At 41.2% G+C, this 72,089-nt stretch overlaps 2 protein-coding genes across 3 annotated transcripts; one reads left to right on the top strand and one right to left on the bottom strand.

The window, feature by feature from the left end:
* The first annotated feature begins 27,101 nt into the window (after nucleotides 1–27,101).
* On the top strand, nucleotides 27,102–54,155 carry LOC129844882 (zinc finger protein 883-like). Its single transcript, XM_055913049.1, has 4 exons — nucleotides 27,102–28,125; nucleotides 28,584–28,681; nucleotides 28,815–28,992; nucleotides 51,337–54,155. The coding sequence occupies exons 1-4, from the start codon at nucleotides 27,642–27,644 to the stop codon at nucleotides 52,668–52,670; spliced, it is 2,094 nt and encodes a 697-aa protein (XP_055769024.1). The 5' UTR covers nucleotides 27,102–27,641; the 3' UTR covers nucleotides 52,671–54,155.
* Nucleotides 54,156–60,007: 5,852 nt separating this feature from the next.
* On the bottom strand, nucleotides 60,008–66,265 carry LOC129844884 (piggyBac transposable element-derived protein 4-like). Of its 2 annotated transcripts, XM_055913051.1 has the most exons (4): nucleotides 66,101–66,265; nucleotides 65,792–65,969; nucleotides 64,262–64,376; nucleotides 60,008–62,167 (listed from the first exon to the last, which is right to left on the bottom strand). In XM_055913051.1, exons 1-4 carry the CDS (start codon nucleotides 66,101–66,103, stop codon nucleotides 60,412–60,414), a joined length of 2,052 nt encoding a protein of 683 aa, XP_055769026.1. In that variant the 5' UTR covers nucleotides 66,104–66,265; the 3' UTR covers nucleotides 60,008–60,411. The 2 variants fall into 2 exon arrangements, with proteins under 2 accessions (XP_055769026.1, XP_055769025.1); XM_055913050.1 differs by having other exon boundaries at nucleotides 65,792–66,265.
* Between the last annotated feature and the right edge of the window lie 5,824 nt (nucleotides 66,266–72,089).

Raw genomic sequence — 72,089 nt, 5'->3', positions numbered from 1 at the left:
CTAAAATGTGCAGTTCTGTCACACAACAATGCCACAGATGTCTCAAGTTTTAAGGGAGCGTGCAATTGGCATGCTGACTGCAGGAATATCCACTGGAGCTGTTACCAGATAATTGAATGTTAAATTCTCTACCAGAAGCCGCCTCCAACGTCATTTTAGAGAATTTGGCAGTACATCCAACTGGCCTCACAACCACAGAACACATGTAACGACGCCAGCCCAGGACCTTCACATCGTCTGAGACCAGCCACCCGAGTTGTATTTCTCTTTCTAATGAAGCCCTTGTGGGGAAATTCGTTAAAAACTTGTGCATTCGTTAAAAACTTCTCTAGGATAGGGGTCAGCATTTTCACGTTTGGATGAAAGCATATCCAAATTCAACTGCCAGCTACTCATCCCCAGAAGATAAGATGTGCATATTATTAGGAGATTTGGATGGAAAACACTCTGAAGTTTCTAAAACGGTTTGAATCATATCTGTGAGTATAACAGAACTTATTTAGCAGGCGAAAGCCAGAGGACAAACCATTCAGATTTTTTTGTTGTTGAGGTCACTCTCTTTTCAATTATTTTTCATTGGGAATCCAGATTTCTAAGGGACCTTCTTGCAGTTCCTACCGCTTCCAATGGATGTCAACAGTCTTTAGAAATTGGTTGAGGTTTTTCCTTTGTGTAATGAAGAAGTACGGCCATCCAGAACGAGGGTAACTTGAAGTGTACTGTTAGAGGCGCGTGACCAGAAAGCTAGCTACAGTTTGTTTTCCTCCTGTATTGAACACAGATCAGGCCGTCTTCAATTTTATCGATTATATACGTTAAAAAATACTTACAGTTGTATTACAAAAGTAGTTTCAAATGTTTTGGCAAAGTTTACAGGTAACTTTTGAGATACTTTGTAGTCACGTTGCGCAAGTTGGAAGCGGTGGTTTTATGGATCAAACGTGCCAAATAAATGAACATTTTGGATATATATCGACGGAATTAATCGAACAAAAGGACCATTTGTGATGTTTATGGGACATATTGGAGTGCCAACAAAAGAAGCTCGTCAAAGGTAAGGCATGAATTATATTTCTATTTCTGCGTTTTGTGTCGCGCCTGCAGGGTTGAAATATGCTTCTCTCTCTTTGTTTACTATGGTGCTATCCTCAGATAATAGCATCGTTTGGTTTTGCCGAAAAGCGTATTTGAAATCTGACATGTTGGCTGGATTCACAACAAGTGTAGCTTTAATTTGGTATATTGCATGTGTGATTTAATGAAAGTTTGATATTTATAGTATTTTAGTTGAATTTGGCACTCTGCATTTTTACTGCCTTTTGGCCAGGTGGTAGGCTAGCGTCCCACATTTCCCAGAGAGGTTTTAAATATTCAGACCCCATCACCTTTTCCAAATTTTGTTACATTTCAGCATTATTCTAAAATTGATTCAATTGTTCCCCCCCCCCCCACCCGCCCGTCAATCTAAATTCAGCAAAAAAAAGAAACGTCCTCTCACTGTCAATTGCTTTTATTTTCAGCAAACTTAACATGTGTAAATATTTGTTGGAACATAACAAGATTCAATAACAGACATAAACTGAACAAGTTCCACAGACATGTGACTAACTGAAATTGAATAATGTGTCCCTGAACAAAGTGGGGGGGTCAAAATCAAAAGTAACAGTCAGTATCTGGTGTGGCCACCAGCTGCATTAAAGGAGGACTGTAGCATCTAATGATGAAACATGGAGTCTTAAAGAAGGCCTGTAGCTTCTAATGATGAATTACTATGGAGTCTGATGCTTTAACCTTTTCTCAATAGGGGGTGCTGTTTTCACTTTGTAAAAAATGTTGTTCCGAAAATTAAACTGCCTCGTACTCAATTCTTGCTCGCACAATATTCATATTATTATTACTATTGGATAGAAAACACTCTCTAGTTTCTAAAACCGTTTGAATTATATCTATGAGTAAAACAGAACTCAAGTTGGAGCAAACTTCCTGTGAGGAAGTGAGAAATCTGAAATCAGGCAGGCTGTTCTGGCAAAAGGAACGGGGATAAACATACCTGAATTTGTCCAATAGAAACTCTCGTTTGCAACTGTTGGACTAATGATTACACCGTATATCAGCTAGATGCAGGCAAGAGTGTGCAAGGCAGTATTGAATGTGTCAATATATTTTTCAAATTCTTCTCTTGACCAGTGTGCACCTACGTTGTAAACCTTAATTCATAGGCTAGGTTGTAGCAACCTTATGATGGGAATAGGGGAAATGTTAGTATCATGTAGTAGTCTAAACCTATCGCTGTTACATTGAACAGGGTGAATGGAATATGAATGACAGTCATCTAATATGCTGTAATAGAAATAAGGCCATGAATAAACAAATCGTTCTGCCTCATCTTAAAAACGGCACTGTTAGGATGGTGTACCACTCTTGGTACACATGGGAAACTGTTGAGCTGGGAAAACCCAGCAACTTTGCAGTTCTTGACACAAACCGGTGCACCTGGCACCTACTACCATCCCCCGTTCAAAGACACTTAAATATTTTGTCTTCCCCATTCACCCTCTGAATGATACACATACACAATCCATGTCTCATTTGTCTCAAGGCTTAAAATCCTTATTTAACCCATCTCCTCCCCTTCATCTACACTGATTGAAGTGGATTTAACTAGTGACATCAATAAGGGATCATAGCATTCACCTGTATTCACCTGGTCAGTTTCTGTCATGGAAGGAGCAGGTGTTCTTAATGTTTTGTAGACTCAGTGTAAAGCACTACAGATAATCAAGTGCTATTTGAATGTGACGCATTTGCTCTATTGTTTACAGCGGGGTTGGGAAATTCCAGTCCTCGAGGGCCTGATTAGTGTCACAGTTTTGCCCCAGCTAACACACCTGACTCCAATAATCAACAATTCATGATCTTCAGTTTAGAATGCAGTTTGATTAATCAGCTGTGTTTGCTAGGGAGGGAGAAAAAGTGTGACATCAATCAGGCCCCGAGGACTGGAGTTGCCCACCCCTGGTTTACAGGATGATTTGTATCTTAAAGAGCGTAGCTTTAAGGGAATAGTACCGTCACATCTAAATAAAAACGAATGTAAAAAATGAACAGAGCAAATGTGTATTAAAACACTACCTAATCATATAAGTATTTATTCAACATTTACATATTCATATTGTAATGAAACAGTAGCGAGCAGGTCTCGAACCCTCGACCTTCTAGCCCGAGGTCCGGCGCGCTATCGACTGTGCCGCAAAAGCATGCTCGTGCGGCAGGGTCGATTTTCGCGATTATAAACCCAGGGTCGCTATTATTATTACACTATTGAGCTTCTACGTCTGTACACAGGACGGTATTATTTGTAAGGCGTAAGAGAAAATATATCAGCTTATTGTTAAATTATTATGACGTTCTTTACAATACAAAAGTGTAGTAACTATTGTTTCCAAACTGCGTTACCCACTCCAGCCAGCAGAAGGTGATGGGAGTATTTCAGGTGATGCTTCTTGCGTGACGTATAATCTAGTGGACGGGACAGGAGGCTTCTTCAACAGCGACAAAAGGCTTCTGGTTTAACCACGCGGAGCTTTGCTAGCAAACCTAAAACTCTTTATACCATTCTTGTGTATATTACTCTTAGTGTTTCGAACATAATTCTGTTTACCTATCTACTGGTTCATTTATAAACGTAATTTGCTTGTTAAATTAGCAATGTGTTACATTGATACTGCACTAGGTTAATTTCCCGGAGCATAAACGCACAAATCTAGACGGAGAAAGAAACTGGTGAAAGGAGGCAAAGAGGCTTGAAGAATGAAAATGGAGAAACAAGAGGATGATATTACAGTGAAAGAGGAAGATGGGAAAGAGGTTGTCAAAGTGGAAAAAGAGGTAGAAGCTTTCAGAATCAAAAAGGAGGAAGATGCCGTAAAATTGAAAGAAGAGGAAGAACCTTTTCGAGTAAAAGAGGAGGAACTCAATAAAAGAGAAGACTGAAGTCCGATTACCACCAGTGAGTACTGTCTTAAACAGGGACACAAACTATGCAGTTGTTTAACTAATGTTTGGTTTTTAAGGGGCATTCTACTGAAGTTCTGCACTTTGATATGTTGTTCAGTTCTGTAGGAGTTGTTTAAGGGGCAATCTGCCATTGGTACATATATTTTGTGCACTTCAAAATTGTATTTATTGAATTGTCTGTGGTCTATATTAAAGTGCACTTATTCTAATATAACAGGCTTTTAAAATATAATATACAGTGCATCATTTCTACATAAAATATCAAAGGGACACAAAATGAACCCATTTTGTTTAAAGGCACTTTAACATTTGCATCACAGTGGTGGGAAAAGTACGCAATTGTCATACTTGACTAAAAGTACAGATACCTGAATAGATAATTACTCAAGTAAAAGTGAGTCACCTAGTAAAATACTTCCTGAGTAAAAGTCACAAATATACTGAAGTACCAAAAGTAAAAGTATATAAATAATTTCAAATTCCTTATATTAAACAAACCAGATGGTGCCATTTTCTATTTTTTTTATTTACGGATAGCCAGGGACACACTCCAACTCTCAGACAATCTACAATTGAAATGTGTGTTTAGTGAGTCTGCCAGATAAGAGGCAGTGATGATTACCAGGGATGTTCTCTTGATTAGTGCATGAATTGGACCATTTTCCTGTCCAGCAAGACTCTGTGATTGTAATAGATGGTCATAAGTTTACAATCTGTTTGATGTTCTCATTCACACAGGAGAGAGACATGACTATCCTGGATCCTCTGGGGAGCATCAACAACATCCTGCTGATGAGGAAGAGAAGAGTCTCTCCAGATCAGAACACCAGATGGTACAGCTTGGTCTGGTCTAGTATACAGCTTGCTCTATCGGGGTCTGGGCTGGGTTTCTGTAAAACACTTTATGTCAACAGTGACATCAGCATCCATAATTATATGTGTCTGTCCCCTCTTTATGGTTACCAGGACAACGCTAGCCCTTCCTCCCTCCCGGAGTCCCCATGTCATGCCTCTCCCGGTAGCACCTTACTGCTGGGTATGAAGAGGTTGTCTGTGCAGCTGGTGGACTGCAGGAAAACAACGGGGCTGAGTGGAACTGTGAGAGGAAGAGAAGAGAAGAAAGGATCAGATTTTCCTCATCAAGGTAAGTGCTGTAGTTTAGTTTGAACAAATACAATAGATCTGGTATCTGTTACCAGGACAACCAGCAGAGTTCTGTTAGTTGACATGAAGATAGACTGGTATCTTTTACTAGTAGGGCTGTCACAGACTAATAAAAATCGTGTTTGACTTAGTCACCTGTTCTTTCGACCAATCAATTGGTACACATTTTAAACGTGTATTTCTATATATGCACTACCGTTGAAAAGTTTGGGGTCAATTAGAAATGTCCTTGTTTAAGAAAGAAAAGCTAAAAAAATTGTCCAATAAAATAACATCAAATTGATCAGAAATACAGTGTAAACATTGTTACTGTTGTAAATGACTGTTGTAGCTGGAAATGGCAGATTGTTTTATGAAATGTCTACATAGGCGTACAGAGGCACATTATCAGCAACCATCACTCCTGTGTTCCAATGGCACTTTCTATTACCTAATACAAGTTTATAATTTTAAAAGGCTAATTGATCATTAGAAAACCCTTTTGCAATTATGTTAGCACAGCTGAAAACTGTTATGCTGATTAAAGAAGCAATAAAACTGGCCTTCTTTAGACTAGTTGAGTGTCTGGAGCATCAGCATTTGTGGGTTTGATTACAGGCTCAAAAATGGTTCAATTGGCCTTTTAAAATGATAAACTTGGATTAGGTAACACAACGTGCCATTGGAACACAGGAGTGATGGTTGCTGATTATGGGCCTCTGTACGCCTATGTAGATAATCAGCCATCTCCAGCTACAATAGTCATTTACTACATTAACAATGTCTACACTGTGTTTATGATCAATTTGATGTTTTTTTTAAATGGACAAAAAAATTGCTTTTCTTTCAAAAACAAGGACATTTCTATGTGACCCCGAACTCTTGAATGGTATTGTATATCCTCACACCATCCATGTTGTAAACAGCGTTCTGCATGAATTCTTACTCAACTTGACACAAAACAATTTTATGAAATCTAATTTTGTTAGAAATCTAACATTGTTTAACATGGTCAAGTTCGGTTCCTGTGCAATCTTCAGACACTCTAGAAGGCAACCAAACTTGTTTCATCATTCTACATGATGTATTGGCTATACAACACCTGAATTAGCCCATGAAGGGTCTTGGTCCAATGACCACCTATCGTTTTGAAACCTAGCTAGATAGCCAATGAGCTGGGCTTTCCAGCAGTATGTGAATGCCGTTTGTAGGACAAACAGCCATCATGCTGGAGCTGTGCACAACAGAGTTCATTCTCTGGTGAAAGGAAACAGGACGCACTGTAGTTTACGTTTCACAGCAGTTCCTTCTCTTTTACAAACTTCTCAAATCTGAAAAAGTTAAACATGGCTACTAAGAGTGGAAAAGCTAAATCTCAGTCCAAGTATAAACATTTTGATGATATTATTGCAGAAATTGACCAGGAGAGTGACACAGAAGGAATGGATGAGGACTCAGTGAGTGACCACAGTTATGATTCCAGCACGGAAGAAATGTTTTTGGAAGGACAAGATCCAATTTTAGACCAGTAAGTAAAATAGGTTTTTGCTTCTCATGCTAATGCAGTTGTTTAAATGGTCGCATATTCATTTTATATATTTTTTTGATTTATATATATACATATAAAGTCAGAAACAGACTCCATGAGGGTGGTATGAGGGCCCGACGTCCACAGGTGGGGGTTGTGCTTACAGTCCAACACCGTGCAGGACGTTTGGCATTTGCCAGAGAACACCAAGATTGGCAAATTCGCCACTGGCGCCCTGTGCTCTTCACAGATGAAAGCAGGTTCACACGCACATGTGACAGACGTGACAGAGTCTGGAGACGCCGTGGAAAACGTTCTGCTGCCTGCAACATCCTCCAGCATGACCGGTTTGGCGATGGGTCAGTCATGGTGTGGGGTGGCATTTCTTTGTGGGGCCGCACAGCCCTCCATGTGCTCGCCAGAGGTAGCCTGACTGCCATTAGGTACCGAGATGAGATCCCCAGACCCCTTGTGAGACCATATGCTGACACATGCACATTTGTGGCCTGCTGGAGGTCATTTTGCAGGGCTCTGGCAGTGCACCTCCTTGCACAAAGGCGGAGGTAGCGGTCCTGCTGCTGGGTTGTTGCCCTCCTACCGCCTCCTCCACGTCTCCTGATGTACTGGCCTGTCTCCTGGTAGCGCCTCCATGCTCTGGACACTACGCTGACAGACACAGCAAGCCTTCTTGCGACAGCTCGCATTGATGTGCCATCCTGGATGAGCTGCACTACCTGAGCCACTTGTGTGGGTTGTAGACTCCGTCTCATGCTACCACTAGAGTGAGAGCACCACCAGCATTCAAAAGTGACCAAAACATCAGCCAGGAAGCATAGGAACTGAGAAGTGGTGTGTGGTCACCACCTGCAGAACCATTCCTTTTTTGGGGGTGTCTTACTAATTGCCTATAATTTCCACCTTTTGTCTATTCCATTTACACAACAGCATGTGAAATTTATTGTCAATCAGTGTTGCTTCCTATGTGGACAGTTTGATTTCACAGAAGTGTGATTGACTTGGAGTTACATTGTGTTGTTTAAGTGTTCCCTTTATTTTTTTGAGCAGTGTATATTCCATGTCAGATGTATATATTTTCCTTTTTTCCCCCAAATGGAATAGCGTAAAACAGCAAACACACACACATGGCCACTGCGCCTGCTACTCCTCTCCATTTCCATATGAAATAGCCATTGGGTGCTGTTGGGGGGAGGACAGGCCCACAACAATGGCCGCAGTTGAATGGAACAGCACTTCAACTTAGTGAAGTATTCTATACAATTTAATCTGTTTATTTTATGTGATGTGAAAAGGCTCATACAATACAAATATTTGTTTAAATGTTTTCTTTCACAGTGATAGCGTCTCCGACTGGGAGCCTCCGCTGCCATGGTGCCCATCCCCCACTGAAGCGGGTTCATCCAGCCGGACTCCTGCTGTCTCTGGCTCCACACCTACCCCCGCCCGGCCATCTAGAGGTGGGAAGAGGGTAACAAAGAAGCGGAGGAAGGGAAGTGTGGAACCTGCTGGTAGAGAGGTAGAGGGGCAATGGCACTCTGTGCTGGAGGAAGATGTGGAGCCCCGTGCTCCAATTTTCCGACCTAAAAGACAACCCGGACCTCAGCTCGATATGACATCGAAGTATAGCCCGATGCAACTTTTCCAACTGTTTTTCACCCCGGCAGTTGTTGATTCCCTTGTTTGCAATACTAACAAGTATGGGGCTAGGAAGCAAGCAGGAAAGAAACAGGAATGGAAGCCCATTTCCATGTCAGACATTTTCTGCTACCTTTCACTGGTAATTTACATGGGGCTGGTGAAGTTGAAAACCCTAAAGGATTACTGGAAAACATCCCCACTATATCAACTGCCTTTCCCCCCCACTGTCATGTCCTCTACAAGGTTTTTAAATATCTCACGGGCGCTTCACATCAGTGACCCAGAAGTTGATGAGGAGAATGACAGGAGGAGAGGCACCGCACGGTTTGACAGGCTCTGCAAAGTCAAACCTCTCTACGCCAGCATGGTTGAGGCTTGCAAGACCCATTTTCAGCCCGCACAGAACTTGTCCATAGATGAGAGGATGGTAGCATCAAAGGCCAGAATTGGCCTAAAACAATACATGCGTAACAAGCCAACTAAGTGGGGTTACAAGCTGTTTGTTTTGGCTGATTCTGGGTGTGCATACACATGCAATTTCTTTGTCTATGAGGGGAAGAACACTTGTGCGACTGGTAAAGGACTTAGCTATGACTCTGTGATGGAGTTATTGGATTTCCAACTGCTGGGGAAGGGCTACAAACTCTTTGTGGACAACTTTTACACAAGCCCTACCCTGTTTGCAGACCTTAGGAAGCGGGAGGTGTGGGCTTGTGGCACTATTCGGACCAACAGTGTGGGCTTTCCGAAGACCAAGGTGAACGACATGCCTGAGCGGGCTGAGCGGGGGACCATGCGATGGATCCGTGAAGATGGCCTGCTGTTTGTGAAGTGGATGGACACCAGAGAGGTGGTGATGTGCTCCACTATTCACAAGCCCTTCAGTGGCGACCATGTCAGTAGGCGTGTGAAAGACGCCATGGGTGCATGGACCACCAAAAATGTCCCCATTCCTGCAGCCATCAAGGACTACAACAAGAGCATGGGAGGTGTAGACCTATCAGATGCACTGATAGGGTACTACAATGTTCTACATAAGACAAAGAAGTGGTACAAGACATTGTTTTACCATTTCATTGACATTGCTGTGGTGAATTCCTTCATCCTGCAGAAGGAAATGGCGAAGAGCTGTGGACAGCCCCCCATCGCACAGCTAGCCTTCAGGGAGCTGCTCATCCAGGAGCTTGCTGACTATCGTACAAAGTCCACTGCATCACGCTCTGCCCCCTCTACCTCTGCCCCCTCTACCTCTGCCCCCTCTACCTCTGCCCCCTCTACCTCTGCCCCCTCTACCTCTGCCCCCTCTACCTCTGCCCCCTCTACCTCTGCCCCCTCTACCTCTGCCCCATCTACTCCTGCCTCCAGTGGTGTTCATATGCCACAGTTCATTACTGCAGGCATGACTGTGCCTCATGGACAAAAGGCCACAGCATGGAGGCGTCGTTGTGTTCTGTGTCACATGAAGTCCCCCATCATCTGCACCACGTGTTCAGTTTGCCTCTGCTTTAACTCAGAAAGAGACTGCTATGGGACATGGCACAGGCAGCAAAATATTGTGTAGAGGACCTCCAAAGGCTCTACTCCTGTTTTTTTATTTTTTTATAATATATATATATATATATATATATATTTTTTTTTTTGGTGTGTTAGAATTGCTTTTTGATATGTTGTATATAGTTATTTGCACTGTTGTATATAGTTATATATCATTTCACCAATTCGGCCACTTGGGTACATTTGGGCAACTTGTGTGGGACACCTGGGTGACTTCATGCTAAATGTCTTGTAGCTCACCCATTCCTGAAGTTATCAGTCTAAAACTTTGCACAACTACAGTTGCCCTGTACAGTTGTGTTCTCCATCTAAATTGTCCCCAGCATCCTATCTGACTGTTTGGCTATTCCAGTACATGTGAAAAATGATGCTACAACAATAAAAACAGAAAACGTAAGTTTATTTCCTTGTATTTTCTTCTACCAGATCTATTGTGTTATATTCTCCTACATTCAATTAACATTTCCACAAACTTCAGAGTGTTTCCTTTCAAATGATACCAAGAATATGCATATCCTTGCTTCTAGGCATGAGCAACAGGCAGTTAGATTAGGGTATGTCTTCAGGCGGAAATTGAGAACAAGGGTTGCAGCCATAAGAGGTTATTAAGGAGCCTGAAACAACACGAGAGAATACACATAGGTGAGAAGCCTTACCACTGCTCCCAGTGTGGCAAGTGTTTTAACCAGTTAGGGAACCTGTAACAACATGAGAGAATACATACAGTTGAAAAGCCTTACCACTGCTCACAGTGTGGAAAGTTTTTCAACCAGTCAGGGGATCTGAAAAACATGAGAATACACACAGGGGAGAAGCCTTACCACTACTCCCAATGTGGAAAGAGTTCTAACCATTTAAGCAACCTGAAAGCTCATGAGAAAATTGACACAGGGGAGAAGCCTTAACACTGCTCCCAGTGTGGAAGGAGTTTTAACCAGAAAAGCAACCTCAACCAACATAAGATAATACACAACGGGGAGAAGCCTTTCCACTCCTCCCAGGTGCAAAGCTTTTGCCCATTTAGGAAGCCTGAAAGAACACATGAGACTGCACATAGAGGAGAAGGCTTACAAAAGCTCAGACTGTGGGAAACCATATGAAATTGCTTCTTCCAATTATTGATAAACATGTACCTGTTAAGAAACTGACTGTTAGAACTGTTAAGGCTCCATGGATTGATGAGGAAGTTAAAAACTGTATGTTTGAAAGAGTTGGGGCAAAAGGAGTGGCTAATAAGTCTGGCTGGCTTACGTACTGCAAATTGAGAAATTATGTGACCAAACTCAACAAAATAATACACCTTATTAGGAAGCCAAGATCAATGATATAAAGAATGATGGGAAAAATAAAGTAAAAAATCATAATGAAAGAAAAGCAGTGCAAGTATTACATTTTGTAAAGTTAGATTGGGAGAGGTGGAAAAATTGTTATCGATCAATAATGACATTGACAACTTAGATGGGAAGCTACTGAGGACAGTAGCTGACTCTATAGCCACTCCTATCTGTCATATTTTTAATCTGAGCCTAGAAGAAAGTATTTTATCCTCAGGCCTGGAGGAAAGCCAAAGTAATTCCACTACCCAAGAGTGGTAAACACGGCCTTTACTGGTTCTAAGAGCAGACCTATAAGCTTGCTGCCAGCTCTTAGCAAACTGTTGGGAAAAATTGTGTTTGACCAAATACAATGATATTTCTCTGTAAACAAATTAACAACAGACTTTCAGCATGCTTATAGAGAAGGGCACTCAACATGTGCTGCACTGACACAAATGACTGCTATGGCTTTTCAACCTCTGCCATAATGTGGATTCAGAGCTATCTATCTACTAGAACTCAGAGGGTTTTTAATGGAAGCTTCTCTAATGTCAAACATATAAAGTGTAATGTACTTCAGGGCAGCTCTCTAGGCCCTCTACTCTTTTCTATTCTTACCAATGACCTGCCACTGGCATTAAACAAAGCATGTGTGCCCATGTATGCTGATGATTCAACGATATACGCATCAGCAACCACAGCTAATGAAGTCACTGAAACTCTTAACAAAGAGTTGCAGTCTGTTTTGGAATGGGTGGCCAGTAATAAACTGGTCCTGAACATCTCTAAAACTAAGAGCATTGTATTTGGTACAAATCATTCCTTAAGTTCTAGACCTCTGCTGAATCATGTAATGAATTGTGTGACCTGAACAAGTTGAGGAGACTAAAATTACTTGGCATTACCTTAGATTGTAAACTGTCATGGTCAAAACATATAGATGCAATGGTTGTAAAGATGGGGAGAGGTTTAGCCACAATAAAGAGATGCTCTAATTTTTGGACACCACACTCCAAAAAGCAAGTTCTGCAGGCTCTAGTTTTGTCTAATCTTGATTATTGTCCAGTCGTGTGGTCCAGTGCTGCAAGGAAAGACCTAGTAAAGCTGCAGCTGGCCCAGAACAGAGCGGCACGTATTGCTCTTAATTGTAATCAGAGGGCTGATATTAATACTATGCATGCCAGTCTCTCTTGGCTAAGAGTTGAGGAGAGACTGACTGCATCACTTCTTCTTTTTATAAGAAACATGAATGTGTTGAAAATCCCAAATTGTTTGCATAGTCTGTAAGGGAATTCTGCCCTACGTGCACAGAAGAGACCATAGGAAATCCGTATTTGATCAGAGGTTAGTTTGTTTAATAAGGATTGCAACCCGGAGTTTACACTTACAGCAATTTGCAAGCAAGACACTCAGTTCAAAAGATGGTGTTTTCCCTTTTTATCCCCTACTGAGGATCACCCCGCCCAGGGTGATGTCCCTTAACTTTAATACCATATAAGCTCATAATTAATAGTTGCTAATACAAAGATGTCTCTGCTAGGCGGAGTTCAGCTTATTGCGTTATTGGCAGTTAGTTTCCCAATCACTCTTCCCCTTATTGCTATCATGTCAGACTGGAAGTAAGACTGGAACATAGTATCAACAGGAACTCTTAGTTCCCTTTATCCATCTGTTACCTAAAATATAGTTTCAACATCTGCTTTGTACAGTTGACCTTTTCATGCACTTGCAAGGTGTCAACCACTGATTCTTAATCTCAAGCTAAAGCAACACATGAATCATTGTACTTTTGTCATCACAGGTGTTCCTATAATGTACAGATATCATCCAAGTTCTTACAAGTCAACTTACACACAGCTCTGACACACACACTTATCCCACCAGACATGCCACCGGGGGTCTTTTCACAGTCCACAAGATTCCAGAACAAATTCAAGAAAGCGTACAGTATTATATAGGGCCCTTATTGCATGGAACTTCCTTCCATTTCATATTGCTCAAATAAACAGCAAACCTGGTTTCAAAATTCAGATCAAGCAACACCTCACGGCACAACCCCTCTCCCCTATTTGACCTAGATAGTTTGTGTGTATGCATTGATATGTAGGCTACGTGTGCCTTTTACAAAATGATTTTGGTTAGTCCAGGGTGTGACTCGGGTGGAAATTCCAGTTTCTTTATTTCTATGTTTTCTATTTCTTTGTTTTTGGCCGAGTGTGGTTCCCAATCGGAGGCAGCTGTCTATCGTTGTCTCTAATTGGGAATCATACTTAGGCAGCCTTTTTCCACCTGTGTTTTGTGGGTAGGTGTTTTCTGTATAGTTAATTTGCCTTACAGAACTGTTCGTTCTTCTCTTTGTTATTTTGTTCGAGTGTTTTTTGATTCAATAAAAATCATGAACACTTACCACGCTACGCTTTGGTCCATGCCTTCCGACGAGAGACGTGACAATTATGTGTCATGTTTTGTGTTCACCCCAGGAAGAGTAGCTGCTGCTTTTGCAACAGCTAATGGGGATCCTAATAAAATACCAAACTCTGTTATTCTCTCTGAGCTCAGAAATAAAGAATCTTGGTTTGACTTGGACTCCAGCAGATCCTTATATTATAATATCCACCACAACTCGCCCACAGATTGCTGTTTCATGATTGTCTCAATGAAGAGTTCCTCATTCCACTTTCCTGGGGGCATTTACAAGCCTCCCACTGGTTGAATAAACGTTGTTTCCACGTCAAATTAAAATTCATCCTTAACATTGATGAACCTTCACTATGTTCAACCCTAAACTAGTAACATTAACTATTGTCTATTGTTATTCTCAGTAACCTTCCTGGCCTTATGAAATCCAAGCTAAATACAATGTTCCCACCAGTTTTCATGTCTTTGGTTTTGCAAACATTTGTTTATTCAATTATTTTCTCATTTAAGATGAATATTGTTTTAATTCTATATGGGTCACGACTTGCTTTGGTCATGTGTTCCCTTATGGGTCAATGATTTTAATTAGAATATAGCAATTATGCTCTCTCCTCAATCACTTACAGTTTCTTTGTAAAGTATTCAGATCCCTTGACTTTTAGGTTTAGGTCATCATTAAAGGGGACATCTTAAATATTACAGTGACCCTTTCAAAGACAGACATCCCTCGGACCTCCCCCATAACTATTTTTAAAAGGGTAAAAATGATCTGTTTTCTATAGCATTAAGGTCAGGGCTTTGTGATGCCCACTCCAATACCTTGACTTTGTTGTCCTTAAGCCATTTTGCCACAACTTTGGAAGTATGCTTTGCGTCATTGTCCATTTGGAAGACCCATTTGCGACCAAGCTTTAACTTCCTGACTGATGTCTTGAGATGTTGCTTCAATATATTCACATAATTTTCCTCCCCCATGATGCCATCTATTTTGTGAAGTGCACCAGTCCTTCCTGCAGCAAAGCACCCCCACAACGTGATGCTGCCACCTGTGTGCTTCACGGTTGAAATGGTGTTCTTCGGCTTGCAAGCATCCCCCTTTTTCCTCCGAACATAACGATGGTCATTATGGCCAAACAGTTCTATTTTTGCTTCATCAGACCAGAGGACGCCTTCGGGCGTTTGGAAATCGCTCCCAAGGATGAACCAGACTTGTTGAGGTCTACAATTTTTTTTCTGAGATCTTGGCAGATTTTATTTTATTTTCCCATGATGTCAAGTAAAGAGGCACTGAGTTTCAAGGTAGGCCTTGAAATACATCCACACGTGCTCTTCCAATTGGCTCAAATGATGTCAATTAGCCTATCATAAGCTATGAAAGCTATGACATAATTTTCTGGAATTTTCCAAGGCTGCTTAAAGGCACAGTCAACTTAAATGTAAACTTCTGACCCACTGGGATTGTGATACAGTGAATGGTAAGTGAAATAATCTGTCTGTAAACAATTGTTGGAAAAATGACTTGTGTCATGCACACAGTAGATGTCCTAATCAACTTGCCTAAACTATAGTTTGTTAACAAGAAATGTGTGGAGTGGTTGAAAAATGTGTTTTAATGACTCCAACCTAAGTGTATGTAAACTTCTGACTTCAACTGTATCCTTCACTATCTATTCTTTACTATCTATTGCATCTTAGCCGCTCTGTTACTGCTCATCCATATGTTTTATACTTATATATATCCCATTCCTTTACTAGATTATATGTATTAGGTTTAGTTGTGGAATTTGTTAGATATTATCTGTTTTATACTGCTGCACTGTCGGATCTAGAAGCATAAGCATTTTGCTACACTCACAATAACATCTGCTAACCATGTGTATGTGAACAATAACATCTGCTAACCATGTGTATGTGAGCAATACCATCTGCTAACCATGTGTATGTGAGCAATACCATCTGCTAACCATGTGTATGTGAGCAATAACATCTGCTAACCATGTGTATGTGAACAATAACATCTGCTAACCATGTGTATGTGACCAATAACATCTGCTAACCATGTGTATGTGACCAAAAACATCTGCTAACCATGTGTATGTGACCAATAACATCTGCTAACCATGTGTATGTGAGCAATAACATCTGCTAACCATGTGTATGTGAGCAATAACATCTGCTAACCATGTGTATGTGAGCAATAACATCTGCTAACCATGTGTATGTGACCAATAACATCTGCTAACCATGTGTATGTAACCAATAACATCTGCTAACCATGTGTATGTCACCAAAAACATTTGATTTGATTTCAACAAAACAAATCCATGTGATGATGTTTGATTAATGTAGAAAACTGATTGGATTTGTAAAAAGCCATGAACATCAGGTATTTTTTATAATTTTCACACAACTGGCAACCTAAATCCAGTGACAGGTGACATTTTGTGTTGATTTCATATTGAATTCACTTTAGTTGACGAATCAAAGAAATGTAAATAGAAACTAGATGTTGAACTGACGTCTGTGCCCAGTGGGCTGGTTTGAATAAGTAGCAGGTGTTGGATCAATATCCACCTTCGTTGCTAAGTTTCCATGCAATTTGCGCCAGATTTCCATGTGAATATTCTCAAATCTGCATAAAACAATATACACATTTTCCCATCAGAAATGTTTGCATCAAACAGACTTATTGCTGATAAAAGGCTTTGCGTTATGACGTAGTGCACAAGAAGAATAACGTTTGCTGATAAATTCCAATGTACAGAATGAAAAAAACAAGTTAAATTGGTTTCCATCACATTTTCAACTCTACTGATGGTTTTAAAAACTTGTGTGAAATAGAAAACGTGCTCTTGTCCCGTGCACTGTAGCCAACAGCTCACATATACAGTGATGGTAGGCTACCTACATGATGAGATTATTATGGATAAGAGAGATATTATTTTATTTGTCAAATGTCAGCCAAGCATCAATCATCATGTCACCAGAATAAGAACATCAAAATGTATTGGAAAGGAGCATCAAGCTCATCACATGCAGTTTCACCACCCTGTGAAGTTCATAACTTATTTCATCTGTAGCCTAATAAACTGCATGGTTTCCCAAGTCGTAGAGGGAGGACCACACAACATATCATCACGTGACTCCAAGTTAAATAAGATGTGATGGTTAGTATATAAGTATTTGTGGATAAATGAGTTTCCACCGCCATTTCTTGCTCATACATTTTTACTGACACAAAAAGACCCCACCATGTCAAACAAACAAACAAATTGTCTGTCTGCATTAATAAAAGTGTACAGGCATAGCCTGTTTCCATCAGCCCGGTCATTACTTTAGAAATGGTTGGGTCAATGTCCACCTTCATGATATGGATGAAGCCTGATTTGGAATGTCTGAGTAGTTCTATATGATGTCATAATACACCCCTCTGATAATCAAGTGATATTTGGATTGTCTGAGTAGTTCTATATGATGTCATAATACACTCCTCTGATAATCAAGTGATATTTAGAATGAGTAGTTCTATCTGATGTCATAATACACTCTGATAGTGATCCATTTGCTCCATTGTTTCCATGTCAGTTGGTTTCCCACTCTGATGATTTATATCTGACAGAGGGGCTTTAAAGGAATAGTATGGTCACATTTACAGGTTGTAGCTCAGTATTCTTAGTACGATGTGAAAAAAGAACAATCAACTATTTATTGATAATGTATATTCCTATTCAGCTTCTACATCTGCATAGAGGCAAACAGTATCTTAAAGTTTACTAAATATATATATATAAATTGTACACTTCTATCTTCACAATTTGAATTATTATTCATCAAAAACTATACCAACAATACACTGCAGCTTTGATGTCAAGAAGAGAATGGGCTGATGGGTGGTGGTGCTACTCTACAGGTAAGGCTGTCCAATATGAATGTTCAATACACACAATAGGTTGATCAGTAGCCAGTTAGCTAGCTGCTACAGTCCAATATGAATGTTCAATACACACAATAGGTTGATCGGTAGCCAGTTAGCTGTGCTGCTACAGTCCAATATGAATGTTCAATACACACAATAGGTTGATCAGTAGCCAGTTAGCTAGCTGCTACAGTCCAATATGAATGTTCAATACACACTAGGTTGATCGGTAGCCAGTTAGCTGTGCTGCTACAGTCCAATATGAATGTTCAATACACACTAGGTTGATCGGTAGCCAGTTAGCTAGCTGCTACGTCTTTAGCCGCACAGCTAGCTAACACAGCTCGCTATCAACAAAGTCAAAATGGACTCCAGGCTTGGTGGTGGCAGCAGTGCACTACAACTACTGTTTACCGGAGCTTCCAGAGTGAATTATTTTCGGGCTATATAAAGAGGGCACGACAAAACCTATTCCCCCTTTGGCATGGGTCTTCAGATCATAACGCAGGGCCAGACGGATTACAAGGACGTGTACTCCGAGCATGCGCTGACCAACTGGCAAGTGTCTTCACTGACATGTTCAACCTCTCCCTGCCTGAGTCTGTAATACCAACATGTTTCAAGCAGACCACCATAGTCCCTGTGCCCAACGAACACCAAGGTAACCTACCTAAATGACTACCGACCCATAGCACTCACATCTGTAGCCATGAAGTGCTTTGAAAGGCTGGTCATATCTGTGGAGATGGGAGAACCTTCCAGAAGGACAACCACCTCTGCAGCACTCTGCCAATTAGGCCCTTATGGTAGAATGGCCAGACGGAAGCCACTCCTCAGTAAAAGGAACATAACAGCCCACTTAGAGTTTGCCAAAAGGCACCCAAAAGATTCTCAGACCATGAGAAACAAGATTCTCTGGTCTGATGAAATCAAGATTGAACAATGGCCTGAATGCCAAGCGTGACGTCTGGAGGAAACCTGGCACCCTCCCTACGGTGAGGCATGGTGGTTGCAGAATCATGCTGTGAGGATGTTTTTCAGTGGCAGGGACTGGGAGGCTAGTCACAATTGAGCCAAAGATGAACAGAGCAAAGTACAGAGAGATCCTTGATGAAAACCTCCTCCAGAGACCTCAGGACTTCAGACTGGGGCTAAGGTTCCCCTTCCAACAGGACAACGACCCTAAGCACACAGCCAAGATAACGCAGGAGTGGCTTCAGGACAAGTCTCTGAATGTCCTTGAGTGGCCCAGCCAGAGCCCGGTCTTAAACCTGATTGAACATCTCTGGAGAGACCTGAAAATAGCTGTGCTGCAACGTTCCCAATCCAACCTGACAGAGTTTGAGAGGATCTGCAGAGAAGAATGGGAGAAGCTACCCAAATACAGGTGTGCCAAGCTTGTGTCGTCATATCCAAGAAGGCTCGAGGCTGTAATCACTGACAAAGGTGCTTCAACAAAGTACTGAGTAAAGGGTCTGAACACTTATGTAAATTTAGTTTTTCAGTTCAAATTTCTAAAAACCTGTTTTTGTTTTGTCATTATGGGGTATTGTGATGACGGAAAAACATATTTTTGGAAAAAGTCAAGGCGTCTGATTACTTTTCGAATGCTGTCCTCTCCAAATGTAGTTGTATTTTATTGGTTGGAATTGTTTTAAGATAGCCATACCGTGGATTATTTAGCTGTTTGATTTTTAATTCTAGGACCCCTTTAGGTATAAAAAATATATGTTTTAAAATATACAGTACCAGTCAAAAGTTTGGACACACCTACTCATTCCAGAGATTTTCATTATTTTTACTATTTTCTGCGTTGTAGAATAATAGTGAAGACATCAAAACTATGAAATAACATATATGGAATCATGTAGTAACCAAAAAAGAGTTAAACAAATATAAATATATTTTATGTTTGAGATTCTTCAAAGTAGCCACCCTTTGCCTTGATGACAGCTTTGCACACTCTTGGCAATGTAGAAAATAGTTAAAATAAAGAAAAACCCTGCAATGAGTAGGTGTGTCCAAACTTTTGACTGGCACTATATATATATACATATATACAGTGGGGAGAACAAGTATTTGATAAACATGTTGATAAACGGGGAAAAACATGTTTTTTTAAGGAATAAGGTTTTGAAGTGTCTGTCCTATATCTAGGCGATATAAGAAAGCTCAGGTAATATTTTATATATTGTTTTACATATATTTAACCCCTTATTTTGGGGGGCACAAAACTACCTCCGTACTTCCATGTGTGTGTATAGGTTACATTCAAACGAGTTCCGATGAGCAACATAGAGAACACCGTTATGTTGGTGAGTCTCCCCTTTTCCATTTTATTTTGTAGCTCAAACGGTTTGGATGCTACAGACATTTTTTCGTGAGAAGACCCGATATTTGGGATGTCTTATGGTCTGACAAAAACCGCTGTAGCGACCACCTTCCACCTCACAGGCGGAAGGCCGACATTTGCAGATGTGATGGATTGAGACGCAGCCCATGCAACAAAACAGATCTTTATCTTAAACTGATGGATTTGGATGGGGATTTTTTTTTTACTCTGTTACTTAGATTGACGCAAAGTGCTTCAATAGACTCTTAAGGATTAACATCACCAGTAGGCTAAGGCTATCACATCCTTATGATATACAGTATCTATTTTCATAAGAGTAACGTGACTGCATTAACATCACCAGTAGCCTAAGGCTATCACATCCTTATGATATACAGTATCTATTTTCATAAGAGTAACGTGACTGCATTAACATCACCAGTAGGCTAAGGCTATCACATCCTTATGATATACAGTATCTATTTTCATAAGAGTAACGTGACTGCATTAACATCACCAGTAGGCTAAGGCTATCACATCCTTATGATATACAGTATCTATTTTCATAAGTGCAACGTGACTACATTAACATCACCAGTAGGCTAAGGCTATCACATCCTTATGATATACAGTATCTATTTTCATAAGAGTAACGTGACTTCATTAACATCACCAGTAGGCTAAGGCTATCACATCCTTATGATATACAGTATCTATTTTCATAAGTGCAACGTGACTACATTAACATCACCAGTAGCCTAAGGCTATCACATCCTTATGATATACAGTATCTATTTTCATAAGAGTAACGTGACTGCATTAACATCACCAGTAGGCTAAGGCTATCACATCCTTATGATATACAGTATCTATTTTCATAAGTGCAACGTGATTGCAAGAGACAGGTCGGGAATGTCAGACTGTTTTACGGGACAAATCAACCTTTTTTTCTAAATTAGTGGCGTTTGAATTTGTTGATAAAATGCAGGACATGATTGTTTGATTGTGCGGGACTTTCCGGGACATGTGGTCACCCTAATTACCTGCCTCACTGACTCTCCCTTGGCCAGGTGAAACGACCTCTCTCTCAGAAGCACTTCTCTCCCTGCCTCTCGCTTCAGTAACTCAGCCACTCTTTTACCATCAGATGGTCCGTCAATCTGTAAGTCTCTGCTTTCTTCGCTTTTGATGTGCTGGTTTAGTTTTAGTTGTGTTCTGTGGGCTCCTGCCTGTGCTACTTGGTCTTGAGTTGTTAACAATGTTGGGCTCTCGCTTGCTACTTACTACTTACTGTGGTGGTTGGCTAGCTAGGCTAGTTAGCTGGCTAGGCTAGCAGGTTAAAATAGCTAATGTTAGCTGGCTGGCTAACATAACTGCATGTAACATGATTTGATAACTGGTTAGATGGCATTGTGTATTTACAAAACCTTGGTTTACTTTAATGTGGCTCAATTTGCTATTAAAGCTGTAAATTAGAGCTAGCTAGGTGTTGATAGCTACTGGCTGACTCATGCAGTGCTGAAGTAGGTAGGCCTGGTAGGGCTAACATTAGCAGGCTCGTTGCCTAGCAACCTTGCAAGCTTATCTGTAACCGTCAATTCATAAAGTATTTGCTTGTAAGTTGGCTGAAAATGTTATTGAAACCACTAGTCATGAGTGCACACGATTTGGTTTAATTTGAAGTGATCTATTTGAAGATGTTTCTGTCAGAGTTTACATTGTAGGGAATAGGCTGGCTAGCCGGGTCCTCCATATTACTTCACAGCCTGTAAAAAAACATTCTGACATGACTTCAGCATTCTTTGGAATTCTGATCGGTTTTATGTACTCTAAAAATAGACAAGAGAGGTGTAACTTTGCATTGGGACTTGTGATGCTATACTAATGCAGATCCATATGTTACATGTGGTTACATTTAGCTACCTCCACTTTAAGGGAGTTGTATGGCCACATTTAGATGTGAAAAAATAACAGAGAAAACTATTTCTATTCTAACAGTATTTGGGTCATTCTTGAGCTCTGGTTATATTTCAGTCCCACTGACTGATTTTGTTAATAAATTGAAATATCCAGTATAATGAATAGAAATAAATATAGAATTAATTTAAACTTTATTATTCCAAAATCATATTTTTTTAACTGACACCAAAAATTGTTTCACGTCCCCCAGGCGTTTCAATAAATGTTTTCTTGGGAAATTAATATTAAAATGTGCACATCATTTAATGCAAACATAAATTTGTGTTATTTTGTTGAGAAAATATTTTTATCAAATAAATGCATTATTATTGATTAAAATCACACAATTTAGCTCTGTCCCTCAGTCTACATGTAACGGGTTGTAAACCTGTGACAGGGTTGAGTTATTTACTTTATTTATGAATATTGCAAAAAACAAATTAATAATTGAATATATTATACATTATATATTGTTTATATTCACTTATAAAACATGCTGTAATGTGTTCTATGTGAACAGAAAATATATTTTATGGCAGGTAGCCTGGTGGTAGGAGAGTTGGGCAAGGCTCTTCAGTTGTTCCTTTAATAAGTTGCTCTGGATCCTAAATTACTCAATGATTATAGTGTATACATTTATATATTCTAAGAATCTTTGATTTAACGTTATTCCATTGAAACATCTAGGGAATGATGGCACCCACATCAGCAGCAGAACGACAAAGGCAGTGTCTAGCACGTCACAATGCTGACCCAGTAAAAAGGGAACAGTACTTTGAGAGGGATAACGATATCATAACCGCCATCGATAAAAGACATTACTGTGCAGCCGTCTTCATCGACCTGGCCAAGGCTTTCGACTCTGTCAATCACCATATTCTTATCGGCAGACTCAGTAGCCTCGGTTTTTCTAATGACTGCCTTGCCTGGTTCACCAACTACTTTGCAGACAGAGTTCAGTGTGTCAAATCGGAGGGCATGTTGTCCGGTCCTCTGGCAGTCTCTATGGGGGTACCACAGGGTTCAATTCTCGGGCCGACTCTTTTCTCTGTATACATCAATGATGTTGCTCTTGCTGCGGGCGATTCCCTGATCCACCTCTACGCAGACGACACCATTCTATATACTTCCGGCCCTTCCTTGGACACTGTGCTATCTAACCTCCAAACGAGCTTCAATGCCATACAACACTCCTTCCGTGGCCTCCAACTGCTCTTAAACGCTAGTAAAACCAAATGCATGCTTTTCAACCGTTCGCTGCCTGCACCCGCACGCCCGACTAGCATCACCACCCTGGACGGTCTATAAGTACCTAGGTGTCTGGCTAGACTGCAAACTCTCCTTCCAGACTCATATCAAACATCTCCAATCCAAAATCAAATCAAGAATCGGCTTTCTATTCCGCAACAAAGCCTCCTTCACTCACGCCGCCAAACTTACCCTAGTAAAACTGACTATCCTACCGATCCTCGACTTCGGCGATGTCATCTACAAAATAGCTTCCAATACTCTACTCAGCAAACTGGATGCAGTTTATCACAGTGCCATTCGTTTTGTTACTAAAGCACCTTATACGACCCACCACTGCGACCTGTATGCCCTAGTCGGCTGGCCCTCGCTACATGTTCGTCGTCAGACCCACTGGCTCCAGGTCATCTACAAGGCTATGCTAGGTAAAGTGCCGCCTTATCTCAGTTCACTGGTCACGATGGCTACACCCACCCGCAGCACGCGCTCCAGCAGGTGTATCTCACTGATCATCCCTAAAGCCAAAACCTCATTTGGACGCCTCTCCTTCCAGTTCTCTGCTGCCTGCGACTGGAACGAATTGCAAAAATCTCTGAAGTTGGAGACTTTTATCTCCCTCAACAACTTTAAAAATCTGCTATCCGAGCAGCTAACCGATCGCTGCAGCTGTACATAGTCCATCTGTAAACTACCCACCCAATTTACCTACCTCACCCCCCATACTGCTTTTATTTATTTACTTTTCTGCTCTTTTGCACACCAGTATCTCTTCTTGCACATGATCATCTGATGATTTATCACTCCAATGTTAATCTGCTAAATTGTAATTATTCGATTTATTGCCTACCTCATGCCTTTTGCACACATTGTATATAGATTCTCTTTTTTCTACCATGTTATTGACTTGTTTATTGTTTACTCCATGTGTAACTCTGTGTTGTCTGTTCACACTGCTATGCTTTATCTTGGCCAGGTCGCAGTTGCAAATGAGAACTTGTTCTCAACTAGCCTACCTGGTTAAATAAAGGTGAAATAAAAAAATAAAAATAAAAGGGAGAGATGGAAAAGGAATGTTGATTCAGGGGGAAAAAGGAAAGATAATTGATTTATTAAGTGAGACAGACCAGCATCAGAAGCGTAAACAGTGGAGAACAACATACAAAAGAAGCAAGGAGAGGAAAGGAGCACTGAGGAACTTGACCACTAAGTCCACATCATGAACGTTGAAGAGAACGGCGGACAGGTTGGTGGGTAAGGGCCGTGATGTCAGCGATGCACAGGAGCTTTACAAAGGCCTCCATCAGACAAACACGTCAGTGAAGCTGTTCTGTGTGAAGAGTGCCGATGTTGAACGTGCGATGGAGATGATGCCAAGACCCATAAAAGCGGTGCCCTCCATCATGAGAATACACCAGGTCATCACCATGGCTCCTGGTGAGCTGATGTCTGGGGATGTCAGTTGTCTTTGTTCAACAAAGAAGGACCTAAACTGTACATGGTTTAATAACACACTGCACTTCAGTTTCAGGCAGAAGGTCCTGGCTGCTCCAGAACAGCCAGCCAATGAGGAAAGTCCTTTTTTATCCAGGCATCACCCTCGGCACGGATGAAGTTAGTGTATAAGTGAAATATATACATTACGTAGGACCAAACAGATTTTTCTGGAATTCTGCAGACGACTTCCACTAGTGTCAGTTTGATGAAGTCCTTGAGATGATTCCAGTCCCTGAGTCCTTGAGATGACCTCTCTACTCTTCTACATTTGCACACACTGTACATAGATTTTTCTATTGTGTTATTGACTGCACATTTGTTTATGTGTAACTCTGTGTTGTTGTTTTTGTCGCACTGCTTTGCTTTATCTTGGCCAGGTCAAAGTTGTAAATGAGAACTTGTTCTCAACTGGCCTACCTGGTTAAATAAAGGTCAAACAAAAAAATACCTTCATGAGGTTCTATAGTAGCAAGGATCTGACACCTCCGGAGGTCTTGATGGCTCAATCCACCAGAGGTATGGCTACAACATAGGCATTGTTCAAAGGCATCTCTGTTCAAGAGATCTGTAATGCAGCATGTTGTGGTGATGTACCTTCATGAGGTTCTACTGACTGGACATCACTACACATACGGTGACTAGAGTGGGGACCTCTGAGGGATAATCCTGTCTAGACTTGGCATCAGAGAGTATATGAGCTCTATGGTAGTTGGTAGTTGACTAGGTTACCTTTCACACATGGAAGACAAACGTACTTAGATGTGAAGACGGGAGAGACTATGGCCCTTATATAGGAAGTGGAGTCATCTGCTATTAGCTGTTGCTTGACAGATGTTGTTTGATTGGATCTCCCTAGACTCCGCCCCTAACGAGGCTTATAATATCATAGAACAGGGGTTATCTTAGGTAACCTTAAGTTACAGGTCCTACTATGCTAATTTCTCTGTATTAAATTGCCCATAACTTTAACACTAGCAGAGATCCTGGAACTAATATACCCTTAAAGTTTATTATGTTCAACAATGTATATAAAAAATCGAAACATTTATATTTTCAATATTTATATTTTCTATATTAATAAATTCATGTAAGAAATGTATGAATGAAATCAAAATACAAATCAAATCAAATTTTAAGTATCGACCTTACAGTGGAATGCTGACTTAAGCCCTTAACCACCAATGCAATTTTAAGAAAAATAAGTGTTATATAATTAATATTAAAGAGCAGCAGTAAAATAACAGTAGCGAGGCTTTATACAGGTATTACCGGTACAGAGTCAATATGGAGGCTGTATACAGGGGGTACCGGTACAGAGTCAATGTGGAGGCTATATACAGTTATTACCGGTACAGCGTCAATGTGGAGGCTATATACGGGAGGTACCGGTAAAGAGTCAATGTGGAGGCTATATACAGGTATTACCTGTACAGCGTCAATGTGGAGGCTATATACAGGAGGTACCGGTACAGCGTCAATGTGCGGGGGCACAGGTGAGTCGAGGAAAAATACTACTCCTATTACAGAGAAAATGGTAAAGATTCAAATGACACCCATTGTTGGAGGACTGTAGCATCTAATGATGAAACATGTAGAATCTCCACAGAGGAGCACTGTCATGATTGTAGCAGGTTTACTAACGCGTTACTTATATTAGCTGTGTTGACTATGACGTTACTTTAGCTAATATGGTGACAACGATGCTGTGTTTAGCAGTTATGAAATGGTTTGGTTTGGAAAGGTTTTTTCTCCTGGTCACCTACAGCTGACGTCCACAAGCGAAGGGAAAAGGTGAGCGAATTGATGTGAGAGGAAATACAACGTGGCAGTAGTGAAAGTGAACTGTGTTTACGCGTCATCAATCCAGGAATAGGGGAAATGTTAGTATCATGTAGTAGCCTACACCTATTGCTGTTACATTGAACAGGGTGAATGAAATATGAATGACAGTCATCTAATATGCTGTAATAGAATTAAGGCCATGAATAAACAAATCGTCCTGCCTCATCTTAAACGGCACTGACCGCCACTGTTTGGATGGTGGGCCTTTCTTGGGAAACTGTTGAGCTGAAAAACCCAGCAACTTTGCAGTTATTGACACAACCCGATGAGCCTGGCACCTACTACCATACCCTGTTCAAAGACACTTAAATATGTTGTCTTCCCCATTCACCCTCTGAATGGCACACATGCACAATCCATGTCTCATGTCTCAAGGCTTAAAATTCCTTATTTAACCTGACTCTCCCCCTTCATCTACACTGATTGAAGTGGATTTAACTAGTGACATTAATAAGGGATCATAGCTTTAGCCTGGATTCACCTGGTCAGTCTGTGTCATGGAAGGAGCAGGTGTTCTTAATGTTTTGTCTACCCAGTGTATAGCACTACAGATAATCAAGTGCTTTTTGCATGTGATGCATTTGCTCTATTGTTTACAGTATGATTTGTATCTTATAGAGAGTGGCTTTAAGGTAAAAGTACCGTCACATCTAGATAAAAACGAATGTGAAAATAAACAGAGCAAATCTGTATTAAAACACTACCTATTCATAGATGTATTTATTCATCATCTACATATTCATATTAAGCTTCTACGTCTGTGTACAGGAACGTATTATTTGTAAGACGTAAGAGAAAATATATCAGCTTATTGATAAATTATTATGACGTTCTTTCCAATACAAAAGTGTAGTAACTATTGTTTCCAAACTGCGTTACCCACTCCAGCCAGCAGATGGCGATTTGCATCTTTCAGGTGATGCTTCTTGCGTGACGTATAATTTACTGGACGGGACGCTTCTTCAGGAACAACAACACGGCTACTTTTTCAACCGCCTCGGTAGCTTGCTAGCCAACATAACACTGAAAGATTGACGCGTTACACCGTGTTTGTGTACATTAGCTAATCTCAGTGTTTTAAACACATTTCTGTTGATTTATCAACTGATGACCTTTAGCCTAATTTGCTTGTTCAATTTGCAAACTTGTTTAAGATTGAAACTGAGCCTAGCACTAGGCTAGTCGCTAATGCGAACTAGCTAGCTAACATCCCTGATCATGAGTTCACTAAACTACTTATCCCCTGCTAAAGAAGAGGGGGTCTGCTGTATGGAGAAAGAAGCTCTGGGACTGAACAATGTCGTGGAAGATGAGGGTGTTACAGTGAAAGAAGAGGAGGCTGTTACAGTGAAAGAAGAGGAGGCTGTTATAGTGAAAGAAGAGGAGGCTGTTATAGTGAAAGAAGAGGAGGCTGTTATAGTGAAAGAAGAGGAGGCTGTTACAGTGAAAGAAGAGGAGGCTGTTACAGTGAAAGAAGAGGAGGCTGTTACAGTGAAAGAAGAGGAGGCTGTTACAGTGAAAGAAGAAGAGGCTGTTATGGTGAAAGAAGAGGAGGCTGTTATAGTGAAAGAAGAGGAGGCTGTTACAGTGAAAGAAGAGGAAGAAACTTTTAGAGAGGAAGAGGATGCTATCTCAATAAAGGTGAAGCAGGAAGACGTTTTGGGAGTGAAAGAGGAGGAGACAGAATATCAGATTACTACCAGTGAGTACTGTCTTAAACAGGGGCACAAACTGTTGTTTAATTAATGTGGAGTTTTAAAGGGGCATTCTACTGAAGTTCTACACTTGAATATGTTGTTCTGTACTGTAGGAATTGTTTCAGGGGCCATCTGCTGTTGGTACATATATTTTTGGGACTTTTAAATGAGATTAATCGAATTCTCCATGTGGTCGACATTAAAGTGCACCTCATCTAATATAGCAGGCTTTTCAAATTCAATATTGTTGCATATGTTGTACATTAAATATCCAAGGGACACAAAAGGCACCCATTTCGTGAAACTACCCTTTCACATTTGCAACACAAACATTATTTTATAAAATCATGATGAAGTGGCCATTTTAGGCCCTTTTTAGACATATTCATGCCTCTTGTTAGACTCTGTGATTGCAATTGAAGTTCATAAATTTACCGTCTGTTTGATGTTCTCATTCACACAGGAGAGAGACATGACTATCTTGGATCCTCTGGGGAGCCTCAACAACATCCTGATGCTGACGAGGCAGAGAAGAGTCTCTCCAGATCAGAACACCAGATGGTACAGCTTAGTCTGGTCTAGCATACAGCTTGCTCTATCGGGGTCTGGGCTGGGTTTCTGTAAAGCACTTCATAACAACAGTGACATCAGCATCCATAATGATGTGTCTGTGTCCCCTCTTTATGGTTACCAGGACAACGCTAGCCCTTCCTCCCTCCTGGAGTCCCCGTTACGTGCCTCTCCCGGTAGCACCTTACTGCTGGGTATAAAGAGGTTGTCTGTGCAGCTGGTGGACTGCAGGAAAACAACGGGGCTGAGTGGAACTGTGAGACAAGGAGGAGAGAAGAAAGGATCAGATTTGACACATCAAAGTAAGTGCTGTAGTTTAGTTTGAACAAATACAATAGATCTGCCCACTGGTATCTGTTACCAGGACTACCAGCAGAGTTCTGTTAGTTGACAGGAAGATAGACTGGTATCTTTTACCAGGACAACCAGCCGAGTTCTGTTTGTTGACAGGAAGATAGACTGGTGGATATGGATGTTATGAATATCATAACACTGAAAAAGGATTCTGCCAATTAAAAGAGAGAAACCAATAGATCATATAAAACCTTGATGAAAGGTAGCTTTAGAGAGACAGTTATAAGATGATCCTATGTAAGGTGCTCGTTTTTCAAAAACATTTTCTCAAAATATTATGGATGTTACATTGCCTGTCCCAGTCAACCCCCCTATCTTTATAAGACTGTAGAACAGGAAAAATAAACTCCAGACACTGGTAATTAATTAACTAATACTGGAGGAAAGCTGTGATCAGGCTGCCCACTCAAGAGAAAGCTTCAAACTGTAACCAGTGCCGTCAATCTTGTTCAGGTTATCAATAAACCTACCAGGGTAGTTACAAACAGTAGAGGAATGAAATCATCATGTTTTGATCATATCTTTACTAATGCTGCAGAAATGTGTTTTAAAGCAATTTCCAGATCCATCAGATGTAGTGATCACAATATAGTAGCCATATCTAGGAAAACCACAGTTCCAAAGGCTGGGCCTAATATTGTGTAAAAGAGGTCATACAATACGTTTTGTAGTGATTCCTATGTTTTTGATGTAAATAATATTTGTTGGTCCGTGGTGTGTAATGATGAGCAACCAGACGCTGCCCTTGACACATTTATGAAATTGCTTATCCCAGTTACTAATAAGCATGCACCCGATAAGAAAATGACTGTAAAAACGGTTAAATCCACGTGGATTGATGAGGAATAGAAAAATGGTATGGTGTAGAGCAGTGGTTCCCAAACGTTTTATAGTCTGATACCCCTTCAAACATTCAACCTCCAGCTGTACCCCCTCTTGCACCAGGGTCAGCGCACTCTCAAATGTTGTGTATTGCCATCATTGTAAGCCGGTCACACACACACACTATACGATACATTTATTAAACATAAGAATGAGTGTGAGTTTGTCAAAACCCAGCTCTTCCTATTAGAGGTCGACCGATTATGATTTTTCAACGCCGATACCGATTATTGGAGGACAAAAAAAGCCGATACCGATTTAAAAAAAAATAATATATATATATATATTATATATACTGCTCAAAAAAATAAAGGGAACACTTTAACAACACAATGTAACTCCAAGTCAATCACACTTCTGTGAATTCAAACTGTCCACTTCGGAAGCAACACTGATTGACAATAAATTTCACATGCTGTTGTGCAATTGGAATAGACAACCGGTGGAAATTATAGGCAATTAGCAAGACACCAACAATAAAGGAGTGGTTCTGCAGGTGGTGACCACAGACCACTTCTCAGTTCCTATGCTTCCTGGCTGATGTTTTGGTCACTTTTGAATGCTTTCACTCTAGTGGTAGCATGAGACGGAGTATACAACCCACACAAGTGGCTCAGGTAGTGCAGCTCATCCAGGATGGCACATCAATGCGAGCTGTGGCAAGAAGGTTTGCTGTGTCTGTCAGCGTAGTGTCCAGAGCATGGGGGCGCTACCAGGAGACAGGCCAGTACATCAGGAGACGTGGATGAGGCCGTAGGAGGGCAACAACCCAGCAGCATGACCGCTACCTCCGCCTTTGTGCAAGGAGGAGCAGGAGGAGCACTGCCAGAGCCCTGCAAAATGACCTCCAGCAGGCCACAAATGTGCATGTGTCTGCTCAAACGGTCAGAAACAGACTCCATGAGGGTGGTATGAGGGCCCGACGTCTACAGGTGGGGGTTGTGCTTACAGCCCAACACCGTGCAGGACGTTTGGCATTTGCCAGAGAACACCAAGATTGGCAAATTCGCCACTGGCGCCCTGTGTTCTTCACAGATGAAAGCAGGTTCACACTGAGCACGTGACAGACGTGACAGAGTCTGGAGACGCCGTGGAGAACGTTCTGCTGCCTGCAACATCCTCCAGCATGACCAGTTTGGCGGTGGGTCAGTCATGGTGTGGGGTGGCATTTCTTTGGGGGGGCGCACAGCCCTCCATGTGCTCGCCAGAGGTAGCCTGACTGCCATTAGGTACCAAGATGACTTAAATGTAAATGTAAGATGAGATCCTCAGACCTCTTGTGAGACCATATGCTGGTGCGGTTGGCCCTGGGTTCCTCCTAATGCAAGACAATGCTAGACCTCATGTGGCTTGAGTGTGTCAGCAGTTCCTGCAAGAGGAAGGCATTGATGCTATGGACTGGCCTGCCCGTTCCCCAGACCTGAATCCAATTGAGCACATCTGGGACATCATGTCTCGCTCCATCCACCAACGCCACGTTGCACCACAGACTGTCCAGGAGTTGGCGGATGCTTTAGTCCAGGTCTGGGAGGAGATCCCTCAGGAGACCATCCGCCACCTCATCAGGAGCATGCCCAGGCGTTGTAGGGAGGTCATACAGGCACGGGGAGGCCACACACACTACTGAGCCTCATTTTGACTTGTTTTAAGGACATTACATCAAAGTTGGATCAGCCTGTAGTGTGGTTTTCCACTTTTAATTTTGAGTGTGACTCCAAATCCAGACCTCCATGGGTTGATAAATTTGATATCCATTGATCATTTTTGTGTGATTTTGTTGTCAGCACATTCAACTATGTAAAGAAAAAAGTATTTAATAAGAATATTTCATTCATTCAGATCTAGGATGTGTTATTTTCCTGTTCCCTTTGTTTTTTGGAGCAGTGTATATCATACACCAACACACATTTTTGTAATATTGACAATTGCAACAATACTGAATGAACAATGAACACTTTTATTTTAACTTAATATAATACATAAATAAAATCAATTTAGTGTCAAATAACATGAGAACATATGTTAAAACGAACCACCAGCTTTCATGGGTCTTCAATATTCCCAGTTAAGTTTTAGGTTGTAGTGCATATAGCAGAGCTTGTCTGCATGGTCCCCTGTCAGTCTGCTCCTCCACGAAACACAGACCTTATTTGAAGTAGATCAAGACATTCTCTATGGAAGACATGAACGATAAAATAACGATAGAACCCCTTTCAAGTTCAGCCGCAAGTTATTACAGGAATTATAATGCGTCGACTGTTTCTCTCTAAACCATATACCTTTGACTAATCCGGAAACTATCACCTCGAAAACAAAACGTTTATTCCGTTCCGTATTTTATCTAACGGGTGGCATCCATGAGTCTAAATATTCCTGTTACATTGCACAACCTTCAATGTTATGTCATAATTACATAAAATTCTGGCAAATTAGTTCGCAAATAGCCAGGCGGCCCAAACTGTTGCATATACCTTGACTCTGCGTGCAACGAACGCAAGAGAAATGACACAATTTGACCTGGTTAATATTGCCTGCTAACCTGGATTTCTTTTAGCTAAATATGCAGGTTTAAAAATATATACTTGTGTATTGATTTTAAGAAAGGCATTGATGTTTATGGTTAAGTACACATTGGAGCAATGACAGTCATTGATTGATAGTTTTTTATAAGATAAGTTTAATGCTAGCTAGCAACTTACCTTAGCTTACTGCATTTGCGTAACAGGCAGGCTCCTCATGGAGTGCAATGTTTTTTTTATTTTTTTATTTAACCTTTATTTAACCAGGTAGGCAAATTGAGAACACGTTCTCATTTACAATTGCGACCTGGCCAAGATAAAGCAAAGCAGTTCGACACATACAACAACACATCGTTACACATGGAGTAAAACAAACATATAGTCAATAATACAGTGAAAAAAATAAGTCTAAATACAATGTGAGCAAGTGAGGTGAGATAAGGGAGGTGAAGGCAAACAAATATATGTATAAATAAATACAAATATAAAAAGGCCATGGAGGCGAAGTGAATACAACACAGCAAGTAAAATAAAAACTAAAAACACTGGAATGGTTGGTTTGCAGTGGAAGAAAGCGCAAAGTAGAGACAGAAATAATGGGGTGCAAAGGAGCAAAATAAATAAATAAATAAATACAGTAGGTAAAGAGGTAGTTGTTTGGGCTAAATTATAGATGGGCTATGTACAGGTGCAGTAATCTATGAGCTGCTCTGACAGCTGGTGCTTAAAGCTAGTGAGGGAGATAAGTGTTTCCAGTTTCAGAGATTTTTGTAGTTCGTTCCAGTCATTGGCAGCAGAGAACTGGAAGGAGAGGCGTCAAAAGGAAGAATTGGTTTTGGGGGCGACTAGAGAGATATACCTGCTGGAGCGCGTGCTACAGGTAGGTGCTGCTATGGTGACCAGCGAGCTGAGATAAGGGGGGACTTTACCTAGCAGGGTCTTGTAGATGACCTGGAACCAGTGGGTTTGGCAACGAGTATGAAGTGAGGGCCAGCCAACGAGAGTGTACAGGTCGCAGTGGTGGGTAGTATATGGGGCTTTGGTGACAAAACGGATGGCACTGTGATAGACTGCATCCAATTTATTGAGTAGGGTTTTGGAGGCTATTTTGTAAATGACATCACCGAAGTCGAGGATTGGTAGGATGGTCAGTTTTACAAGGGTATGTTTGGCAGCATGAGTAAAGGATGCTTTGTTGCGGAATAGGAAGCCAATTCTAGATTTGACTTTGGATTGGAGATGTTTGATGTGAGTCTGGAAGGAGAGTTTACAGTCTAACCAGACACCTAGGTATTTGTAGTTGTCCACATATTCTAAGTCAGAGCCGTCCAGAGTAGTGATGTTGGACAGGCGGGCAGGTGCAGGCAGCGATCGGTTGAAGAGCATGCATTTAGTTTTACTTGTATTTAAGAGCAATTGGAGGCCACGGAAGGAGTGTTGAATGGCATTGAAGCTCGCCTGGAGGGTTGTTAACAGTGTCAAAAGAAGGGCCAGAAGTATACAGAATAGTGTCGTCTGCGTAGAGGTGGATCAGAGAATCACCAGCAGCAAGAGCGACATCATTGATGTATACAGAGAAGAGAGTCAGTCCAAGAATTGAACCCTGTGGCACCCCCATAGAGACTGCCAGAGGCCCGGACAACAGACCCTCCGATTTGACACACTGAACTCGATCAGAGAAGTAGTTGGTGAACCAGGCGAGGCAATCATTAGAGAAACCAACGCTGTCGAGTCTGCCGATGAGGATGTGGTGATTGACAGAGTCAAAAGCCTTGGCCAGGTCAATGAATATGGCTGCACAGTATTGTTTCCTATCGATGGCGGTTAAGATATCGTTTATGACCTTGAGCGTGGCCGAGGTGCACCCATGACCAGCTCTGAAACCAGATTGCATAGCGGAGAAGGTATGGTGTGATTCGAAATGGTCGGTAATCTGTTTGTTGACTTGGCTTTCGAAGACCTTAGAAAGGCAGGGTAGGATAGATATAGGTCTGTAGCTGTTAGGGTCAAGAGTGTCCCCCCCTTTGAAGAGGGGGATAACCGCAGCTTCTTTCCAATCTTTGGGAATCTCAGACGACACGAAAGAGAGGTTGAAGAGGCTAGTAATAGGGGTGGCAACAATTTCAGCAGATAGTTTTAGAAAGAAAGGGTCCAGATTATCTAGCCCGGCTGATTTGTAAGGGTCCAGATTTTGCAGCTCTTTTAGAACATCAGCTGACTGTATTTGGGAGAAAGAGAAATGGGGAAGGCTTGGGCGAGTAGCAGAGGGGAGGGCAGTGCTGTTGTCCGGGGTAGGGGCAGCCAGGTGGAAAGCATGGCCAGCTGTAGAAAAATGCTTATTGAAATTCTCAATTATAGTGGATTTGTCGGTGGTGACAGTGTTTCCTATCTTCAGAGCGGTTGGAAGTTGGGAGGAGGTGTTCTTATTCTCCATGGACTTTACGGTGTCCCAGAACTTTTTTGAATTTGTGTTGCAGGAAGCAAATTTCTGCTTGAAAAAGCTAGCCTTGGCTGTTCTAACTGCCTGTGTATATTGGTTTCTGGCTTCCCTGAAAAGTTGCATATCACAGGGGCTGTTCGATGCTAATGCAGAACGCCATAGGATGTTTTTCTGTTGGTTAAGGGCAGTCAGGTCAGGAGAGAACCAAGGGCTATATCTGTTCCTGGTTCTAAATTTCTTGAATGGGGCATGCTTATATCCTCTACTGACGGGATGAGATCAATATCCTTCCAGGATACCCCGGCCAGGTCGATTAGAAAGGCCTGCTCGCTGAAGTGTTTCAGGGAGCGTTTGACAGTGATGAGTGGAGGTCGTTTGACCGCTGACCCATTATGGATGCAGGCAATGAGGCATTGATCGCTGAGATCTTGGTTGAAAACAGCAGAGGTGTATTTGGAGGGCAAGTTTGTTAGGATGATATCTATGAGGGTACCCGTGTTTACGGAATTGGGGTGGTACCTGGTAGGTTCATTGATAATTTGTGTGAGATTGAGGGCATCAAGCTTAGATTGTAGGGTGGCTGGGGTGTTGAGCATGTTCAAATTTAGGTCGCCTAGCAGCACGAGCTCTGAAGATAGATGGGGGGCAATCAGTTCACATATAGTGTCCAGAGCACAGCTGGGGGCAGAGGGTGGTCTATAGCAGGCGGCAACGGTGAGAGACTTGTTTTTAGAGAGGTGGATTTTTAAAAGTAGAAGTTTAAATTGTTTGGGAACAGACCTGGATAGTAAAACAGAACTCTGCAGGCAATCTTTGCAGTAGATTGCAACACCGGCCCCTTTGGCCGTTCTATCTTGTCTGAAAATCTTGTAATTGGGGATGAAAATGTCTGAATTTTTGGTGGTCTTTCTAAGCCAGGATTCAGACGCGGCTAAAACATCCGGGTTGGCAGAGTGTGCTAAAGCAGTGAACAAAACAAACTTAGGGAGGAGGCTTCTAATGTTAACATGCATGAAGCCAAGGCTATTACGGTTACAGAAGTCATCAAAAGAGAGCGCCTGGGGAATAGGAGTGGAGCTAGGTACTGCAGGGCCTGGATTCACCTCTACATCACCAGAGGAACAGAGGAGGAGTAGGATAAGGGTACGGCTAAAAGCTATGAGAATTGGTCGTCTAGAGCTTCTAGAGCAGAGAGTAAAAGGAAGTTTCTGGGGGCGATAAAATAGCTTAAAGGAATAATGTACAGACAAAGGTATGGTAGGATGTGAATACAGTGGAGGTAAACCTAGGTATTGAGTGATGATGAGAGAGATATTGTCTCTAGAAACATCATTGAAACCAGGTGATGTCATCGCATATGTGGGTGGTGGAACTGAGAGGTTGGATATGGTATAGTGAGCAGGGCTAGAGTCTCTACAGTGAAATAAGCCAATAAACACTAACCAGAACAACAATGGACAAGGCATATTTACATTAAGGAGAGGCATGCTTAATCGAGTGATCAATAAGGGTCCAGTGAGTAGAGGTTGGTTGGGGTCACGGCGATCCAGACAGCAGGCCGGGTAGAGGCTATCGGTAGCAAGATAGCATAGGATGGAGGTCTAATTGTAGATACCTTGTGCGTTTCCGTCGGTAGGTTAGTGGGGTTCCGTGTGGTAGAGGGGATCAATCCAAATTGGCAAAATAGATATAGTGGCCCAAGAAAAAATTAAATAAATAAATAATAATAATACTACTAATAATAATTGTCCGATATACTTATTCAGATAGCAGCCGATAAGACAGCTAACGATTAGCGGGCCCCAGATGAGCGTTCAGGTAACGTCGGGACGGGGGTGCCAGTTGGATAACTCCCTCGGGCAGATAACGTTGGCAGTCAGTCGTGAAGGCCCGGTGGTGCTCCGTATCTGCAGCAACAAAAAAAAACAAAAAAAAACGGGTCCGGATAGGTGACTGTAGCCCAGGAATGGCTGATGGAGCTCCTCAGCTAGCTCCGGAATAAATTACGTTTGCTCCGGGATCGACGTAAGCCAATAGACACACGGTTTGCAGCTAGCTAGCTGCGAAATCAAGGTGCAAATGTCCAGAGCCTGCAGCTGAAATCCGGTGATGAAGTAGAAAAAAAATCCGGTGATGTGGTAGTGAAAAAGCAGTCCTATATGCTCTGGGTTGATATCGCGCTTGCAGAGCTGAAGCTGGCTGGTGTCCGAGTTAAGGGTGAAGACCGCAGCAGCGGCTAACTGACTACTAGCTAGTAGCTAGTTATCTGGCTAGCTTCTGATTGGGGTTACGGTTCTAAAGTATAAAAGAAATAGCAGATCCGTACCACATTGGGTGAGGCGGAATGTATATTCAGTTCCTAAATGGAAAGTGAAATTAAAATATATACGAAATGCATACGAAAAAAAACGAGGACTATTTACATGGGACAAGACAAACACACGTCCGACTGCTACGCCATCTTGGAATGGCAATGTAATCAGGTGTTAGAGCATTGGACTAGTTAACTGTAAGGTTGCAAGATTGGATCCCCCGAGCTGATGTAACAGTATAACTTTAGTACGTCCCCTCGTGCGAACCAGGGACCCTCTGCACACATCAACAACAGTCACCCACGAAGCGTCGTTACCTATCGCTCCACAAAAGCCGCGGCCCTTGCAGAGCAAGGGGAACCACTACTTCTAGGTTTCAGAGCAAGTGACGTAACTGATTGAAACGCTATTAGCGCGTACCCGCTAACTAGCTAGCCATTTCACATCCGTTACACTCACCCCCCTTTCAACCTCCTCCTTTTCCGCAGCAACCAGTGATCCGAGTCAACAGCATCAATGTAACAGTTTAACTTTACGTCCGTCCCCTCGCCCAGACCCGGGCGCAAACCAGGGACCCTCTGCACACATCAACAACAGTCGCCCACGAAGCGTCATTACCCATCGCTCCACAAAAGCCGCGGCCCTTGCAGAGCAAGGGGAACCACTACTTCTAGGTTTCAGAGCAAGTGACGTAACTGATTGAAACGCTATTAGCGCGTACCCGCTAACTAGCTAGCCATTTCACATCCGTTACACTGAGGTTAAAAAGGTTAAAGGTTAAAAATCTGGCAGAACGTTCCTAGGCCGTCATTGAAAATAAGAATGTGTTCTTAACTGACTTGCCTAGTTAAATAAAGATTAAATAAAGGTGTAAAAAATAAATAGAATAAAAAATCGGGGCCCAAAAATACCGTATTCCGATTGTTATGAAAACTTGAAATCGGCCCTAATTAACTGGCCATTCCGATTAATCGGTCGACCTCTATTTCCTATAAGAGTTCTTATAGGAGTAAGAGTTCTTATAGGACCAGCGCACAAATAATATAATAATAATACATTTTTTTGCTCTTTATTTATTAACAGTCTTACATATTAAACCTTATTTGTTCTTCGAAATTTGTAAATAACTCACCACAGGTTAATGAGAAGGATGTGCTTGAAAGGATGCACATATCTCTGCAATGTTGTATTGGAGAGAGTCTCAGTCTTAAATAATTTTCCACACAGTCTGTGTCTGTATTTAAAATGTGTCAATACTTTGCGCCCTTGATAACCAGCGCGCTTCTGTATTTTGTAAAAGCGTTACATGGTCGCTGCCCATATCATTGCATCGTGCAGAAAATACACGGGAGTTCAGTTAACCATTTTCACTGTAGTGTACAAAACGTCTTTCAAGCAGTCAGGTATTCCCTTGGCAGCAAGAGCCTCTCGGTGGATGCTGCAGTGTACCCAAGTGGCGTCGGGAGCAACTGCTTGCACGCGCGTTACCACTCACCTATGTTTCCCTGTCATGGCATTTGCTCCATCAGTACAGATACCAACATCAGCAGCAGCTACGTTTGGCTACATATGGACCGTTAGTGGAATTCCCGCAATAGAGTAACGGTTAATGTGATTGGATGTTTAAGTATTTGATTAGGCTACCTGTATTTGACATTGTATTGTTATTTCGTTGAACACTAGATGGTTTAATTTAATTTTTGGCAGGGAAATGAGGCTACTCAGGTGAGAGAAAAAAACTCACCCAAATGTATAGCCCTGTTGGAAAATATAAATGATTTTTGATAATGTGATAATGTGATTCACATTGATAATGTGAATCACATTTTTATTTGGCGTACCCCAGTTTGGGAATACCCGGTGTAGAGGGAGGCAAAAAAAGAGTTGGCAAATAGGTATGGCTATTTGATTGGCAAACTTATTGCAAATTGAGAAATCATGTGACTAAACTGAATAAAAATAACTACTACACTATAAAACCAAGATAAATGACAAAGAATTATTGTAAAAAGCTTTGGAGCATTTTCAATTACATTTTGGGCAAAAAGGCTAACTCTGCTCCACCATTCATTGAACGCTGACACTACACATCCAAGTATATTGGACCAAATTATGAAAGACAAGCATTGTAATTTTGAATCTGTAAAGTAAGTGTGGAAGAGGTGAAACAATTGTCTATCAACAATGACAAGTCACCGGGGTCTGACAACGTGGATGGAAAGTGATTGAGGATAATAGTGGATGATATTGCCACTCCAATTTGCCATATCTTCAATTTAAGCCTACTAGAAAGTGTGTTCCCTCAGGCCTGGAGGGAGGCAAAAGTCTTTCCGCTACGTAAGAATAGTAAAGCACCCTTTACTGGCTGAAATTGCTGACCAATCAGCCTGTTACCAACCATTACACTTTTTGAAAAAATTGTTTGACCAGATACAATGCGATCATAGCCTTCTGCTGGAAAAACTTGTGTTATGGCTTTACACCCCCTGCTATATTGTGGATAAAGAGCTACCTGTCTAACAGAACACAGAGGGTGTTCCAGAATGGAAGCCAGTACAACAGAATCAAGGTAGAATCAGGAATTCCCCATGGCAGCTGTCTAGGCACCTTACTTTTTTAAATTTTTACTAACGACATGCCACCTGCTTTGGGTAAAGCCAGTGTGTCTAGGTATGAGGATGACTCAACACTGTACACGTCATCTACCACGGAAACTAAAATGACTGCAACACTTAACATAGAGCTAAAGTTAGTTTCAGAATGGGTGGCAAGGAATAAGTTAGTCCTAAATATTTCAGGTAACCTTAAGTTACATTGGCCTACTATGCTAATTCTGTAGCGGTATTGTTAGAGAAGCGTAAAGATAAAGATTTTGTTTGGGAGCCAGGCAGGTATTAACCTGCTGAAAGGAAAAGAGTAGAGTAGTGCTACCAGGCACACATCAGCAGAAGATACTGAATAGAGTGGAGCCTGTTGGCCAGATAGCCAGTGGAGACTAGAGTGGAGCCTGTTGGCCAGATAGCCAGTGGAGACTAGAGTGGAGCCTGTTGGCCAGATTGCCAGTGGAGACTAGAGTGGAGCCTGTTGGCCAGATAGCCAGTGGAGACTAGAGTGGAGCCTGTTGGCCAGATAGCCAGTGGAGACTAGAGTGGAGCCTGTTGTCCAGATAGCCAGTGGAGCCTGTTGTCCAGATAGCCAGTGGAGCCTGTTGGCCAGATAGCCAGTGGAGACTAGAGTGGAGCCTATTGTCCAGATAGCCAGTGGAGACTAAAGTGGTGCCTGTTGGCCAGATAGCCAGTGGAGACTAGAGTGGAGCCTGTTGGCCAGATTGCCAGTGGAGACTAGAGTGGAGCCTGTTGGCCAGATAGCCAGTGTAGACTAGAGTGGAGCCTGTTGGCCAGATAGCCAGTGGAGACTAGAGTGGAGCCTGTTGGCCAGATAGCCAGTGGAGACTAGAGTGGAGCCTGTTGTCCAGATAGCCAGTGGAGCCTGTTGTCCAGATAGCCAGTGGAGCCTGTTGTCCAGATAGCCAGTGGAGACTAGAGTGGAGCCTATTGTCCAGATAGCCAGTGGAGACTAAAGTGGTGCCTGTTGGCCAGATAGCCAGTGGAGACTAGAGTGGAGCCTGTTGGCCAGATAGCCAGTGGAGACTAGAGTGGAGCCTGTTGGCCAGATAGCCAGTGGAGACTAGAGTGGAGCCTGTTGGCCAGATAGCCAGTGGAGACTAGAGTGGAGCCTGTTGGCCAGATAGCCAGTGGAGACTAGAGTGGAGCCTGTTGGCCAGATAGCCAGTGGAGACTAGAGTGGAGCCTGTTGGCCAGATAGCCAGTGGAGACTAGAGTGGAGCCTGTTGGCCAGATAGCCAGTGGAGACTAGAGTGGAGCCTGTTGGCCAGATAGCCAGTGGAGACTAGAGTGGAGCCTGTTGGCCAGATAGCCAGTGGAGACTAGAGTGGAGCCTGTTGGCCAGATAGCCAGTGGGGAGAGAACATAAGACCCAACATATAAAACGCCCGTCACAGCCCAGGGGTAACCCAACCAATAATACCTCATACAATAATAATGGCAGAGCAATTTAATGGCAACTTCATAGAAACAATTCGCAAGAAAGAACCCAATCATCAACATTAGAGGATTTGCAATAATCTGTATTACCTCCCAGGGGTGGAGTGCAGGGGGGTATGCATGGGTGTGTTGGTGGGTGTGTTCATAGACAACAAAGGCCTTAAAATGTAAAGAGTCCCACAAAAAATCAATACAATTCAAACGACAATAAACATGAGCTCTCACGCAAACTCCCTCTAACTTCTTATGGACAGAAGTCTGTGTCTGGACGGTAGCGTCCCACCTGGCCAACATCCGGTGAAATTGCAGAGCGCGAAATTCAAACTACATAATTATAAATATTTAACTTTTATAAAATCACAAGTGTAATACATCAAAATAAAGCTTAACTTCTTGTTAATCCAGCCGCTGTGTCAGATTTCAAAAAGGCTTTAAGGCGAAAGGACACCATGCGATTATCTGAGGCCAGCACCCCGTGTACAAAAGCATGAAAAACATATTTCAACCAGGCAGGTGCGCCACGAAAGTCAGAAATAGCGATATAATGAATGCCTTACCTTTGATCTTCTTCTGTTGGTACTCCAAAAGGTCCCAGATACATCACAAATGGTCCTTTTGTTCGATAATGTCCTTCTTTATATCCATAAAAACTCAGTTTAGCTGGCGCGCTTCAGTCAATAATCCACCCAGTTTCCCTCCATCAAAATGCATACAAAATGAATCCCAAACATTACTAATTAACTTTTCCAAACAAGTCAAACAACGTTTATAATCAAACCTTAGGTACCCTAATACGTAAATAAACAATAAAATTTAAGACGGAGAATCGTTATTGTCTTTACCGGAGGAAAATACCAAAGAACGTGCTCTCTTCCACGCGCTTGGAAACAATACAGCCAAAATGGGAGCCACCTAGAAAAGCTACAATTTCTGGCTCATTTTTCCAAAAACCAGCATGAAACTCTTTCTAAAGAAGATCTAAAGCTCTTAAAGTGACAGCGCATTGTGAAGGCTCCATGCAGGATTTCACCACAATTTCTCTGTATAAAATGGCCCATAACTTTAACACTAGCAGAGATCCTGGAACTGATATACCCTTACAGTATATTATATTCAACAATGTATGCAAAAATCAACATTTATATTTTCAATATTCATGTAAGAAATGTTAGAATGAAATCCGAATACTACTCATATTACAGAGCAAGTGGTAAAGATTCATGACACCCATTGTTGATTTGTAGCCTGTAGCATCTAATGATGAAACATTATGGAGTCTTGAAGGAGGACTGTAGCATCTAATGATGATGATACATTATGGAGTCTTAAAGGAGGACTGTAGCATCTAATGATGAAACATTATGGGGTCTTAAAGGAGGACTGTAGCATCTAATGATGAAACATTATGGAGTCTTAAAGGAGGACTGTAGCATCTAATGATGAAACATTATGGAGTCTTAAAGGAGGACTGTAGCAGCTAATGATGATACATTATGGACTCTTAAAACTTCTTATGGCTAGTGGAACCCCTAGACAACATTCCGCTGAAAAGGCAGAGCGCTAAATTCAAAAATATTTTTTTGATGCATTCACAAGTGCAATACACCAAATTAAAGCTTAACTTCTTGTTAATCTACCCACGATTTACACAATTTCAAAAAAGCTTTACAGCGAAAGCACATCATATAATTATGTTAGGTCAGAGCCTAGTCACAAAAACACACACAGCCATTTTCCAGCCAAAGAGAGGAGTCACAAAAAGCAGAAATATAGATTAAATTAAATTTATCACTAACCTTTGATCTTCATCAGATGGCACTTATAGGACTTCATGTTACACAATACATGTATGTTTTGTTCGATAAAGTTCATATTTATATCCAAAAATCTCAGTTTACATTGGCGCTTTATGGTCAGTAATGTTGTGCATCGAAAACATCCGGCAAATTTTCAGAGGCACATCAATTTACAGAAATACTCATAATAAACATGTAAAAGTTGATAAAAGATACAAGTATTATGCACCAAATTATAGATATACTTCTCCTTAATGCAACCGCTGTGTCAGATTTCAAAAAAGCTTTACGGAAAAAGCAAACCATGCAATAATCCGACTACGGCGCTCAGACACAAGCCATGCAGATACCCGCCATGTTGTTGAGTCAGAAATAGCGTTTTAAACCGCCATGTTGTTGAGTCAGAAATAGCGTTTTAAATATTCACTTTGATGATCTTCATCAGAATGCACTCCCAGGAATCCCAGTTCAACAATAAATGTTTGTTTTGTTCGATAAAGTCCAACATTTATGTCCAAATACCTCCTTTTGTTAGCGCGTTTGGTTAACAAATCCAAACTCACGAGGCGCGGGCAAGTCCAGGCGAAAGTTTGGATGAAAAGTTCAAAAATGTATATTACAGTTCGTAGAAACATGTCAAACAATGTATAGAATCAATCTTTAGGATGTTTTTAACATAAATCTTCAATAATGTTCCAACCAGAGAATTCCTTTGTCTTTAGAATTGCAATGGGACGCAGGTCGCTCTCACGTTTAGGCGCGTGATCAGCTCATGCCACTCTGGCAGACCTCTGGTTGAAACAGCTCTCATTCCCCCCTCCTTCACAGTAGAAGCCTCAAACAATGTTCTAAGACTGTTGACATCTAGTGGAAGCCTTAGGAAGGCTGCAATATGACCCCATAGACACTGTACATTCGAAAGGCAATGAGTTGAAAGCTACAAACCTCAGATTTCCCACTTCCTGGTTGGATTTTTCTCAGGTTTTCGCCTGCCATATGAGTTCTGTTATACACACAGACATAATTCAAACAGTTTTAGAAACTTCAGAGTGTTTTCTATCCAATAGTACTAATAAGATGCATGTATTAGCTTCTGGGCCTGAGTAGCAGGAAGTTTGCTCTGGGCATGCTTTTCATCCGAACGTGAAAATGCTGCCCCCTTATCCCAAACAGGTTAAGTACTGCAGTGCATCTCCTCCTCATGGACTGCACCAGATTTGACAGTACTTGCTGTGAGATGTTACCCCACTCTTCCACCAAGGCACCTGCAAGTTCCCGGACATTTCTGGGGGGAATGGCCCTAGCTCTCACCCTCCGATCCAACAGGTCCCAGACGTGCGCAATGGGATTGAGATCCGGGCTCTTCGCTGGCCATGGCAGAACACTAACATTCCTGTCTTGCAGGAAATCATGCACAGAAGGAGCAGTATGGCTGGTGGCATTGTCATGCTGGAGGGTCATGTCAGGATGACCCTGCATGAAGGGTACCACATGAGGGAGGAGGATGTCTTCCCTGTAACGCACACCGTTGAGATTGCCTGCAATGACAACAAGCTCAGTCTGATGATGCTGTGACACACCGCCCCAGACTATGACGGCCCCTCCACCTACAAATCCCCTCCTTCAACGATAAACGCGAATCCGACGATAAACGCGAATCCGACCATCACCCCTGGAGATAAAACCGCGACTTGTCGGTGAAAAGCACTTTTTGCCAGTCCTGTCTGGTCCAGTTACGGTGGGTTTGTGCCCAGAGGCGACGTTGTTGCCGGTGATGTCTGGTGAGGACTTGCCTTTTCAACAGGACTATAAGCCCTTAGTCCAGCCTCTCTCATTCAATTGCGGACAGTCTGAGCTAGAGGTCGACCGATTAAGCGGAATGGCCGATTAATTAGGGCCGATTTCAAGTTTTCATAATCGGAAATCGGTATTTTTGGGCGCCGAATTATTATTATTATTTATTTATTTTTTATACCTTTAATTAACTTGGCAAGTCAGTTAAGAACACATTCTTATTTTCAATGACGGCCTAGGAACGGTGAGTTAACTGCCTTGTTCAGGGGCAGAACGACAGATTTTCACCTTGTCAGCCCGGGGGATCCAATCTTGCAGCCTTACAGTTAACTAGTCCAACGCAATAACGACCTGCCTCTCTCGTTCCACTCCACAAGGAGACTGCCTGTTACGCAAATGCAGTAAGCCAAGGTAAGTTGCTAGCTAGCATTAAACTTATCTTATAAAAAACAATCAATCATAACTACTAGTTAACTACACATGGTTGATGATATTACTAGGTATTATCTAGCGTGTCCTGCGTTGCATATAATCTGACTGAGCATACAAGCATACAAGTATCTACGTTTCTGACTGAACGGTGGTAGGCAGAAGCAGGCGCGTAAACATTCATTCAAACAGCACTTTCATGCGTTTTGCCAGCAGCTCTTCGTTGTGCGTCAAGCATTGCGCTGTTTATGACTTCAAGCCTATCAACTCCCGAGATGAGGCTGGTGTAACCGAAGAGAAATGGCTAGCTAGTTAGCGCGCGCTAATAGCGTTTCAAACGTCACTTGCTCTGAGCCTTCTAGTAGTTGTTCCCCTTGCTCTGCATGGGTAACGCTGCTTCGATGGTGGCTGTTGTCGTTGTGTTGCTGGTTCGAGCCCAGGGAGGAGCGAGGAGAGGGACGGAAGCTAAACTGTTACACTTGCAATACTAAAGTGCCTATAAGAACATCCAATAGTCAAAGGTTAATGAAATACAAATGGTATAGAGGGAAATAGTCCTATAATTCCTATAATAACTACAACCTAAAACTTCTTACCTGGGAATATTGAAGACTCTTGTTGAAAGGAACCACCAGCTTTCATATGTTCTCATGTTCTGAGCAAGGAACTGAAACGTTAGCTTTTTTACATGGCACATATTGCACTTTTACTTTCTTCTCCAACACTTTGTTTTTGCATTATTTAAACTAAATTTAACATGTTTCATTATTTACTTGAGGCTAAATTGATTGTATTGATGTATTATATTAAGTTAAAATAAGTGTTCCTTCAGTATTGTTGTAATTTTCAGTATTACAAATAAATAAAAATCGGCCGATTAATCGGTATTGGCTTTTTTGGTCCTCCAATAATCGGTATCGGCGTTGAAAAATCATAATCGGTCGACCTCTAGTCTGAGCACCGATGGAGGGATTGTGCGTTCCTGGTGTAACTTGGGCAGTTGTTGTTGCCATCCTGTACCTGTAAGTGTGATGTTTGGATGTACCGATCCCGTAGGTGTTGTTACACGTGGTCTGCCACTGCGAGGACGATAAGCTGTCCGTCCTGTCTCCCTGTAGCGCTGTCTTAGGCGTCTCACAGTACGGACATTGTAATTTATTGCCCTGGCCACATCTGCAGTCCTCATGCCTCCTTGCAGAATGCCTAAGGCACGTTCACGCAGATGAGCAGGGACCCTGGGCATCTTTTTTCTGTGTTTTTCAGAGTCAGTAAAAAGGCCTCTTTAGAGTCCTAAGTTTTCATAACTGTGACCTTAATTGCCTACCGTCTGTAAGCTGTTTGTGTCTTTACGACCGTTCCACAGGTGCATGTTCATTAATCGTTTATGGTTCATTGAACAAGCATGGGAAACAGTGTTTCAACTCTTTACAATGAAGATCTGTGACGTTATTTGGATTTTTACGAATATTCTTTGAAAGACAGGGTCCTGAAAAAGACCCGTAATTTTTTTTGCTGAGTTTATTTTGTATATGTTTTATGTTGAAAAGTGTTTTTTTTCTCAGACATAAATGAACAACTCCAGGTGAAAGACAAAGGCCAAAGCTGTAATAAAATAACAAATTAACTGGCAAAGCAGCAGAGCAAGGCCCGCATCCAGCAACGTCACGAGTCACGTTTTGCAGCTGTTTCAGTACAGCACTACAGGGAGAGGGAAATAATCCACTGGACTAGTTTCAATGTATGGAATCACTTCAGAGTTTCTGGATTTTGGTTAAACTTCTCCTTTAAAGCATCAGACTCCATAGTAATTTATCATTAGAAGCTACAGTCCTCCTCTAATGCAGCCGGATGGCCACACCAGATACTGACCAACTTTTTTTTTTGAGCCCCCCCCACTTTGGTCAGGGACACATTATTCAATTTCAGTTAGTCACATGTCTGTGGAACTTTTTCAGTTTATGTCTGTTATTGAATCCTGTTATGTTCCAACAAATATTTACACATGTTAAGTTTGCTGAAAATAAAAGCAGTTGACAGTGAGAGGACGTTTCTTTTTTTGCTGAGTTTAGATTGACGAGGGGGGGAAAACAATTGAATCAATTTTAGAATAATGCTGAAATGTAACAAAATTTGGAAAGGGTGATGGGGTCTGAAAACTTAAAACCTCTCTGGGATATGTGGGACGCTAGCCTCCCACCTGGCCAAAAGCCAGTAAAAATGCAGTGTGCCAAATTCAACTAAAATATTATAAATATCAAACTTTCATTAAATCACACATGCAATATACCAAATTAAAGCTACACTTGTTGTGAATCCAGCCAACATGTCAGATTTCAAATGGGCTTTTCGGCGAAAGCAAACGATGCTATTATCTGAAGATAGCACCATAGTAAACAAAGAGAGAGAAGCATATTTCAACCCTGCAGGCGCGACACAAAACGCAGAAATAAAAATATAATTCATGCCTTACCTTTGACGAGCTTCTTTTGTTGGCACTCCAATATGTCCCATAAACATCACAAATGGTCCTTTTGTACGATTTAATTCCGTCGATATATATCCAAAATGTCCATTTATTTGGCACGTTTGATCCAGAAAAACACCGGTTCCAACTTGCGCAACGTGACTACAAAGTATCTCAAAAGTTACCTGTAAACTTTGCCAAAACATTTCAAACTACTTTTGTAATACAACTTTTGGTATTTTTTTACGTAAATAATCGATAAAATTGAAGACGGGATGATCTGTGTTCAATACGGGAGGTAAACAAACTGTAGCTAGCTTTCTGGTCACGCGCCTCTATCTAACAGTACACTTCAAGTTACCCTCGTTCTGGATGGCCGTACTTCTTCATTACACAAAGGAAAAACCTCAACCAATTTCTAAAGACTGTTGACATCCATTGGAAGCGGTAGGAACTGTCCCTTAGAAATCTGGATTCAATGAAAAATAATTGAAAAGAGAGTGACCTCAAAAAAAACAAAATCTGAATGGTTTGTCCTCTGGGTTTCGCCTGCTAAATAAGTTCTGTTATACTCACAGACATGATTCAAACAGTTTTAGAAACTTCAGAGTTTGTTCTATACAAATCTACTAATAATATGCACATCTTATCTTCTGGGGATGAGTAGCTGGCAGTTGAATTTGGATATGCTTTTCATCCAAACGTGAAAATGCTTACCCCTATCCTAGAGAAGTTTTTAACGAATGCACTGTGTGTGTGTGTATACTGAACCAAAATATAAACAAAGATTTACAGTTTATATGAGTCAGTGATTTTAAATAAATTAGGCCCTAATCTTTGGACTTTACATAACTGGGCAGGGGCGCAGCCATTGGTGGGCCCTGGAGGGCATACGCCCACCCATTGCGGAGCGAGGCCCAGCCAATCAGAATTCGTTTTTCCCCACAAAAGGGCTTCATTACAAAGAGAAATAAACTCGGGTGGCTGGTCTCAGACGATGTGGAGGTCCTGGGCTGGCGTCGTTACATGTGTTCTGTGGTTGTGAGGCCAGTTGGATGTACTGCCAAATTCTCTAAAATGACGTTGGAGGTGGCTTCTGGTAGAGAATTTAACATTCTATTATCTGGTAACAGCTCCAGTGGATATTCCTGCAGTCAGCATGCCAATTGCACGCTCCCTTAAAACTTGAGACATCTGTGGCATTGTGTTGTGTGACCGAACTGCACATTTTAGAGGCCTTTTATTCTCCCCAGCACAAGGTGCACCTGTGTAATGATCATGCTGTTTAATCAGCTTGATATGCCACACCTGTCAGGTGGATGGATTATCTTGGCAAAGAATAGATGTTAACTAACAGGGATGTAAACAATTCTGCAATCTTTTTTCAGCTCATGAAACATCCAACACTTTACATGTTGCGTTAAGTAATTTTGTTTATTGTAGTTACTCTCAGTTTTAGGAACATCTTCCCAAATATTTCACTTTATTTTTTACTTTACCCAAAATATGACATCAGCGATAGTCAAAATGTTGAAAATCTGTGAACGTCTAAATAAGAAATTGGGCCATTTAAACAGCAGGCGTCGAACCCTTTCGACAACGGGGAGATTTTACTGATGTGCTTTGTGTCTTCGACGTAAAAACAAGTTTTGGACTTCCACTTAAAATTACTTATTTACTTATTTTATGTTTAAGGAAGTGTGTACAGTTGTGGCCAAATATTTTGAGAATGACACAAATATGAATTTTCAGTCTGCTGCCTCAGTTTGTATGATGGCAATTTGCATATACTCCAGAATGTTATGAAGAGTGATCAGATGAATTGTAATTAATTGCAAAGTCCCTCTTTGCCATGCAAATGAACTGAATCCCCCCCCAAAACTGGAAGCTTCAAAAGGAGGGTGGTGCTTGGAATCATTGTTCTTCCTCTGTCACCCATGGTTACCTGCAAGGAAACACGTGCCGTCATCATTGCTTTGCACAAAAAAGGCTTCACATGCAAGGATATTGCTGCCAGTAAGATTGCACCTAAATCAACCCTTTATCGGATCATCGATAACTTCAAGGAGAGCGGTTCAATTGTTGTGAAGAAGGCTTCAGAGCGGTTTAATTGTTGTGAAGAAGGCTTCAGGGCACCCAAGAAAGTCCAGCAAGCGCCAGGACCGTCTCCTAAAGTTGATTCAGCTGCGGGATCGGTGCACCACCAGTACAGAGCTTGCTCAGGAATAGCAGCAGGCAGGTGTGAGTGCATCTGCACGCAGACTGATATTCTGCAAAAGGTACAGGGATTGGACTGCTGAGGACTGGGGTAAAGTCATTTTCTCTGATAAATCCCCTTTTCGATTGTTTGGGGCATCTGGAAAAAAGCTTGTCCGGAGAAGACAAGGTGAGCGCTTCCATCAGTCCTGTGTCATTGCCAATGGTATAGCATCCTGAGACCATTCATGTGTGGGGTTGCTTTTCAGCCAAGGGTGTGGGCTCACTCACAATGTTGCCTAAGAACACAGCCATGAATAAGGAATGCTACCAACACATCCTCCGAGAGCAACTTCTCCCAACCATCCAGGAACAGTTCGGTGACGAACAATTACTTTTCCAGCATGAAGGAGCACCTTGCCGTAAGGCAAACGTGATAAGTGGCTCGGAGAACAAAACATCAATATTTTGGGTCCATGGCCAGGAATCTCCCCAGACCTTAATCCCATTGAGAACTTGTGGTCAATCCTCAAGAGGCGGGTGGACAAACAAAAACCCACAAATTCTGACAAACTCCAAGCATTGATTATGCAAGAATAGGCTGTCATCTAGGGTTGTGGCCCAGAAGTTAATTGACACCAGGGTGGATTGCAGAGGTCTTGAAAAAGAAGGGTCAACACTGCAAATATTGACTCTTTGCATCAACTTCATGTCATTGCCAATAAAAGCCTTTGACACTTATGAAATGCTTGTAATTATACTTCAGTACATAGTAACATCTGACAAAAATATCTGAAGACACTGAAGCAGCAAACTTTGTGGAAATTAATATTTGTGTCATTCTCAAAACCTTTGGCCACAACTGTAGCTCGCATTCTGTATCATACAGCTATGAAAGTTATATATTTAGAACCACCTACTCGATTGTAATTAAGCGACGTCTGTGTCTTGAGTGTCCAAGAACGGTTTAGTTTTTTGTGTTCTGACTTGTAAAGCAGAATGAATAAAAAAGTAAACATTATCAGTAATTACCAGGAAACTCTACAACATTTGTTTTAAAATCACACCAAGATTGTTAAAACTGGCCTTAGGTTATTGAGCGATCTGATTAGGATTTACCCTCGTAGCAAGGCCTATGGTCCCGTGTGGTCCCGTGTGGCTCAGTTGGTAGAGCATGGCGCTTGCAACGCCAGGGTTGTGGGTTCAATTCCCACGGGGGGACCAGGGTTCAATTCCCACGGGGGGACCAGGATGAATATGTATGAACTTTCCAATTTGTAAGTCGCTCTGGATAAGAGCGTCTGCTAAATGACTTAAATGTAAATGTAAAATGCCTATTTATCATGTGGAGGTTTCATTCAGGTCTCTTTTTTTAAAAACACACTGTCTTTGGCAGGAGAAAGACCAGACTCAGAGGAACCAGAGCCAGGGACGTCCAAACCAACAAGAAGACACCAGTGTTCCCACTGTGGAAAGTGTTTTAACCAGTTAAGGGACCTGAAACAACATGAGAGAATACACACAGGTGAGAAGCCTTACCACTGCTCCCAGTGTGGAAAGAGTTTTAACCATTTAAGTAACCTGAAAGTTCATGAGATAATACACACAGGGGAGAAGCCTTATCACTGCTCCCAGTGTGGCAAGTGTTTTAACCAGTTAGGGAACCTGAAACAACATGAGAGAATACATACAGTTGAAAAGCCTTACCAGTGTTCCCACTGTGGAAAGTGTTTTAACCGGTCAGGGTATCTGAAAAAGCACGAGAGAATACATACAGGGGAGAAGCCTTACCACTGCTCCCAGTGTGGCAAGTGTTTTAACCAGTTATGGGACCTGAAACAACATGAGAGAATACACACAGGTGAGAAGCCTTGCCACTGCTCACAGTGTGGAAAGAGTTTTAACCGGTCAGGGAATCTGAAAAAGCACGAGAGAATACATACAGGGGAGAAGCCTTACCACTGCTCCCAGTGTGGCAAGTGTTTTAAACAGTTAAGGAACCTGAAAGAACACGAGAGAATACACACAAGGGAGAAGCCTTACCACTGCTCCCAGTGTGGGAAGTGTTTTAAACAGTTAAGGAACCTGAAAGAACACGAGAGAATACACACAAGGGAGAAGCCTTACCACTGCTCCCAGTGTGGGAAGTTTTTCAGCCAGTCAGGGGAGCTGAAACGGCATGAGAGAATACACACAGGGGAGAAGCCTTACCACTGCTCGCAGTGTGGAAAGGGTTTTAATCAGAAAAGCAACCTCAACCAACATGAGAGAATACACACAGGAGAGAAGCCTTACGACTGCTCCCAGTGTGGAAAGAGTTTTAACGATTTAGGGAGCCTGAAAAAACATGAGAGAATGCACACAGGGGAGAAGCCTTACCACTGCTCCCAATGTGGAAAGGGTTTTAATCAGAAAAGCAACCTCAACCAACATGAGAGAATACACACAGGAGAGAAGCCTTACGACTGCTCCCAGTGTGGAAAGTGCTTTAACGATTTAGGGAACCTGAAAAAACATGAGAGAATGCACACAGGGGAGAAGCCTTACCGCTGCTCCCAATGTGGAAAGTGTTTCAACCATCCGGGGGAGCTGAAACGGCATGAGAGAATACACACAGGGGAGAAGCCTTACCACTGCTCCCAATGTGGAAAGTGTTTCAACCAGCTGGGGGAGCTGAAATGGCATGAGAGAATACACACAGGGGACTTGCTGTCTTGTATTGTTGACTGATAATGATTACCTGTTTTTACCATATGAACTTGAATTGTACAAAGTATACTAAAACATATATTTGTATGTTTTTATTAGAGAACATGAATTGAATATGGAGTTTGAATATAGAGTAGGTCAGATTCCATGTGTTTAAATATTCCTTTTTTAAACTCTGTGTTTGTGTTTATCTGGGTGTCTTTCCTCCAGCACTACAGATATAAAGTGATATTTGGATGTGATGCATTTGTTCCGTTTTTTACATTTGCAATGTTGGCCCACTGATGATTTAATGAAATGAAAATGTTCACAGACTCTGCAATGCAAAATGTTAATTGTATGTGTCCACATATCTGAGTATGTGACTTGTGGTGGATGAATCAGAATTAGTTGGGTAACATAGATAATTGAGATGTCTTATCTGCATCATGTGCTTATGTGATATACTTGTTATTAGAATGTATCCCTTCGGACTCTGGTGTTGGCAGTTGCACTTCTTCCCTCAGCTGGGGCTCAGTCACCTGGGGCCCAGAGAGGGGAGAGGTCAGGCTTGTCTTTTACATATCCCTGGTGCTATGCAGAATATCAGGAAGGGAAGAGGACAGGAGGGAACATTGACTTCATATGTGAATGTATCTGTTAAACTATGTGAAGGGATGGTGTGATTAATGGGGAACCAATTACTGGTTTCCACAATGTCTGTGCGCAAGTCACTCCCTCCTTTGGCATTGGGGGGAGGTGTATGGCAGTGTCTGGAACCATTGTATGGCCTCTCCGATGTTGCACTTATCCTGGGATAGTGTATGACCTAGAGGCTCACTCCCCTCAGTGAGCTTGTCCAGGAGTGGGGTCAAGAAGGGGTTTTACTTGAGATGGGAGTATCTAGAGTTGACAATTGAGTTATGCCATTGGATGAGTTGGTGTTTTTGTGCTATGAAGTACCAGGAACGAGATTAGAACCTCGTCTTAGGGACCAAACTGAACGATAAATTATAGCGAATGCCATCTGGCTACGGGATACTTCTTTCTCATTATAAAGTCTCACTTTGTAAACTGTTCCTAATATCTGTGGTTTGTTATGTCGACTAGGGCGGTGGATCTTTGCTATAAAAGATCTCAGTAGCCATTGTGTTGCCACTCTCAACGGTTCATTAGAAATAGTGAATTGTTGAAAGTCATTCCAAAGATCTTATTATTAAAGATGTAGTTTAAGTATAACTCTGATTGGTGTGTGAAGTTTGTCTCTCCTCATTTGGTAATACAGAAATTAACCACCACAGACTAACCTTGTGAAACTGACCTATTATAATCTCCTGTTCCTGGGAGTATCATCCTGTGTTGCAAACCAGCTGCACCTGCGTCCTTGTATGAATAAAGTCCCTCCCAGGAACAGGAAACTATAAAGATATGTGCTCATCACCCAATGCTTCAGGAATTCAGACTGTCTCCACTGCGCTGTGTAACTGTTATTCTCTCTGAGCTCAGAAATAAAGAATCTTGGTTTGACTTGGACTCCAGCAGATCCTTATTTTATAATATCCACCACAACTCTCCCACGGATTGCTGTTTATCATTGTCTCAGTAAAGAGTTCTTTGTTTTATTTTCCTTGGGTCATTTACAAGCCTCCCACTGGTTGAATAAACTTTGTTTCCATGTCATTAAACAAAACAAATCCATATGATGTTTGATTAATGTGGAAAACTGATTGGATTTGTAAAAAGCCATGAACATCAGGTATTTTAAATTTTTCACCGAACTGGCAACCTAAATCCAATGACAGGTGACATTTTGTGTTGATTTCATGTTGAATTCACTTTAGTTGACGACTCAAAGAAATGTAAATAGAAACTAGATGTTGAACTGACGTCTGTGCCCAGTGGGCTGGTTTGAATACGTGGCAGGTGTTGGATCAATATCCACCTTAGTAGCCAAGTTTCCATGCAATTTGCGGCAGATTTCCATGTGAATATTCTCAAATCTGCATAAAACAATATACACATTTTCCCACCAGAAATGTTTGCCTCAAACAGACTTATTGCGGATAAAAGGCTTTGCGTTATGACGTAGTGCACAAGAAGAATAACGTTTGCTGTTAAATTCCCATGTACCGAATGAAAAATATAAGTTCAATTGGTTTCCATCACATTTTCAACTCTACTGATGGTTTTAAAAACTTGTGTAAAATAGAAAACGTGCTCTTGTCCCGTGCACTGTAGCCTGCAGCTCACATATACAGTGATGGTAGGCTACCTACATGATGAGATTATTATGGATCAGAGAGATATTATTTTATTTGTCAAATGGCAGCCAAGCATCAATCATCATGTCACCAGAATAAGACCAACAAAATGTATTGGAAAGGAGCATCAAGCTCATCACATGCAGTTTCACCACCCTGTGAAGTTCATAACTTATTTAGTCTGTAGCCTAATAAACTGCATGGTTTCCCAAGTCGTAGAGGGAGGACCACACAACATATCATCACGTGACTCCAAGTTAAATAAGATGTGATGGTTAGTATATAAATATTTGTGGATAAATGAGTTTCCACCGCCATTTCTTGCTCATACATTTTGTACTGACACAAAAAGACCCCACCATGTCAAACAAACTAACAAATTGTCTATCTGCATTAATAAAATTGTACAGGCATATCCTGTTTCCGTCATCCCGGTCATTACTTTTGAAATGGTTGGATCAATATCCACCTTCATGATATGGATGAAGCCTGATTTGGAATGTCTGAGTAGTTCTATCTGATGTCATAATACACCCCTCTGATAATCAAGTGATATTTAGAATGTCTGACTAGTTCTATCTGATGTCATAATACACCCCTCTGATAGTCAAGTGATATTTAGAATGTCTGAGTAGTTCTATCTGATGTCATAATACACTCTGATAGTGATCCATTTGCTCCATTGTTTCCATGTCAGTTGGTTTCCCACTCTGATGATTTATATCTGACAGAGGGGCTTTAAAGGAATAGTATGGTCACATTTACAGGTTGTGGCTCAGTATTCTTAGTATGATGTGAAAAAAGAAAAAAGAAAAAAAAAGTGGAAATTATAGGCAATTAGTAAGACACCCCCAAAAAAGGAATGGTTCTGCAGGTGGTGACCACACACCACTTCTCAGTTCCTATGCTTCCTGGCTGATGTTTTGGTCACTTTTGAATGCTGGCGGTGCTTTCACTCTAGTGGTAGCATGAGACGGAGTCTACAACCCACACAAGTGGCTCAGGTAGTGCAGTTCGTCCAGGATGGCACATCAATGCGAGCTGTGGCAAAAAGGTTTGTTGTGTCTGTCAGCGTAGTGTCCAGAGCATGGAGACGCTACCAGGAGACAGGCCAGTACATCAGGAGACGTGGAGGAGGCCGTAGGAGGGCAACAACCCAGCAGCAGGACCGCTACCTCCGCCTTTGTGCAAGGAGGTGTACTGCCAGAGCCCTGCAAAATGACCTCCAGCAGGCCACAAATGTGCATTTTAAACGCAGTTCAGTTGACGTATCAACTGGTTAACATTAACCTAATGTGCTTGTTCAATTTGCAAAGTTGTTAAATATTGATACTGAGCCTAGCGTTAGGCTAGTTGCTAATTCTAACATCCCAGACCATGAGCTCACTAAACTACTCATCCCCCGTTAAAGAAGAAGAGGTCTGCTGTATGCAGAAAGAAGCTCTGAGGCTGAACATTGTCGTGAAAGAAGAAGAGGATGTTATAGAGGAAACAGAGGAAGAACCTTGTAGAGAGGAAGAGGATGCTATCTCAGTAGAGGTGAAGAAGGAAGACGTCTTGGGAGTGAAAGAGGAGGAGACAGAATATCAGATTAACTCCAGTGAGTACTATCTTAAACACAGAGTCACACACTATGCCGTTGTTGAACTAATGTGGGGTTTTAAGGGGCATTCTACTGAAGTTCTTCACTTGAATATGTTGTTCAGTACTGTAGGAATTGTTAAAGGGGCCATCTGCCTTTGTTAGTTTTAATCTGCCATTGGTACATATATTTTGGGGACTTTATTAGATTTATTAAATTATCCATGTGGTCTACATTAAAGTGCATCTCATCTAGTATAACAGGCTTTTAAAATGCAATGTTTGAGCATAATTTATACTTAAAATATCAAAGGGATGCAAAAGGCACCCATTCAGTGGAACGACCCTTTAACATTTGCATTTTAGGCTGTTTAGAGAGATTAATGCCTCTTGTAAGACCCTATGATTATAATAGACGGTCGTAAGTTCACTATCTGTTTGATGTTCTCATTCACACAGGAGAGAGACATTACTATCGTGGATCCTCTGGGGAGCCTCAACAACATCCTGATGCTGACGAGGCAGAGAAGAGTCTCTCCAGATCAGAACACCAGATGGTACAGCTTGGTTTGGTCTAGCATACAGCTTGCTCTATGTGTAGGGTGCCGTCTTTCGGATGGGACGTTAAACGGGTGTCCTGACTCTCTGAGGTCATTAAAGATCCCATGGCACTTATCGTAAGAGTAGGGGTGTTAACCCCGGTGTCCTGGCTAAATTTCCAATCTGGCCCTCAAACCATCATGGTCACCTAATAATCCCCAGTTTACAATTGGCTCATTCATCCCCCTCCTTTCCCCTGTAACTATTCCCCAGGTCGTTGCTGCAAATGAGAACGTGTTCTCAGTCAACTTACCTGGTAAAATAACGGTAAAAAAAAAAAAACGGGGTCTGGGCTGGGTTTCTGTAAAGCACTTCATGACAACAGTGACATCAGCATCCATAATGATATGTGTCTGTGTCCCCTCTTTATGGTTACCAGAACAACACTAGCCCTTCCTCCCTCCCGGAGTCCCCGTGTCGTGCCTCTCCCGGTAGCACCTTACTGCTGGATATGAAGAGGTTGTCTGTGCTGCTGGTGGACTGCAGGAGAACAACGGGGCTGAGTGGAACTGTGAGAGGAGGAGAAGAGAAGAAAGGATCAGATTTGACTCATCAAGGTAAGTGCTGTAGTTTAGTTTGAACAAATACAATAGATCTGCCCACTGGTATCTGTTACCAGGACAACCAGCAGAGTTCTGTTAGTTGACATGAAGATGGACTGGTATCTGTTACCAGGACAACCAGCAGAGTTATGTTAGTTGACAGGAAGATGGACTGGTGGATATGGATGTTATGAATATCATAACACTGAAAAAGGATTCTGCCAATGAAAAGAGAGAAACCAATAGACCATATAAAACCTTGATGAAACTTAGCTTTAGAGAGAAAGTTTCAAGATGATCTGATGTAAGGTGCATGTTTTACAAAACCTTTTCCTAAAAACATGAATGTTACATTGTCTGTCCCAGTCAACCCCCCCTTTCTTTTCAAGACTCTAGAACACACAAACTAAACTCCAGACACTTAAATGTGGTCTGTATTGCTTCATTAACATTTGATCTACACAACTTGTTAAACAGGCCAATATATATTTTAAAACAAGCTCCTTTTGTGTTCGTGACCTCCGTCTCTGTAATGGACAAAGTTCATTTCATTTCCTACTTTAACAGGTCAAATAAAGCCTGAACTCCGACATATTGACCTTAAAGAACATGGTTCATTTGAAAATGACTAACTTTATTAATAAAATGTGTAACTGACACCAGTGTGCTGCTAACAGTTTAGTTTCCTCCACTGTCCCTGCTCAAACCAGTGATCCTCTGCTTCTCAACACACGTGACCGCTCTCCTTGAGAATAAACTATATTCAGAGTTCTAGAGTCACACACTCACTATAGCACAATAATTAAAATAGCACAGTGCATTTAAAGATGGTGAGATCAGAAACAAATCAGCCCCTTTGTTGCTCTGTTTCAGAGCTACTCTGCCTTCTGACGAAGGAAAGCCTTTTCAACTATAAATGTATATTTGGCTGCCATTTAGGCTGCAACAACTATACAGTGGAACACCCCCTGATCTGTTGTTTTATGAAGGGTCACCTACGCCCAGTACCCAAACAGCTAGTCCCATCCTGGGATTTTTATGTTTTGCTTGAGGCCATTTTTGCTGTTGGAGCCGCTGGAAAGAATAGAAATTAGATTTATCTTGTTTAAAACTGCTTTACTTTAGCCATTACATCCGTATAATGAGTTACACCCCCATACCTTCATGAGGTTCTATAGTTGCAAGCATCTGACACCTCCGGAGGGCTTGATGGCTCAATCCACCAGAGGTATGGCTACAACATAGGCATTGTTCAAAGGCATCTCTGTTCAAGAGATCTGTAATGCAGCATGTTGTGGTGATGTACCTTCATGAGGTTCTACTGACTGGACATCACTACACATACGATGAGTAGAGTGGGGACCTCTGAGGGATGATTCTGTCTAGACTTGGCATCAGAGAGTATATGAGCTCTGTAGTAGTTGACTATATCCCCAAAGTGAGAGACTAACGAGTCATTGAAATAGAACTGAAGGTTACCTAACAGATCCCTGATTCTATGATATTCACCAGATTACCTAACAGAACCCTGATTCTATGATATTCACCAGGTTACCTAACAGAACCCTGATTCTATGATATTCACCAGGTTACCTAACAGAACCCTGATTCTATGATATTCACCAGGTTACCTAACAGAACCCTGACTCTATGATATTCACCAGGTTACCTAACAGAACCCTGATTCTATGATATTCACCAGGTTACCTAACAGAACCCTGATTCTATGATATTCACCAGGTTACCTAACAGAACCCTGATTCTATGATATTCACCAGGTTACCTAACAGAACCCTGATTCTATGATATTCACCAGGTTACCTAACAGAACCCTGATTCTATGATATTCACCAGGTTACCTTTCACACATGGAAGACTGGAGCGACTATGTCCCTGATACAGGAAGTGGTCTGCTATTGGCCGTTGCTATCGGAGAGTACAGTGCCTCCTGAAAGTATTCAGACCCCTTGACTTTTTCCACATTTTGTTACATTACAGCCTTTTTCTAAAAACACAATACCCCATACTGACAAAGCAAAAACATTTTTGTTTGATAATTTTGCTAATTTATCAAAAAATACAAAACTGAAATATTACATTTACTTAAGTATTCAGACCCTATACTCAGAACTCTGTTCAAGCAGCAGGTTCTGCTCTGGAGCAGGTTTTCATCAAAGATCTCTCTTAACCTGTTTGTGACTGCCCCCCCTTTCCTCAATTTCCACCTGAAAACATACCCTAATCTAACTGCTTGTAGCTCAGGCCTAGAAGGAAGGATATGCATATTCTTGGTATCATTTGAAAGGAAACATTCTGGAGTTTGTGTAAATGTGAATTGAATGTAGGAGAATATAACACAATAGATCTGGTAGAAGAAAATACAAGGAAATCAACAGACGTTTTTTGTTCTTTTACTGTTGTTGCATCTTTAAAAATCAACAAGAAAGGCCAAACATTCAGTTATGATACTGGGGATCATTTCAAATCAGAACATAAGTAGGCAACAGTATTTGACCAAAGTTTCAGATGGATACATTCAGGAATGAGTGAGGTACATGCCATTGAGCATGAGGTCAACCAGGTGTCCCTCACAAGTTTCCCAAATGTACCCAGGTGGCCGAATTGGTACAATGATACAAAACCTATATACAAAATACAAAACAATTATTCTAACATACCCCCAAAAATATATATTTGAAAAATTCAAGAAAAAATAATGAATATTTCAAAAAAATAAAAAAATAACAAGGGGAACTATTTACACTTCAAATGTTCAATCATGTGAAGACTCTCTGTCCTCTAAACAATGTTGCGCTCCTGATGCCATATCCCATAGCAGTCTCTCTCTGGTGTGAAGCAGAGGGTCACAGCACAGGTGGTGCAGGTGACAGGGGACTTCTTGTGGCACAGGGCACAACGAAGCCGCCCTACTGTGCCCCTTTTCCCCCGAGGCACATCCCTGCCTGCAATGATGAATTTCAGCATGTGCGTACCGCTGGTTGGAGCAGAAGGGACAGAGGTAGAGGGGACAGAAGGTGCTACAGTGTTCTTGCTGTAGTTAGCAAGCTCCTGGATGAGCTGCTCCCTAAAGGCTAGCTGTGAGATTGGGGGCTGTCCACAGTTCTTGGCCATTTCCTTCTGGAGGATGAAGGAATTCACCACAGCAATGTCAATAAAATGATAGAACAGCGTTTTGTACCATTTCATGGTTTTGTGAAGAACATTATAATATCCTATCAGTGCATCCGATAGGTCTACACCCCCCATGCTCTTGTTGTAATCCCTCACAGCATCTGGAATGGGGACATTTCTGGCAGTCCAAGAGCCTGTAGGACCTTTCAAACGTCGAACAACGTGATCCCCACCGAACGACTTGTGAATAGTGGAACACATGACTACCTCTCGAGTGTCCATCCACTTCACAAACAGCAAACCATCTTCACGGATCCATCTCATGGTACCCCGCTCAGCCCGCTTAGGCATGTCGTTTACCCTGGTGTTTGGAAAACCCACTCGGTTGGTCCGAATGGTGCCACAGGCCCACATCTCCAGCTTCCTCAGGTCTGTGAACAGGGTAGGGATTGTGTAGAAGTTGTCTACAAATAGTTTGTAGCCCTTCCCCAGCAGCTGGAAATCTAATAACTGCATCACAGAATCATAACTGAGTCCCTTACCGCTCGCACAAGTGTTCTTCCCCTCATAGACAAAAAAATTGCACGTGTATGCACATGCAGAATCGGCCAAAACAAACAGCTTGTAACCCCATTGTGTGGGTTTGTTGCGCATGTACTGTTTTAGGCCAATTCTGGCCTTTGAGGCTACCATTCTCTCATCTATGGAAAGGTTCTGGGCGGGCTGAAAATATGTCTTGCATGCCTCAACGATATCATGGTAGAGAGGTTTAATCTTGCATAGCTTGTCAAAGCCTGCTGTGCCTCGTTTCGCCTCGTTGTCCTTATCAACCTCTGGGTCACTAATGTGAAGTGCCCGTGAAATGTTCAGAAACCTCTTACAAGACATGACCGTTGAGGGGAAAGGCAGTTGATAGAGTGGTGCAGTTTTCCAGTAGTGTTTGAGGGTTTTCAACTTCACCAGCCCCATGTAAATGACCATAGACAGGTAGCAAAACAGATCTGAAATGGAAATGTCCTTCCATGCCTCTGTCTTGCCTTCCTGCTTCTTAGCCCCATATTTATTAGTGTTCATCACCAGGGTATCAACAACTGCCGAGGTGAAGAACAACTGGAAAAGTTGCATGGGGCTGTATTTAGAAGTTGGGTCCAATTGAGGGCCTACTGGGCGTTTTGGGCGGAAAAGTGGAGATGGTGGGGCCACATCCTCCTCAAGAACAGAGTGCCAACGGTCCTCCTCCGCTCTGGCAGGTTCCACGCTGGACGGTTCCACGCTGCCCTTCCTCCGCTTCTTTGCCGCCGGCTTACCACCCCTTGATGGCCGGGCGGGGGTAGGTGTGGTGCCGGATACAGCAGGGGTCCAGCTGGATGGACCAGCTAGAGTGGGGGATTTTCTCCTTGGCTCACAATCAGAATCGCTGGGACTGTGAAATAAAGACAGACACATATTATATATACACAATTTGTGACCATGGTGAGGTTTTGTCCATTTCATTTTAGATATAAAATACATGGAAACAATTAGGTAATAGTTATACAGACACATATTATAGAAGCACAATTTGTGACCATGGTGAGGTTTTGTCCAGACACACAGACATACACCCACAATGTAGAGCAATATGTACTTTCTACATTTCAATATACTTGTGTACTTTTATATTTCATGTCCTAGTCATATTTTTATATAAGACAAATAAAATACAATATCTCAAACAACTCAAATGAATTATATTTGATATTACTAATTTCAAACAACGTTACTCACCGATCCAAAACTGCGTTTTCACCGTGGAGGAACATGTCTTCAAATTCTGAATCCACGGATTCAATCTCACTGGATTCATTTAGATGTTCACTATCACTAGATCTCTCTATTTCATCAATTATATCGTGCATATCTGTGTACCTGGTCTTGGTCTTTGATTTTGCTGATTTATTAGCCATTATTAACTTGAAAATGCTCAGAAAAAAACGTTTGCGGTGCGTAAAACGGCAGGGATCCTTCTGGTAGAATTTTCAATGGAGAATAGCTGTGTGTACGCATGGCTTTACAACGAAGCCTATTATTTCCGGGTAGAACCATTGTGCCCATGTACCTCTGTTCATTGGCTATCTATCCAGCTAGATTTCAAGAAGATCAGTGGTCATTGGTCCGAAATACAGTCAATCAACGAAGGACAGGTCATTCGATTGGCGCGTCAGGAGGTCGTTGTTTGGTCTGTTCAAATCAATTTTTTTCGGTCAATATGTCCCGGGAAAAGAACCATGAAGTTTGGTTGTTTTACTAACAAACAGAGGATTGTAATGAAACCGAACTTGACTTGATAAACGTCCCTTTAGAGGAATTACAATGAATGTTACGTCCAAAGTTGAAGGACGCTGAATTTTCCACACAAGCCGTTCACAAAATGTTTCGTGTTAGGCTATAAAAATGGATTATATCGAACAAAAAGCCACTTGATTGTTTCGTTGTGACCTTTAGGATTGCCAAAAGAAGAAAATTCCCTAAGGTAATTGATGATTTTTATTGCTATTTCTGACTTTCGTGACTAATGTACTTGTAACTGTACCTAATGTGTTGTTTACTGATCGATAATCGCTTTTGCAGTGAAGCTTTTCGAAATCGGACATATTGGCTAGATTAACAAGAGGTATAGCTTTGATATGGTGTATAACACCTCTGATTTAATTTACATTTACATCCAGAGCGACTTACAAATTGGATTGAAGCTAAATATTTATAATTACGACATTTCGCCATTTTTTTTTTTTTTTGTGAAACGTGCCGCTAGCGGCACCCCAATCCTAGACAGGTTAATGAAAGTTAGATTTTTATACAAATTTTTATAGTAATTCATTTGAATTTGGCGCTCTGCATTTTCTCTGGCTTTTGGCCAAGTGAGACAGTAACGTCCCGCCTAAACTCATATTTTTGGATATAAATATGAACTTTACCGAACAAAACATACATGTATTGTGTAACATGAAGTCCTATGAGTGTCATCTGATGAAGATCATCAAAGGTTAGTGATTCATTTTACCTCCATTTCTGCTTTTTGTTACTCCTCTCTTTGGCTGGAAAAATGGCTGTATTTTTCTGTGACTTGGCTCTAACCTAACATAATCGTTTGGTGTGCTTTCGTCGTAAAACCTTTTTGAAATCGGACATTTTGGCTGAATTTACAACAGGTGTATCTTTAAAATGGTGTGAAATACTTGTATGTTTGAGGAATTTAAATTATGGGATTTCTGTTTTGAATTTGGCGCCCGGCAGTTTCACTGGCTGTTGACGAGGTGGGACGCTACCGTCCCACATACCCTAGTGAGGTTAACAAGAAATTTGTGGAGTGGTTGAAAAACGACTTATAATGGCTCCAACCTAAGTGTATGTAAACTTTGACTGTGTGTATATATTATATATATATATATATATATATATATATATAATATCAAATGAATATGCGACCATTTAAACAACTGCATTAGTATGAGAAGCAAAAACCTTTTTTACTTACTGGTCTAAAAGTGGATCTTTTCCTTCCAAAAACATTTCTTCCGCAGTGGAATCATAACTGTGGTCACTCACAGAGTCCTCATCCATTCCTTCTGTGTCACTCTCCTGGTCAATTTCTGCAATAATATCATCAAAATGTTTATACTTGGACTGAGATTTAGCTTTTCCACTCTTAGTAGCCATGTTTAACTTTTTCAGATTTGAGAAGTTTGTAGAAGAGAAGGAACTGCTGTGAAACGTAAACTACAGTGCGTCCTGTTTCCTTTCACCAGAGAATGAACTCTGTTGTGCACAGCTCTAGCATGATGGCTGTTTGTCCTACAAACGGCATTCACATACTGCTGGAAAGCCCAGCTCATTGGCTATCTAGCTAGGTTTCAAAACGATAGGTGGTCATTGGACCAAGACCCTTCATGGGCTAATTCAGGTGTTGTATAGCCAATACATCATGTAGAATGATGAAACAAGTTTGGTTGCCTTCTAGAGTGTCTGAAGATTGCACAGAAACCAAACAAGACCATGTTAAACAATGTTAGATTTTTAACAAAATGAGATTTCATAAAATTGTTTTGTTGCAAGTTGAGTCGGAATTCATGCAGAATGCTGTTTACAACATGGATGGTGTGAGGATATACAATACCATTCAAGAGTTCGGGGTCACTTAGAAATGTCCTTGTTTTTGAAAAAAAAAGGCATTTTTTTGTCCATTTAAAATAACATCAAATTGATCATAAACACAGTGTAGACATTGTTAATGTTGTAAATGACTATTGTAGCTGGAAATGGCTGATTATCTACATAGGCGTACAGAGGCCCATTATCAGCAACCATCACTCCTGTGTTCCAATGGCACGTTGTGTTACCTAATCCAAGTTTATAATTTTAAAAGGCTAATTGATCCATTTTGAGCCTGTAACCAAACCCACAAATGCTGATGCTCCAGACACTCAACTGGTCTAAAGAAGGCCAGTTTTATTGCTTCTTTAAATCAGCATAACAGTTTTCAGCGGTGCTAAGATAATTGCAAAAGGGTTTTCTAATGATCAATTAGCCTTTTAAATTATAAACTTGTATTAGGTAACACAACATGCCATTGGAACACAGGAGTGATGGTTGCTGATAATGGGCCTCTGTACGCCTATATAGATATTCCATAAAACAATCTGCCATTTCCACCTACAACAGTCATTTACAACATTAACAATGTTTACACTGTATTTCTTATCAATTTGATGTTATTTTATTGGACATTTTTTTATTTTCTTTCAAAAACAAGGACATTTCTAATTGACCACAAACTTTTCAACGGTAGTGTATATATAGAAATACACGTTTAAAATGTGTACCAATTGATTGGTTGAAAGAACAGGTGACTAAGTCAAACAAGATGTTTATTAGTCTGTGACAGCCCTACTAGTAAAAGATACCAGTCCATCTTCATGTCAACTAACAGAACTATGCTGGTTGTCCTGGTAACAGATACCAGTGGGCAGATCTATTGTATTTGTTCAAACTAAACTACAGCACTTACTTTGACGTGTCAAATCTGATCCTTTCTTCTCTTCTCCTACTCTCACAGTTCCACTCAGCCCCATTGTTTTCCTGCAGTCCACCAGCAGCACAGACAACCTCTTCATACCCAGCAGTGAGGCGCTACCGGGAGAGGCACAACATGGGGACTCCGGGAGGGTGGAATGGCTAGCGTTGTCCTGGTAACCATAAAGAGGGGACAGACACATATAATTATGGATGCTTATGTCACTGTTGACAAAGTGCTTTACAGAAATCCAGCCCAGACCCCGATAGAGCAAACTGTATACTAGACCAAACCAAGCTGTACCATCTGGTGTTCTGATCTGGAGAGACTCTTCTCTTCCTCGTCAGCATCAGGATGTTGTTGAGGCTCCCCAGAGGATCCACGATAGTCACGTCTCTCTCCTGTGCGAACGAGAAAAGCAAACAGATGGTACACTTATGACCATCTATTACAATCAAGAGGCATGAATATGTCTAAAATGGCCTTTTTCATCATGATTTTGTCAAATATTGTTTGTGTTGCAAATGCATAGGGTCAATTCCAAAAAATGGGTGCCTTTTACATCCCTTTGATATTTTAAGTATATTTTTAAAAGCCTGTTATATTAGATGAGGTGAACTTTAATGTAGACCACATGGAGAATGAGAATTCATTAATCAAAGTCCCAAAAACAAAGCATCTTCCTCCTTTTTGATTCTGAAAGTTACTACCTCCTCCTCTTCCACTCCGACAACCTCTTTCCCATCTTCCTCTTTCACTGTAACATCCTCCTCTTCTTCTTTCAATGTGATAGTTTCCTCTTCATCCTTTTTCATCCTGAAAGCTTCTTCCTCTCCTTTCATCAGAGCTACTTCCTACGTCGAGCTAGGTGAACTCATGCTCCGGTCGATTAGCCTAGTGCATTATCAATTTACCAAATTTGCTAATTTAACAAGCAAATTACATTTAAATTAACTAGTAGATAAGTAAACAGAATTATATTCAAAACACTAAGAGTAATATACACAAGATTGGTCTAAAGCGCTTCAATGTTTCGGGTTTTAGGTTCGCATGGAAATCACCACGTTGATTGAATCAGAAGCCTTTTGTCGCTGTTGAAGAAGACTCCAGTTCCGTCCACTAGAGTGTACGTCACGCAAGCAGCATCACCTGAAAGACTCAAAACGCCATCTGCTGACTGGAGTGGGTAACGCAGATTGGAAAATATTAATTACAATGTTTATTCTTGCAAGCAATGTCATGAGAGCTAATAAAATTAAAAAAAAACAGATGTTATGTTTTCTCTTACTTCTTACAGCCAATACTTTCCTCCAGGGCTGACCTGCCCTTTAGGTAGGATTAGGTCACAGATTAAAGAGTTTTCATTTTTATGTCATAGTTATTCTGAACCCACTGCCTGCAAGTCGTCTAAATTAGCCTAAGTGATTTGTATTTTCCTTTAACTTTCTGAAGAGGAAACAGCACGGAAATCCCCCTGTCTGAGTGCATTTGTCTACCACTATGTTTAGCTGTTAGCGATGATGCTAATGACAACCATCTTCTGGTTGATGAAAAAGCTTTCCCCAAAAACCTTGTCAATTAAATGTTAACTACAAAGTAATCTATGCCTACCTGGCAGAATGATTTCATGATTATTTGCATCAATCCAGTTGTGATTTGTTCAGCAGACTCTGCAATCACATGTGTGCTACAGAGACACCACTAACCAAGCAAGGCTCTTGCTGGTGACACTTGAATTCAAGGGTATCTACACACAAAAATGAAAATTTCTTAGATTTTTCTCAGACTTCAAAAGTGGTCTCCTGATGTGGTTTAAGTATTGTTGTGGACTTGTTGTTGTTTTTCTATTAACAGTGTGATTTAGAGAAAAAAACAGAAAAACAGGGACAAATCTGAAACCTGGAAAAACTAAATGGAGAAAATGGAATTAGGTTAAAAAAAGAAAAGAAAATGGATTTGATAGGGCCCTAAATATTCTACTCAGTTTCTCTCATTACTGGATTATCTAGGGATAGTGTAGAGTAACAGCTGTATCCTGAAGTGACCTTTAACCTCCCTGCTCCTCAATACTTCTTCCACTGGATCAAAGCTTCAGCCAAGTAGGATACATGATAGTGGCAACACATGAACACAATTTTTTTACCGCATAGGTAGCTATCACAAAACCGACCAAATAGAGATATAATTAGTCACTAACCAAGAAACAACTTCATCAGATGACAGTCTTATAACATGTTATACAATACATTTATGTTTTGTTCGAAAATGTGCATATTTGAGGTATAAATCATAGTTTTACATTGCAGCTACTATCAAAAATATCACCAAAGCAGCCAGAATAATTACAGAGAGCAAAGGTGAAATACCTAAATACTCATCATAAAACATTTATGAAAAATACATGGTGTACAGCAAATGAAAGATAAACATCTTGTGAATCCAGCCAATATTTCCGATTTTTTAAGTGTTTTACAGCGAAAACACAATATAGCATTATATTAGCTTACCACAATAGCCAAACGCACAAATGCATTTATTAGCAGCAAAAGGTAGCGATCGCAAAAACCAGCAAAAGATATAAAATTAATCACTAACCTTGACCAACTTCATCAGATGACAGTCTTATAACATCAGGTTATACAATACACTTATGTTTTGTTTGAAAATGTGCATATTTAGAGCTGAAAACCGTGGTTATACATTGTGAATATGTAGCATCGATTCACCAGATTTTCCGGAGCTATTTTGGACACTCACCTAATCTGACCAAAGAACTCATCATAAACTTTACTTAAAAAACATGTTGGACAGCAAATGAAAGATACACTAGTTCTTAATGCAACCGCCGTGTTAGATTTTTTAAAATAACTTTACCATTACAAACAGCTTACGTTATAGCGAGACAGCGCCCGCAAAAAGGGCGGATAATAGGACAAAAACATTTCCACAGAAATACGAAATAACATCATAAATTGTTCTTACTTTTGCTGAGCTTCCATCAGAATCTTGTACAAGGAGTCCTTTGTCCAGAATAAATCGTTGTTTGGTTTTAGAATGTCCTTCTCTCCTGTCGAATTCGCTCCACAAGGCTAGCCAATGTTGATGACGTTCCCAATTTCTCTCGACGCAGAGAACGGAAAACTCCAAAAGTCCCATTAAACGTTGAATAAACTGATATAACTCGGTTGAAAAAACCTACTTTATGATGTTTTTCTAATATGTATCAAATAAAAACAAAGCCGGAGATATTAGCCGTGTATACCGAACGCTTATCATAAGACAATAGGGAGGTGCTTCCCGCGCCTAGGTAGAGAAAGGAAATTCTGGACACGTCATTCCAAGAGCTCTTGTTCGACCTCAGATCAAGCTAGACACCTCATTCCACCTTCCACTGCCTGTTGACATCTAGTGGAAGGCGTATGCAGTGCATGCATATCCATAAATATAAGGCAATTCAATAGGCAGGCCCTGGAACAGAGCGTTGTTTTCAGATTTTTCACTTCCTGTCTGGAAGTTTGCTGCAAAATGAGTTCTGTTTTACTCACAGATATAATTCAAACAGTTTTAGAAACTTGAGAGTGTTTTCTATCCAATAGTAATAATAATATGCATATTGTACGATCTAGAATAGAGTACGAGGCAGTTTAATTTGGGAACGATTTTTTCCAAAGTGGAAACAGCGCCCCCATATTGACAAGAAGTTAATCCATTTTTTAATACGGCTGTAACGTAACAAAACGTGAAAAAAGTCAAGGGTTCTGAATACTTTCCAAAGAAACTGTAATAGATTGAGGAGAAAGCCTCATTGCTATATTCTAATTAAAATCATTGACCCATAAGAGAACACATGACCAAAGCAATGCATGACCCATATAGAATTAAAACAACATTCATCTTAAAACCTCTGGGGTAGTTGGGGTAGTTGGGAAGCTAGCGTCCCATCTGGCCAACATCCGGTGAAATTGCAGAACGCGAAATTAAAAAATACCAAATTCAAATATTTAACATTCTTGAAAATATATGTTATACATCAAAGTAAAGCTTAAATTCTTGTTAATCCAGCCAGGGTGTCAGATTTCAAAAAGTCTTTACGGCGAAAGCAAACCATGCGATTATCTGAGGACAGCGCCCCGCATACAAATAAATAACAAATAATTTTCAACCAGGGAGTTGCGACACGAAAGTCAGAAATAGCGATATAATATATGCCTTACCTTTGAAGATATTCTTCTGTTGGCACTCGAAAAGGTCCCAGTTACGTTACAAATTGTCCTTTTGTTCGATAAAGTCCTTCTTTATATCCATAAAAACTTCAGTCAATAATCCACTCTGTTTTCCTCCTTCAAAATGCATACAAAATGAATCCCAAACGTTACCAATAAACTTATCCAAACAAGTCAATCAAAGTTTATAATCAAACGTTAGGTACCCTAATACGCAAATAAACAATAACATTTAAGACGGACAATTGTATGATAAATAACAAAGAACGTGCTTTCCTCCACGCGCATTGGAAACACTACAGCCAAAATGGGAGCCACTTAGAAAAACTACAACTTCTCCCTAATTTTCCAAAGAAACAGCCTGAAACTCTTTCTAAAGACTGTTGACATCTAGTGGAAGCCCTAGGAACTGCAATCCGGGAGGATTTCGCCTTATTATAATAACGCCATTGAAATCAGTGGTAGGATTTTTTTGGGGTGGAGGATGGTTTGTCCTCAGGGTTTCGCCTGCCATTTCAGTTCTGTTATACTCACAGACATTATTTTAACAGTTTTAGAAACTTTGGAGTGGTTTCTATCCAAATCTACTAATTATATGCATATGCATAGCTTCTGGACCTGAGTAGCAGGCAGTTTACTTTGGGAACGCTTTCATCCGGACGTCAAAATACCGCCCCCTAGCCCAAAGAGGTTAATGAGAAATAGAATTGAATAAACAAATGTTTGCATAACCAGACATGAAAACTTCCGCCAACATTATATTTAGCTAGGATTTCATATGGCCAGAAAGGTCATTGAGAATAACAATCGAGAAGAGTTTATGTTACTAGTATAGGCATGAACATAGTGAAGGTTCATCAATGTTATGGATGTTTTTTAATTTGACGTGGAAGCAACCTGTTAGGGCTGCAAGCCCGACACCGGTACACTTATGACAACATCCAGCTCAAGTGCAGGGCGCGAAATTCAAAATCTATTTTTTTTTAAATATTTAACTTTCACACATTAACAAGTCCAATACAGCCTTTGAAAGATAAACATCTTGTGAATCCAGCCAACATGTCCGATTTTTAAAATGTTTTACAGCGAAAACACCACGTATATTTATGTTAGTTCACCACCAAATAAAAAAGAGGACAGACATTTTTCACAGCACATGTAGCATGCAGGTAGCATGCACAACGCCAACCTAACTAACCTAGAACCAACCAAACTAACCTAGAAACAACTCCCTCAGATGACAGTCCTATAACATGTTACACAATAAATCTATGTTTTGTTCGAAAAATGTGCATATTTGAGGTATAAATCAGTTTTACATTGATGCTACCATCACAGCTACCGTCAGAAATAGCACTGAAGCATCCAGAGTAATTACAGACACCAACGTCAACTACCTAATTACTCATCATAAAACATTTCAGAAAAATATATGGTGGATAGCAAATGAAAGACTAAGATCTTGTGAATACAGCCAATATTTCCGATTTTTTAAGTGTTTTACAGCGAAAACACAATATATCGTTATATTAGCTTACTACAATAGCTAACACACAACAGCATTGATTCCATGTAATCGGTAGCGATAGCACAGTTCGACAGATATATGAAATAGCATCCCAAATTGGGTCCTACCTTTGTTGATCTTCCATCAGAATGTTGTACAGAACCGTACAGTCTTTGTTTGGATTCAGAACGAACTCTTTCCCTCTTGAATTAGCAAGCACACTGGCCATGCGACGCTAACCTCTCCTTCCTGAGCGAAGTCATACAACGCATCATGCTAAAACTCCCGAATAAAATTCAATAATTTAATAAAACTATATTAAAAAAAACATACTTTAGGATGATATTGTGACATGTATAAAAACAAATCGAAGCCGGAGAGTGTATTCGGCCATAACGACGCGTTTCCAGAAGGTGATTCCAGGTCCTACTTCGCACTCTCGAAAAAAAAATAATGGCGGACCTCTCATTCCAAGAGGGTGTATTCAATCTCTGAACAAAATAATCAACTCATTTTGGCTCTCACTTCCGCTTGACACCCAGGGGAAGGTGTATGACGTGTT

Source organism: Salvelinus fontinalis, unplaced genomic scaffold (assembly GCF_029448725.1).
Source record: "Salvelinus fontinalis isolate EN_2023a unplaced genomic scaffold, ASM2944872v1 scaffold_0246, whole genome shotgun sequence".
Classification (NCBI taxonomy): Eukaryota; Metazoa; Chordata; class Actinopteri; order Salmoniformes; family Salmonidae; genus Salvelinus; species Salvelinus fontinalis.
The sequence above is the reverse complement of the archived record's forward strand: the minus strand, read 5'-3'. Positions and strand labels throughout refer to the sequence as shown.

Coding starts and splice junctions, on each gene's coding strand:
- LOC129844882 (XM_055913049.1), top strand. CDS start 27,642: ATGAGTTCACTAAACTACTTATCCCCTGCTAAAGAAGAGGGGGTCTGC. Junction 28,126..28,583: donor AGAATATCAGATTACTACCA/GTGAGTACTGTC, acceptor TCATTCACACAG/GAGAGAGACATGACTATCTT. Junction 28,993..51,336: donor ATCAGATTTGACACATCAAA/GTAAGTGCTGTA, acceptor TGTCTTTGGCAG/GAGAAAGACCAGACTCAGAG.
- LOC129844884 (XM_055913050.1), bottom strand. CDS start 65,999: ATGTGTCTGTCCCCTCTTTATGGTTACCAGGACAACGCTAGCCATTCC. Junction 64,377..65,791: donor ATCAGATTTGACACGTCAAA/GTAAGTGCTGTA, acceptor ATATTATTGCAG/AAATTGACCAGGAGAGTGAC. Junction 62,168..64,261: donor AAAGATCCACTTTTAGACCA/GTAAGTAAAAAA, acceptor TTTATTTCACAG/TCCCAGCGATTCTGATTGTG.